The 57731-nt window shown below is 37.5% G+C and overlaps 2 long non-coding RNA genes across 2 annotated transcripts; one reads left to right on the top strand and one right to left on the bottom strand.

Moving 5' to 3' along the window:
• Positions 1–4740: 4740 nt before the first annotated feature.
• On the top strand, positions 4741–26790 carry LOC132160572 (uncharacterized). Its single transcript, XR_009438046.1, has 3 exons — positions 4741–4792; positions 14208–14330; positions 26700–26790. It is a non-coding gene; the product is annotated as an uncharacterized LOC132160572 (long non-coding RNA).
• On the bottom strand, positions 12335–25353 carry LOC132160571 (uncharacterized). The gene is made up of 3 exons (XR_009438045.1): positions 25207–25353; positions 12689–14569; positions 12335–12569 (listed from the first exon to the last, which is right to left on the bottom strand). It is a non-coding gene; the product is annotated as an uncharacterized LOC132160571 (long non-coding RNA).
• Positions 26791–57731: the final 30941 nt, after the last annotated feature.

Consider the following 57731-nt stretch of genomic DNA (forward strand, 5'->3'; position numbering starts at 1 on the left):
ATACCTCTTTCTTCCAACTTCATATCCAATTCAACCTGTAGAATTCTCATTTTTATTTCATGTTCTTCCTTCAGATATTTCATTTTTTCCTCATGAAATTCTCTGGCTAACTTTTCATGGATGGTCATCTTGCTTGTTCTCTGCTGAAAGGTGGTGGCAGCATCTTTTCTCAGGGATGCAGGAGCAGATGTGGAAGGCACACACTCACTGTGCTCTGGCTTTTCCAACCCGTTCAGATTCCTTTCTTCTGTGGGGAAAAACAGAGGCACAAATAAAATTCACATGATCCTTACAATGAAAGAAGAATAAAAATTGACAGAGTGGAATATATGTACCAAAGGAAGAAATCAATTTCTTTCTAACATACCATTTGTGCTCAGATCTTCATCTGAACTGTTCAAGTGATCATCATCTGGTATACCATCCAGAGGTTGCTGGTGCTGTATTATTCCAGACAGCAAGTCACTCAATTCATCAGTTTTGTCTTTATTTGGTGGTCCACCACCAGTAGTAAATCGCTGTCATCTGATCTCTGCATTCTGTCGTTTTAAAGCCAGTTTAAGGTTCAATAACTGGATGGTTGGTCAAAATTTGTTTCAGTAGTGTTTTTTCATACTCACTGAAGTTTTTGGAACGAATTCTTTTTGCATCTGCCATTGCTTTGTGTCAAAATGTACACCGATAATAATGTTTTCTGGTCCATTCCAGGTTTTTATGAGCACCATCAGCCCAACGGCATGTGCTTATACTCAACTTAATCAGGCCTATCCCAGGTGTTTTCATTTAAGCTTACTTAATTTACTCCAGGACTCTGTAGTCTCAGACTAACTAAGCTTATTTTAAGACACGTTCATGAAAGGTACTTAAATGCCCCAGTTTAACTAGTACACATTAAGGCCTACTCCTGGCTTATGCTAAGCCATGTCTGTGAAACCGGGCCTATATTCTCCTTGTTAAATTATATAACATCGGTCTCTCTGAACAGTCCATTTTATGGTTTAACTCATTTCTTCACTACAGATGTCAGTGTGTAATTTCCAATGGTGCTCTCTCTCAGTTCATGATAATGGAAAAGGGTGTTCCACAAGGTTCTTGTTTTGGCCCTCTTTTATTTTCTATTTTTATTAATGACCTCCCACAAATGTGCTCTGACAGTCAAATTCTCTTGTATGCTGATGATACAGTTATTTACTCTTCAAAACGTGATATTAATTTGATTCAATCCTCACTGCAACTTGATTCTAATACTATTCAAAAGTGGTTTTTGGATAATGGACTTACTGAATAAAGTAAGTCATATAGTATGTTATTTTCCACTAGGTTTGCCCGGCATAGCCAAGGTAATACTCTAATAATTAAATTCTCAGATGGTACACTTATGGAGAATGTTGAGGAATTTAAATATTTGGGCCTCTGGCTCGACTCCAGCCTTTCCTTCAGGCCTCATATTGACTCTATAGTGAAAAAAGTAAATTATAATTTAAGACTATTATACCGTTCAATTAATTGCTTCACATAATTGATTAGATTAAGAATTGTAACACAGCTTTCATTTCCTATTATTGATTATGCTGACTTTATCTATATAAGTACAACAGAATCACACCTTAAATCCATAAATGTTGTCTATAACAGTCTCTGTAGATTTGTGTTGAGATGTCCGTTTCTAACCCATCACTGTCATGTATCAACAATTGAATCTCTTATCACCAAAGGCCAGACGACAGCTACACTAGTTTCTGTTTGTCTATAAATGTATTTTTTAATTATCCTCTTTATTTGAAGCAACATTTAGTCCTATATAGGTCAATTTATGGCCTGAGACACCTTGATCATCTCTTTTTTTTCTGTTCCAAATATATCTAAAGAAATCGGAAGACGTGCCTTTAAGTTTAAAACCCTATCTGATTGGAACAGTTTACCTTGTTCCTTAAGGTCCATCTCTTCCTTTCCTCTCTTTAAGTCAGCCCTTTTAACTTACTTGCAATCCTGTGACCAATGTAAATGTTTTCCTGATGTATGACCTGGATGTAAGAGATTATGTATGCATGTTTGTTTGAGAGCATTGGGGAGAGGTTGGGGTGGTTGGTTGTGAGGAAGAGCTGCAATATGTGCAAGTGTGTAAGTGTTTGGTGCTATCTTGAGGACCCCCTCGAAAATGAGACGTTTTCATCTCAAGGGGTTTTCCTCCAATAAAATGAAATGAAATGAAAAAAAAAATCATTAAAAATCTTAACATTACCATTCAAAAACTTTTGAAGGTAGAGTAATCTCTCTCAAAATATCTTACTGGTTTATGATAATCAAAACAGTTCTGAGCTAGATTAAGCTTTGATCTCTGCAAACCAAACTATCACTTTAATAAAATATTTAATAATAATGTTTAATACCATAAAACTGCTTGATTTTAGGTATTGCTTAAAATACTATAGACGTGAAGTGAAATGCTTTACTGAGCTCGTGCAAACATCCACATCGGTGTAATAAGATGCATTTTAACTGCTGCTTTCAAACTGCTGAGATATTTTAGTTGTTGTTGTTGTTGTTTATTTTGTTATTGAGAGGAAAACGCCCGTCATAAATTTTCATATCAAAACGCCATTCGGTTTCTCTGAAGCAGCGCTGAGCGAGCGCTATATCTCTTCTCTTGAATTGCATCAAAGAGGGCTGAATTACAGTCTTGCGCCACACTGGTCAAACCGCATTATTGCAGGCTTTAAATTAGGTCAAATTGAATCAAACAAATACTGGACAACAAAAATATTTGCGATATTCGACATTGTCGATATCGTCGACTAATCGTTTCAGCCCTATTGTTTGTGGATGGAGACTTCTTTACCGGCTACAGGCTCTAATCCTCATAGCTGGGCAGTTTGATAGCCGAATTATAATAGGTCACCCTATAAAAATAATAATTTGTTATAATTTAATAAATTAATAGGAGAATGAGCCTCATATCGTCTTGACTATTGACAGAGACATCTGCCATCGTCAATATCTCTGACAATCATCCATACACAATACTATCAGATTCAGATACTTTGGATTGTTTGACTATTCAAAAGAGTATACCGTACAATATTACATAATTTGTTCCCTCTTAGCTAAATTTCACATTCATAAACAAAAGTTTACAGGCACTAAACCTCTTTTTTTATTCAAAGTGAACTTAGACAAGTATTTGGAAACTATTCAAAGTTCTGTTAATTTGAATGCTATGAAAACAGAAGAAACAGTCGAGCTACAGAGAAGGACAGCAGCTTGTGAGTGTTTTGCCTTGTTTTCTCATCAGACTAGTGTGTGATCGTCATTGCTAGGAAAGTTTTTTGGTTTAAATTGTGTGTGTCTTAAAAAAAAAAAAAAAAAACCTACCTATGCGTTCTATACTAGACTAACTGAGACTTGTCATGGCACTTGTATACTGTTGTTGTTCTCTTGTTGACCTGACTGCTTCTGTTGTTCTCATTTGTAAGTCGCTTTGGATAAAAGCGTCTGCTAAATGATTAAATGTAAATGTAAATGTAAAACAGTCTCTTTATATACATTGACTTGATCTGTGACTCGTCATAGCTGTGTGGGCGGAGTCAGTGTGGGGGATAACAGTCCTTTCCCCCTCATTGGAAAAATATGATGTGGCCTACATAAAATCATTTCTGCTGCTCAACAGAGCAACAGATATAAAAAATGAGCTGTTTTGGGTCTGACTGTCCGTACGATATCTGTGACTGGACAAATGGCCCAACGGAATGGACAAAAGTGTAGTTTCCCGACATTTTCTGTTACCTAATGGAGCAAGATTCCACTTACTACAAACTATAGACTGTATAAAAGTGGCCATGCCCTTAATTATGCAGAATTTTAAGGCTTAATATAATTTAAAAAAAAAAAATTCACTAGTCGATTAATTACAGTTTTAGTCACATCTTTGATGGCTTCACGAGAGAGAGCAGGAGGTCGCTGCTCGTTACAAACCGATATGAAAATGATATGGCTTGTGAACAGAAAACGTTTTGTTTTGCTTAATTTTAATAAAGTGATAAAGACTTGAGTAAAAGCCTGTCATACTTTATTATTGATTTGATATATAAAAAATATTTGTAACATTGACAAACAGGTCCACTGAAATGCCTTGAAATGCGCGGCTGTAAGGACTCTGGTTTGATCATCAGCCATTCTGTTGTATTTATGTCTTAGGACAGGGGTAGGCAAGTTCGGTCATAGAGAGCCGCAAACCTGCAGAGTTCAGCTTCAACCTTAATCAAACACATCTGAACAAGCTTATCAATCCACTCAGGATTACTACGGTTACAGGCAGGTGAGGTTTTTTTTTTCAGGGTTGGAGCTGAACTGTGCAGGACTGTGGCTCTCTAGGACCGAACTTGCCTACCCCTGTCTTAGGATGTCAGTTCCACTCAGTTTGCCATCACCGCTGCACCTTATTCTAATTAGTGCTCCAGCTCTCCACACACAAACACACACACCTGTCTCTCATTTTTGCATTGATTTTCTCCACTACTTATGCTTCTCTCTTTCTTTGCTTCTCTCTCAGTGTGTCTTGGTTACTGCTCGTTTCACTAATGCCCTTAAGATTTTCTTGCTCTAGTAATGCCCAGATTACATGCCCTGTTTATTTAATCTTGTTTTTCTTCTTTGATTTAAATGTATTTTCTTTACACTGAAGCACATACACGTGATCAAAGTAGCGTCTCTCTCTCTTTCTCTCTTAGGATTTGTCTTAATTTTGGATCTGAGGAATGGATGCTGCGAGCCCTCGCTCGACTCAAACAAACAGGTGTGTGTATATTATAGTGCATGTTTATTATAGTGTGTGTTTATAGTCAGGGGTGCACATAATTTTTTCAGCCTGGTTCTCATATGAGAACCTGGAGATTTGGTTTGGTCCTTACACTACATATAGCATGAACCATTACTGGTAAATATAACACTAAAAAATTAATAACAGTTATAATATTATAGCACATTGTTTCGTTTCATTTTTTTTTAAATAAACTAAAGTGTGAGATTATTAAAAAAAGGCAGTACTAGTATTAAATGCATACTTTTTTTTTTTTATAGTTAACTTAAAAATAAATGCTAATATTTACTACTTTCTTGGGTTGCCTCTTTAAGATTGGCTTTATGTATTCCCTTATTTTAAGTAGCTTGGATAAAAGGGTCTTTAACCCTTGTGCATTGTTCAAATACACTACCCTTTCGTTATGTTCGGTATGAAAACATCCACTCAATTAAACTGCTATAAAAATATATCAGATTCATATTTTTTTTTTTTTTTGCATAAATCTGTTAATCAACTTTAGTCCTGATCAAACCTAAGCCTTTTTTTTGCAAAGGGTTAATGGTCCCACCTTGTGATCAACTGTAAAAATAACTAATTTGACCTCTTCCCAAAAGGGAAAACCACAAACAATCAAGAATGTATGATTATATGGTGTCATGGCTTTGCAGTCAAAAAATGTCGTTATAATGGAAGTCAATGGGGCAAAAACAGCCACCAAATGAGGGAGAAAAAATTATGCCCAGAAACTAACAATGCATCAAAGCCAATCTTGTTACTAATCTTTGACATGGCCAAAACTGTGATAAAAGATAATAAAAAAATCCAGTCCACAATCACTTTTTTTAATTGAAAATATAAAGGTTTTTTTTTTTTTACATTTGGTAGTTTTGATCAGGACTGAGGTTGATTAATAAAATTTATGCAAAAAAAATGAGAAATATTTATCCGATACCTTTTTTTTTTTTTACAGCAGTTATAACGCATAAGGGATAAATAAAAGCGTTTTCATCATATTCAAACTTAAAATCAGCAGTTTTTTATTTTGGTGGGTTGCCGGCAAGTATACGCGCTTCTGTATTTAATGAATGTCGCAGTTTTGCACTGTGCTTTGAAAATGCAATGAGAGCCTAGATTTATGCTTTCAGGTTGAAAATAAAACTTGTATAGTGCAGTTTGTGATCTAAAATGGTAACCACTGTCAACCATGTCGGTATGCAAATGCGCTGTCAGAACACTTATATAACGCATTTTTATTTTGGTCACGCATGTGGACTTGCGGACCACTTATGTGCACCCCAGTTTATAGTGTGTATGTTATAGTGCGTCATGGCTTTGCCTGGCTCCTCCTCCTGCCTGTGTGCTGCGTCTGTCTCCTACAGGTGAGCTGGGCACAGGTGTTTGGAGTTGTGCTAATCAGTTCCTGGTCTGGGCCTTTAAAGACGCTATAGATGAGACTGACAAGGAGGGGACTGCTGCTGTTCCATCTCTCCTGCACCGACTAGGATTTTGTTTTGCTTATTCACTGCACCTCACTATACTGATTGCTTACACTTTTTTATTTTTCAATGCCATCTTCATTACTGACAGTACAAAATCTATTCTGTTAAACTCTATTTATTTAATAGATCTAGTATCTATTGCTATTCTGCGTGTGGTCTTAACCTACTCTGTTGCTTGCTTTGAGCCAGGCTTGTAACAAATTTGGGGATCTCGTCCCGGATCTTGAACTATCGATCGGTAAATATGTGGGGTTTAAAATGGGTAGGTTTTTTTTTTTTTTTTTTTTTTTTTTTTTCATTGGGTTTGAGTCGTTAATATTGTTTGTTAAACGCACTTAGTATTGTAGGCCATTTTGGGTAACGTGCCTAATTTGTTGACCGTATTCAGATCCTATGATCCAGCGTAGTAAGCATTTAACGCATGGTAAATTATTGGGAGAGAGACACGCGGATCAGTTTTTTTTTTTTCCGTTACGTCGGTGCGGGAGAGACAGAGATAATTTGGTTCGTTTGTGCCTGGGGTTGTTTTAAATACAGCCAGGTTAAAGTATTGGGGGTGGTTCATTGTTGGGTAGGTGCGGGCCTTCGCTGTGTTTGCGAGGATGACAAATTTTTTTTTTTTTTTTTTTTTTACTAATTGATGGTGTAGCCATTGGAGCTTTGCGAACCCCTGCTAAGCACTTAACACTTGTTTTGTTTTTGGTGCTATATCCTGGGCAGAGGGTACAGTCATGGATACCTGCTTTAACTGCATTTATGTCGAAGTTAGGTGCCACTGATATTGTGTATTAAAAAACTCTGTTCTTGGGGTATGCATTAAGTGGATGGACGTGTGCAGGGCAGCTCTTTTTTTTTTTTTGCAGTGTGGTGACCGTACTTAACACTGATAAATGTGCTCATTTAAAAATTTGGTTTAAGGGTTAAAGCTAAACTGCAGAGGAAATCAGATCAGGTTTCAGATGCGATGACTAAGCAGTTGTGTGATGTTAGGGAACATTATCATTTTGAATTGGGGTTTGAGGAAAAAATGCAAAATTGTCGCAGATAAGGCAGGCGGTTAGAACTAAATTGGCTGAAAGAAAATTTCTCCCATCAATAGCTTCAATGGATAAGTTGGAGCCTGAAAGTGCTTCAATGCCACGGGCAAGTCTGGGTGAGTCACCATAATCTTGGTATTACCTTTTGAACAACAAAAAGAGCTGTTAGAAATGCAACAGAGAGAGAAGCTGAACGTCAACTAGAATATAATAAAATGAAAGATGATTGAGAAATTGCTTTAGAACGTTTTAGGTTGATTGCAGAAGGGAAAATTATTGGTGATATCGATGTCCCGATTGGACCAGCACGCACCCCTGATATCTCTAATATGGCCAGATTGCTACCAAGGTTTAATGAGAAAGATCCGGATGTGGTGTTTTCACTGTTTGAAAGTCTGTCAGATGATTGTGGTTGGAGTGATCCTGAACGAACATTGTTACTCCAGAACGTTCTAGTTGGAAAAGTGCAGGAGGCATTTATTGTGCTTTGTCGGTGCCTGAAAGAAAGATTTATAAAAACGTGAAAGATGCTGTGCTTAAAGTATGATTTAGTTCCAGAAGCATAGACTTTTTTTTTTTTTTTTTTTTTTTTTTTTTTTTTTTTTTTGGAAGGGAGAAAAGCATACACACACAAACACATTTGTAGAGAGTATTCTAATTCTGGAAAAAGAACAAAATCACTCATTTATACATTTTTGTTACTTTATTTAGGTACATTCATTTAAAATAAATTCATTTACTATAAAAAATACTGTGATTTTTGAATGTTAATATAAGAGAAAACCTCTAACACTGTTTTACCAATATTGTTATGAGACCTATGTCTTTTGGAATGTTTTTACAAAGATAACTCTCTCGACAAACTTAGTTTTTTTTTTTCACACCAAAGAAACAATGGCTGCGTTCTCATCAGAAAGATTAATGCTTTCAGAGGGCACTTCTAAGGGAGAATAATTGCGAGGGCCAATCTGCTATATAGTTTCAAACTAAATTTGTAATAATAATAAAAAAGGCGAATTATGTAATAAACTTAAACTTTAAGTCTTTTAAATCGCTCCAAGTGGATAGTGAAATATTCTAAAGTAACAGGGCATAGGGTCGATAACTCTGAATAGAACACAGCCCAGGTGCAGCGCAATTAATGACATCGACACAGCAAACTAACGACGAACTATGCCTCTAACCACAGGTGGAGAGCTGTCGTTCCAATGACACAAGTTTGCGAATATTCGTTTGAACTACGGTTTCGGGAAACACCGAATCTTTGAACTACGTTAACGACGGAAATTGCGACCATAGTTGGCTAACAATGCTTTTGGGAAACGCACCCCAGTATACTGTAGCTGTTTGTGTTTGGTGTGATGTGCCGCCACCTGTGGTGGTTAAGAGTGTTCCGTCTATCTCATCAGGTGCTGATTGTAGCCTGCAGAGCTTACCTGAGGTGTTTACTGCCTGTGCAGTAACGCGTGCCATGAACCGTGCCTCTGGAACTGAGATTTTAGAGAAAAATTGTAAGCCTATTGTTTTGCCAGATTTGCCATCTGTCATTTAGTGATTTTTGTAGCGCAGAAGGACTCAACATTGAGTGAACTGTTTGCTGGGGTTTTGCCTGTTGAGGAGCGACATAAAGCAGCGAGGGGTTATTTTGTTCAGGGTGGGCTGTTTTGTAAGTGGATGCCTCGGATTAATATGTTTGAGGATCCTGTTTTCCATATAGTAGTGCCTGTGAAGTTTAGAGACTTGATACTACTGACGGCGTATGGTGATATAGCGGGCCATTTGGGGGTGCGGAAGTCGTATGACAGATTTATGAAGTACTTCTATTGGCCTTGCCTAAAGAAGGATGTGACATGCTTCATTAAGACCTGTCATACATGTCAGTGAACTGGAAAGCCTAATCAGGTGATCAAGCCTGCTCCACTTTACCCTATTCCAGCTTTAGGGAACCCATTTGAGTATTTGCTAACCGACTGTGTTGGACCATTGCCTCCATCTAAGTCAGGGTGTGTTTACCTTTTGACTGTGATGTGTCAGGTTACCCGGCTGCCTATGCGTTACGTACAATTTCTACCAAGTCGGTGGTGAAAGCTCTCTCTGTTTATCTCCATCTTTGGCATCCCACAGATTGTCAGAGTGACAGAGGCTCCAGTTTTACATGATGTATGTTTTCAGAAGGGCTGGAGCAGCTGCATGTTAAACATCATGGCTGTAGAAAATCTAAGGCTCAGAAGAAAATGGAGAGTTGGTATGATCACCGGGCTGAGCTGAGAGTATTCAGTCTGGGAGAACAGGTTCCGGTGTTGTTGCCGATAGCTGGTTCTCCCTTTCTTGCTAAATATGCAGGTCCTTACACGGTTGTTCGGCAGGTGTCAGACCTGAATTATCTAGTTTCAACTCCTGACCATAGGCGTACTACGCAACCTTTTCACATTAATCTTTTGAAACCTTATTACAGTAGGTCTCCGGTTTCTGGGGCAGCAGAGACTGGTGATCAGGTTAAGTCAGTTGCTTTGGCTGCAGTTGCTGGGATATCTAGTTTCTCTTCCCATAAGGTGGCAGCGGGTGGTGATGAGGATGTGGTTAGCCAAGAGGACTGTGTGCTCCAGCCTCGGTTGAAGAACTCAGAAGTTGTCTGAGTTGGACACACTACTAGGGCTGTGCGATTTAATAGAAATCGTAATAAAATTGTGATTTGAGTGTGCATGATTTCTAAATCACTTTATAGCACGATTTTCTGCGGCCCGACCTCCCGCAGTATGCTGTGCGAACCAATCAGAATGCAGCGCACCTAAGTGGAGTGGGAGAACAGACTATGCTTATCCCTAACTCCATGTTCACACACACTGTCTGTGATGCGTAGCCTTTTTTTTTTTTTCGAGCCAATGTTAAAGGATCAGAACGTTCACTCTGCATGCAGTAAAAGATGAGAACTGGAGGGGTTAGAAATAGAAAGGTGCGAAAAGATTTAATATCTTGCGCATGAGCATAGAGAGAGTTGTGAGTGCACAGGACACAGGTTGAGCGAGAGGGGACACGTTTTAACGCCGTGTGTATCTGAGCCTTATATAGTCTATGATCTGAGCACACGCATCTGGTTTTGTTAACAGAGCAAAGGAAATCTGCATGCGAGCGGATAGATTCACGCTCGTGCATTATTTTAATGTGCTATCGCGCTACAATAATGCGCTCTCGTTGCTGCTTCTGAACCGCGTACACATTACTTACGGTATACGCACTGCAGAAGGAGTATGTGTGAACCTTGGGCAATAAATATATTGGGCAAAAAACGACACCTCAGGCACCGCTACAGTGAGCTCGATGACCAATGCATGGCAAAAAAAAAATCCCTGGACACTTTTTTTTTTTTTTTTTTTTTTGGCCATATGTCTAGACATTTTGTTTGACATCTTTACTTGGTGATTATTTTGACTTATGTCTGTTCTAGAGACATGTTACAAGTTTTTTTTTTAATAAAGCTCTCATTGGTTTTCTTTTGGAAATATGTTTAAAATTTATACTGAATGCATTTATGACTGTAAAGCATGTCTGGGTGTCAAAATCGTGATTAAAATCGAAATCGCAAAATGTATCAAAATCGTGATAGGTTTTTTTTTTTGTCCATATCGCACAAGGTTTTTTTTTTTTTTTTTTTTTTTTTTGTCCATATCGCACAGCCCTACACACTACTTGGGCATTTGTCCAAGGAGAGGGCATTTGAAGTTGAGTCATTGAATTTGAACTTTCCTGCTTTGTTTTCAGACACACCGTCGTGCACTCACTTTATCAAACATGACATTGATGTGGGTGACACTGAGCCGATAAGGCAGAGGTTTTATTGGGTGTCATTAGAGAAACAGCAGCACCTAGAGGCAGAGGTGAAGTATCTCTTGAATAATGGTTTGGCAGAACCCTCTTATTTCAGCTTAGACGTTTTTTAGGAATGGTGGGGTATTACTGTGACTGTCACGGCTTTGCCTGGCTCCTCCTCCTGCCTGTGTGCTGCGTCTGTCTCCTACAGGTGAGCTGGGCACAGGTGTTTGGAGTTGTGCTAATCAGTTCCTGGTCTGGGCCTTTAAAGACGCTATAGATGAGACTGACAAGGAGGGGACTGCTGACAAAGCCATCTTCATTACTGACTGTATAAAATCTTTTGTTAAACTCTATTTATTTAATAAATCTGGTATCTATTGCTATTCCGTGTGTGGTCTTTCCCTACTCTGTTGCTTGCAAAATTAATTTGACATGAACTAAGAGAAAACATTACCATCTACAGCCGCGAGAGGGCACTCTATGCCGCTCTGTGCTCCTGTAGCCTACACTGAGCGGCATAGAGCGCCCTCTCGTGGCTGTAGACGTTAATGTTTTCTCTTGGTTCTAAATAAATGCGACATAGTCCAGTGCGACTTATATATTTTTCCTCATCATGACATTATTTTTTGACTGATGCGACTCCGCAAAATACGGTAGCTGTTTTACATACAGTATTTTTATATTTAACGTTAGTTTATAAGTATGTATGAAAGATTATTTTCTTTGATTATTGGTGATTCCATATGCTCACTCTCTGTGTAGTTATGCTATGACAAGAACAAAGAGTCTCTCTCTTACTCCACCCATGCACGATAATATCGTATATTGTCGATCTTACAGGCTGACGATATGTCGATTTTAAAGATGACTATATCACCCAACACTATTGTGTCAGTTAAATTCAGAGTGTAAGTACATGGCCATGGAAATGTAGTACCTTGCAACAGAGAAGACCCACCAGAGGGAATGGCATTGAAAATGCTGTTGCTCAGCTTGTCACGTTTCAGTCAAGGGGGGGGTCTGAATCCAACTCATTGCCCAGCAGTATCAGGAAACTGCCTTCTTATGTGCAGCACTGCCTGCAGAAAGAAAAACGTGTGTTTTGGTATTTATTTTGTTCGCAGGTCATTATGGGTCGTGTAACTATGTCATTATCACATGTTTCTTCTTTTCTAACATACATCATACGGTATGGCTGTGTAATGCATTAAACTCATGATGTAATATGGATGTAACAGAGCCCAATTATTTACACAAAATGTAACCTTACCTTTCCATCCCTCTGACTCTAACACGCCCATGGTCAGCTCTATATACATTCATTTTGCAAAGAATACAGTATATATTGAGAAACACAGGTTCAAGGCCAGGATGGTCTGTCATGCATGATATTGTATTAGGCACTTTTCTCATTCTTCTTGTGCCCTGCAAAAGAAAAAAATCATAATGGTACTGTTATTTACAGCAATCTTTCATACTTTGGAAGTAGCAGAAAGCACACACATAGGTTGAAAACATTTCTATCCAGTGTACTTGTGAAATACATGTGGTATTTCCCTGCAACATATATTTTCTCTCTCGAGGGCCATGCGTGCACAATTTCCACAAGTAAACCTGTAAAAAAAAGATTGACCTTAGAAGTTTTTGTTATTATTAGGCTAAATCCTAATCACAGTAAAGCAGCGGAGTAATAAACATGACATTGACTATATTGAGTGGCTTCTATAGTGTACTTTTGTTGGCAAAATTGATTTTAATAGGCTAACTTACTGTAAAAACTTCTCCAAACAATACATTCACACGCTACACGGTTCACTGTTTTTTGTTCTTGATTCAATGTGAAAAACCTATCATTGTATAGTTATATGGTGACATAATAATTTACATGTTTTTACCATGCCCTAAAATTGTGACTGCTGACGTTTGTAAAGTTAATGCTATATGCTAGTTAACGTTTAGGTTGAAGAACAACTGGTTGTTCCTCAAAAATCGGCATCATCATCTGAAACAAGCTCAAACATGTACAGTTGAAAGCCAAATCTCTGAATTGTCATGCTGGATGTCAGACCTGTTTGCTGTCGCTCTGAGCTACTGTGATGAGCCAGCAGTGAAACAGCCAATCAGAGCAGAACTCATTACTATTCATTACCCTTCCAATTAAAGTATAAACAGACCATTTAATTCTAGGGCCAATTTCTAGGGTTGAAAATGGACCTGTAAAACCATCTGGTTGTTTTAAATAAGCCACAATACCCTCTATGTAGATATAGGAGACAAATTTAAAATATTATTTCAACACATTCTAGGGCACCTTCAAACACAATTGTAAATAAGTATGAAGAATGGTATTGGTTTTATTTTTAGTTATAAAAACATTTTTTTATTAGCATATTTTTGTGTTTTGCTTTGGTACCGAAATTGGTACCAAGAACCGTGGATTTTTACTGGTATCGGTACCGAATACTGAAATTTTGGTACTGTGACAACACTAATGTAAATCATCTACTATTTCAAGATGTATTGCAATGGCATTGGCCTGTCTGCCACATTAGATAGAGAAGTACTAGAGCTAGAGCTGCGTTTTTGATTAAAAACGTAGTATTTTTTTTTTCTTAGTCCATTTCAATACATAAACATTTCTTTAATTATTCCATCCAAGTGTCTGCTATTTACACAATAAACAGATGCATTTATTTATTTATTGATTTATTTAGCTAATAATTATTTCAGCATAAACTTGTACATTTAATTTTAGTTTTATTGAATTCATTTATGTATTTGAGTAATTTGGTCCTCCATAGTAAAAAAGTATGTGTTTTGTGTTCATTTCTACAGTGCCAAAAGCAGTATACAGATACTGGTAATGTCCAAGCTAATCAATAGAGTGGTCTTTCATAATTAAGCCCCAGGGCTTGTTTAATATCTGGTTTCAGTACCAATTTTAACTTACTACTTAAGCATATTTAATTTCAAAATGCTCAGAAAAGAGTGAAATATAATGTTCTTATTGTCTTATAAAATTAACATTTTCTAACATAAATTTTTTTGTGTTTGTTTTTGCAGGATGTTGTCAAGTTGCCCCCTTTGCAACTTAGATTATAAAAATCTAAGCCAGCACCTGAAAGTGACACACCAGGTCAAAAACAGTGAGGAACTGAGGCTCCTGCTCGCTTACAGCTCTGGGAGGTAATCACTCTAATCAGTCTGTCTGTATGTTTATTTTCTAGGAATGTGACTGTTCAGATTTAATTAAGTTATATTTACAACACTGTAAAATTAAGATAACAATTAACAGATCCCTGTCATCTGATTATTGATCACCCACACCTGCACTCAACAGTCAAGTATGCTACATAAACACTCTCACCTCAATCTATCATTGTCTGGTCTACCGTTCACTACCCTGAACTGTATTTAGACCAGGGCTTGAAAACGGAAAATAAATTCAATCGGTTCACTCCGAGCAGAATCGATATTTTAACGTTTCTGTTCTGCGTTCCTCTGATATTATTACCGTTCCAAAACCGGTTCGGGAGGAAGAAATACCGGTTAATAACATTATATTTTAAAAACAATATTATTTGCCTATAATTTGCCTAATAATAATAATTTAATAATAATAATAAAGTATAGCGTTTTCCTTACTCAAAAAAAAGGAAAAAAATAGAGATCTAAAGCTTACAATTTACAGCTTGCACCAGATTTTGTCCAAATGTAAGCTAGGCCTACTTAAAAAAAAAAATCTATCAACACTTTAAAAGTATTTTTAAGATATTTAAAAAATTTTGCTGCATTGTAAAAAAAAAACACTTGTATAAGAGAGTAAAAAAAAAACGTAAGTCGCGGCTCACATAGCATTTTATTAGCCCTATTACTTTCCGAAATAATGAAGGCTAAAATGCCTGTAGTCTAAAGCAAAATGTTTAAAAACATTATAAAAACAGTTATTAGTTTCTCTTCAAATCAAATCCTCTAAGGTTTAGGCTATAAAAACCTCAATCCAAAAACAAATTAATGTAAGCTGAAGCTGACGCCTACCTCTCTCAGATGCTAAAATGTTATTTAATATAAAGAATAAAAGAATAATAGTAAATGTATAATAAGTAACGCTGTATATGCGTCCGACAGTCAAAATAGCCTAATGTTTGTAAACATTTTGTGTCTTCATTATTTCTATTTCTGAATGAAATAATTTTTTTTTCTCTAAAAAAACTTGTATACAAGTTTCTCTCTCTCTCTAGGCTATATATACAGGTCCTTCTAAAAAAATTAGCATATTGTGATAAAGTTCATTATTTTCCATAATGTAATGATAAAAATTAAACTGTCATATATTTTAGATTCATTGCACACCAACTGAAATATTTCAGGTCTTTTATTGTTTTAATACTGATGATTTTGGCATACAGCTCATGAAAACCCCAAAATTTCTAAAATCTCAAAAAATTAGCATATCATGAAAAGGTTCTCTAAACAAGCTATTAACCTAATCATCTGAATCAACTAATTAACTCTAAACACCTGGAAAAGATTCCTGAGGCTTTTAAAAACTCCCAGCCTGGTTCATTACTCAAAACCGCAATCATGGGTAAGACTGCCGACCTGACTGCTGACCAGAAGGCCATCATTGACACCCTCAAGCAAGAGGGTAAGACACAGAAATAAATTTCTGAACTAACAGGCTGTTCCCAGAGTGCTGTATCAAGGCACCTCAGTGGGAAGTCTGTGGGAAGGAAAAAGTGTGGCAAAAAACGCTGCACAACGAGAAGAAGTGACCGGACCCTGAGAAAGATTGTGGAGAAGGACCGATTCCAGACCTTGGGGGACCTGCGGAAGCAGTTGACTGAGTCTGGAGTAGAAACATCCAGCTCCACCGTGCACAGCCGTGTGCAGGAAATGGGCTACAGGTGCAGAGCCACCGTGCACAGACGTGTGCAGGAAATGGGCTACAGGTGCCGCATTCCCCAGGTCAAGCCACTTTTGAACCAGAAACAACGGCAGAAGCACCTGACCTGGGCTACAGAGAAGCAGCACTGGACTTTTGGACAAATTTTGCATGTCATTCGGAAATCAAGGTGCCAGAGTCTGGAGGAAGACTGGGGAGAAGGAAATGCCAAAATACCTGAAGTCCAGTGTCAAGTACCCACAGTCAGTGATGGTCTGGGGTGCCATGTCAGCTGCTGGTGTTGGTCCACTGTGTTTTATCAAGGGCAGGGTCAATGCAGCTAGCTATCAGGAGATTTTGGAGCACTTCATGCTTCCATCTGCTGAAAAGCTTTATGGAGATGAAGATTTCATTTTTCAGCACGACCTGGCACCTGCTCACAGTGCCAAAACCACTGGTAAATGGTTTACTGACCATGGTATTACTGTGCTCAATTGGCCTGCCAACTCTCCTGACCTGAACCCCATAGAGAATCTGTGGGATATTGTGAAAAGAAAGTTGAGAGACGCAAGACCCAACACTCTGGATGAGCTTAAGGCCGCTATCGAAGCATCCTGGGCCTCCATAACACCTCAGCAGTGCCACAGGCTGATTGCCTCCATGCCACACCGCATTGAAGCAGTCATTTCTGCAAAAGGATTCCCGACCAAGTATTGAGTGCATAACTGAACATAATTATTTGAAGGTTGCCTTTTTTTGTATTAAAAACACTTTTCTTTTATTGGTCGGATGAAATATGCTAATTTTTTTCTCAAAGTTGGGAATTATCAAAGGAGAGCTGCGGTCCTCGGTTGGGCAGGAAAGGCTAAGTATGCTGGCGCTTGAGTGTAGAGACCTGCGCGGCATGGATTTTTTATGTTATTTTCTCCCACTCCCGCCCGCAAATAATCAAGTTTCGTCGCGCTACCAACTGCCAAATCCCGCGGGTAAAGTATATATATATTTTTTTAATACATTGCATATTCTTCCTGCTGCTCTGTTATTTTTTCAATTGCTCCCCTGTTGAATATAAAAAAAAAAAAAAACTAATGTTTCATTTTATTTGTGTTTAATTAAATGGATGAAAGGAACGAACAAGGAACTTAGAACATAGAAATACAGTAAAAAGTAACAAAAGTAAATAAAAAATATATCTATTAGGCTATAGTATAGCCTAAATAATTATATAATAATAATAAACCTGGATTTATTTCATGTTCAAAGGAAAATTAGCCTATACTACTTAAGAATGTCTTCTTTTCTTAAAAACATTAAACAAACAAAAAAAAATCATTTTTCCTCAATAACAAAATAGACCAATTTTAAAAATAAACGGAATTAAAAAAAAAATTGTAGACTACGACTAATGTAGTCCGTGCAGGAATAGCATGTCGTTCATTGATGAGGGCTTCAGATTAATCCGTCTCTGCCCATTTATGCGACCGCAATTACTGAAAGCCCTCTCCAATGGTGCGCTGGGAGCTGAAATACAAAGTAGCCTACATGTCGTGTTACTTTGCTTAATCTCGGAAACTCTTGATATCACCTTTTCCACCACTGGATCTCTCGCTATTTCAGAATGGAATTACACGTCGCTGTCCATGGTTTCAGCAGCATCCTCCCATTCCGCAAAGTCTGTTTTATTTTATTTTAGTCTATTATAAATGAAGGTTTATCTGTTTTTAGTAAATTTATTTTGCTAGATATTTCCCCTTTGCGGGAGTCCCACAAATAACTTTATTTTCCTGCAACCCGCACAAAATAATTGTACTGTTCTTCTCGCATGTGCGAATGCAATTTAACAGTCAGCCAAACTCCATCCATAAAGGACAGAAAAGTCAGGATTCATCTTAGTCTTTGTCGTTTTAATAAGATGCCATTGAGGTGTACATTATGAATTAGGAGTAAAACTGTAAAAACAGTAAACAAACACTAATCAGAATTATTATACAACAACCAAAGAATATGCATACAAGCAGCTCTGACTTATATCTGAAAAAAGGCTCAAATGTTATCAATGTATTCATTTTACTTAATGAGATTACCAGATAACCATAAATAGCAGCAAATACAAATATTAACTGGTATTGCGAACTTATTTTAGCAAAGTAGAATGAATCAACACATTGAGTGGCATATCAAATAAAGGCTAGGCTAACAGCTAGAGGCTACCACTAAAATCACATCAAATCAAAGCTCCGAAAGCATTCCACCACAAACAGCATTATATAAGCATTATATAAAGAATAATTAACTTACAGATGATGCTTTTACAAACACAAATCAAAGGATGGCATCCAAAGATTAAGGAGAAACTGACTGTCTGAGAAATATGCTGTACTCTGAACTCACTTTGCATAGAACTACCACTAGGTGGTGTCAAACCTATTAAAGTGACAAACTTGGAGCAGAACACTCCCCGCCAGACATCCTAAGGATGTCTCATTTAATTCAACTCTCCTTAGACACCAGAAGAATGACCTCTGTAATTGGTCTGAGATATGTTACATCTTTTCCAGATCCACTTTTAGAAACTTTCAATTGAACCTTGCGCACTCTCCAATCAACACTTGTAAAGACTTTGGACACAAGAGCCATAGGCCACTTATTACGAGGGCTCTGTTTGTCCTTAAGAAGTACGAGATCTCCTTCTTGGATGTCAGGTTGAGAACTATTCCACTTCCGACGATTTTGAAGTGTTGGGAGATATTCACGTCTCCAGCGGTGCCAAAAATTGTCAGCAAGATTTTTCACCTGCTTCCACTGTTGTCTGAACATTCCATCACCTAAGGAGTTCCCCGGAGATGGAGGAACACCGACCTCATGTGAGAGACGATGAGAACCATGCTGCATCAACATTGAATCCAGGATCCTCCTCACTACTCCTATCAAATGCTCCCAAGATCCCCCGATGTGCGAAGCATGCGGTGGATTGAATTCCCATGAGCAAGAGCAGCTTGTGAGGTATTCTTGCATTTCTGGGTCTTTCCCCACTTTGGAGAACCCTAGTTCTTTGCTTGCAGCTACAAAGTTAGTTCCACAGTCCGATCGGAATTGTTTAACGGGCCCCCTAATGGCAAAAAATCTCTGAATTGCGTTTTTACAGCTGGAAGTGTCAAGAGATTCAATTAGCTCTATGTGAACAGCACGTGTTGACATACAAGTGAAGAGAATTCCCCAACGTTTGTTCTCTGCATAACCTCCTCTTGTGCGTCGAGCTGAGACTGAAAAAGGACCAAACACATCCAGAACAACATAAGTGAAAGGTGGGGATGGACTGAGACGCTCCTCTGGAAGATCAGCCATTTTTTGATTTTCTGTATTTCCACGCAGCTTCCTACATACAACACACTTATGTATGACACTGCTTATGGATCTTTTTCCATTGATTAGCCAGAATCCCCCAGTGCGTAGGGCCCCTTCTGTGAACAGACGGCCCTGATGCTTCACTTGTTCATGGAAGTAACGAATTAGTACGGTGGAGATATGATGTCGTCCAGGTAAAACAATGGGATTCCTCTCATCACTAGTCACGGGTGCGTGTGTTAGACGGCCACCAACTCTGATTAGTCCATCTTCGCCCAGAACAGGATTCAACTTTATTAATGGACTGCTCTATACTCCTCAGGAAAAACAGACTTTTGGACTGAAAGAAGGATGATCTTTTTGGCTTGGACCAACTCATTCAGGCGGTCGGATTGATTACATCTATGCCAGCCTATATGTTTACATGTCTGCCCTTTAGTCACAGAATGAAAGGAGTGTGCAATATGGATCAAGGACGTCACTGCTCTCAACAGAGATTTCCATGTAGAAAAACGTTCAAACCGTTTGGGGTTGAGTGGTTTCTCCGTTACACTTGTGGCAGCAGTGCTCACATGTGGTAAAGGACGAACCTCAGAATCTGTCTGGATTTACCAGCTCAAAGGTCTCTTGCACAGTGAAAGTACTTGTTGAAGGTTTATAAAGAAATTCAGGTCCTGTCAGCCACATGGAGTTTGCAAGAAGAGAGGCTGGAACAGACCTTGAGGCACAGTCAGCCAGATTGTGCTCGGTAGGCACGTAATGCCATTGCTCAGCATTTGATGACTGCCTTATTCTCTGGACACGATTGTGAACATAAACATAGAACCTCCTACTTTCATTGTGTATGTAACCCAGTACGACCTTGCTGTCGCAGAAAAACTTTACAGAGTCTGGTTTAAAATCAATCTCATCCAAGATTAAATCTGAGATCTCGACAGCCAATACAGCAGCGCAAAGCTCTAACCTAGGGATAGTAGGTTCATCTGGTGGAGTTAGTTTAGCTTTACCTAGAATGAAACCAACATTAATCTTTCCATCTTCATGGGTAGTCTTGAGGTATGCTACTGCTCCAATGGCCTTGAAAGAGGCATCTGAAAATATTGCCAGCTCTGTAGATTTTGCTTTTGAGAGTGACTTCAGGCTGTACGTCCTCTGAACATGAATTCTTTCCAAGTCTTGCAGTGAATTTCTCCACATTTCCCACTCTCTGCATTTCTCTTCAGGGCGGGGTTCATCCCAGTCATCTGTTCCTTTTGACAATTGTCTCAACAGGAATCTTCCATGGATCATGACAGAGGCGTGAGCCTTAAGTTTGATTCTGCAAGAGACGCTTGTGTCCGTTGAAGTAGATCAATAGCTTCAAAAGTCGTTGGAAATGATCTCAGACCATCGTCCACATAAAATCTCTCCTCACAAAGTTGTAGGTGTCAGTTCCATACACAAGCTCTCCTTCTTTGGCAGCCCGACGAAGTCCGTAAATCGCCACTGCTGGGGAAGGGCTATTTCCAAATACATGGACTTTCATCCGGCATTCAATTACATCCTTGTCGAGATCATTGTCACGGAACCATAAGAACCTCAAATAATCTCTGTGTTCTTCCTTCACTGTGAAACAGTGGAACATCTGCTGTATATCAACAGTCACAGCAACTGGCTCCTTTCTGAATCGAATCAGGACACCTAACAAGCTATTGTTTAAATCTGGTCCAGTCAGAAGGACGCTGTTTAGTGAGAGACCCATATATTGTGTACTGGAGTCAAACACCACTCTAATTTGGTTGGGTTTTTTAGGATGATAAACCCCAAAGAATGGCAAATACCAACGTTCCTGGTCATCACTTAAGAGAGGAGCATACTCATGATCATTTTCAAACAACTTTTGCATAAAGTCTGTGAATTGCTGTTTCATCTCTGTTCTCTTGAGCAGAGTGCGACGGAGAGAGTAGAGCCGAGAGACAGCATGCCCTCTGTTATCGAGAAGTAGTGGCCTTGGGCATCTGAAAGGAAGAGGACCCACCCAGCTATTGTCACTATCTCTGAAAAAATCGTTGTCCATGATCTCCAGGAAAAGATGATCCTCAACAGAAAGAGCAGGCATGTTGTCATCCTTTGTGCGCTTGAACACAGACCAGCCAAGGTGATTTCCTTTGTTTGTACATGCACCCTTGTAGATATGAGGGATTCCTTGTACTTCAGGCGTGAGATTGAAACTATCCTTCACGGTGATGTGACTTTGACATGGGGAAAAATATGAGGTTCTACCATTGTCCAGCACATGTGTCTTGTAACTCAACACAGTTGGTTTGTGAGAATCACCCAAACATACGTCTCCAACTATCAGCCAGCCTAGATCGGTTTTAATTGCAAAAGGGGCATTATGAGGCCCATTTATCTGGCGTCTCACTTTATGGACTCTCAGAGCATCACGACCCAACAGCATGAGGATCTGGGCATTGTCATCCATTTCTGGAATCTCAGAAGATATATTCTTTTAAGATGAGGATGATTTCGAGCAATCTCTGGAGTAGGTATTTCTACCCTGTTATCCGGAATATCATTGCACTCAATTAGAGTAGGTAGTGTCAAGCTAATATCACCGATAACAGGCTCTATCTTAAATCCATCAGCTCTCCTTCCAGAAGCTTCAATAGTTCCAGCACAGGTTTTCAAAAGATATGGAGAAGCCTGACTATTTATGCAAAAAAGCTAAAAAAACTCTGACCTCACTAGAGACCTGTTACTCTGGTCATCGAGCATTGCATACATCTTAACAGCGGCTTCTGGACTGCCCTTGGGATACACTCTAACTAGGCATATCTTAGAACAAGATTTGGCTGGTGAACCTTCACCACATATCTTGGTACAGGCGCTGTTCACAGGAGGTGATGGACATTCTTCCTCCCCGCCATGCTCTGAAGAGGAAATGGAAGGCTTTGAGACCCATGGTGCTGGTCCTGGGTGGAGGGCAGCAGTGTGATCTTCACTGTCACATTCTGTACACTTGACAACAGTTTTGCAATTACGTGCAATGTGAGAAGAAGACCCACAACATCGAAAACAGATTCCATTCTCTTTTAGGTAGGCCTTACGTACCTCCAATGGCTTCATCCGGAAACTGCGACATTTTCTCAGTGGGTGAGGTTTCTTATGTATCGGGCAGTTCTTTGAGCTTTCATCACTGATGCCAAAGTCCTTACTAGGGTAGGACTTTTGCGAAACATCGGTTTTATGAACAGAAATTGGTGTTCTCTGATGTGTTTGTTTGCTCAAGAATTTCTCTCCTCTAGGAAAACTAGCAATTGAGAAGCTTGGATCATTTCTGGCTTTTGCCTCGTAACAGACAAAGCTAACAAAATACCAGAATGGAGGAAAAGAGGCATTGTACATTTCTTTGTATTTCATGCCATGTGAAAGCCATTTCTCTTGAAGAAAGTGTGGTAGCTTTTCAACTATGGGATTTACTCCTCTAGCGGTGTCCAGATATGTTAGGCCAGGGAGATAGCCATCTTGTTTAGGCACCTGTAGTTCTGTCAAAAGATCGCCTAACTCTCTTAATTTGACATAATCCTTGCTAAGAATCTTAGGAAAATTTTCTAGCCTTTGCAGGAGTGCATTTTCAATTAACTCAGGAGCACCATAACATTCTGTTAATCTCTCCCAGGCCACGTTTAGAGCTGCCTCAGGATCACTGACATGGGCTAATCGTAATCTTTTCACATGGTCAGATGATTCTTTGCCGGGCCACCTAATAAGCAGGTCCAACTTTTCACCAGCAGTCAGGCCTAGGTCCTCTGTGGTTTCAACAAAGGCTGATTTCCATACTCTCAGGTCGGTCATCAAACTTAACCAGACTTGTATTTACAAGCTCACGACGTGCTAGAAATTTAGCAAAATCCAACATACCCGAGGCTGCATTCTGGTGAATTGGTGTTGATTGTGGACAGACCATGACAGGTTCCCTCTGAGAGAAACATGAAGTACATGGGTCATATATTTCCTGCTTAACCTCATTTTTGACTGACTGATCAAGTGGCTGAGATGGCAGTTCGTTGAACACATCCTGTACACAATTCATCTTAGAGAGATGGTGAGCAGTACTGATAATGTCCGAGTCTTCAGGATACAAATTGTTACTGAAATTTGAATTCTGCATGTCTTTTTCTTTTGGCTTATCTAAGTCCACTCGAGTTTGAGGCTCAACATAGTCTTTGGTGCGCTCCACTCTGGTTTGTGAAGACACAGAGAAGCTAGCACTGGAAATACAATCATCAATCGCTTCCACAGCTGCTTCCAGTACTTCTGCCTGGGCCAGCGCAGCAGCTTGTTCCTTTTCATGTTGGAGCACTTCCAAATCTGCCTCCATTTTAGCTTTGTCCAGTTTATGGGTCACTTCTAATTTAATTTTGTCCAGTTTAATTGCATTCTCTTTCTTTACAAACTGTACACGAGTACGTGCTGCTTCTGCTTGAGCCCGTGCAGTGGCCACAGCAATGCTAGCCGAAATCCTTGACGACCGCGATGATCTAGAGGACTGTGATTTTCGTGATGAACGGGAGCGTTTTGAGCCTGCTTCAGAAGCTCGGTCTACGATACTCATGGTTTCCTTTGCATTTCCCTCCGCAGAGGCTGTAAGCTTCTCATCGTGATTCATAGTGCAAATGTGACTGCAATCTTTTGCCATGTAACTTGATTTGCTTGTAGGATTCTCATCTTTTTACTGTACTGTTCTTCTCGCATGTGCGAATGCAATTTAACAGTCAGCCAAACTCCATCCATAAAGTACAGAAGAGTCAGGATTCATCTTAGTCTTTGTCGTTTTAATAAGATGCCATTGATGTGTACATTATGAATTAGGAATTAACAAACAATAATCAGAATTATTATACAACAACCAAATAATATGCATACAAGCAGCTCTGACTTATATCTGAAAAAAGGCTCAAATGTTATCAATGTACTCATTTTACTTAATGAGATTACCAGATAACCAAAAATAGCAGCAAATACAAATATTAACTGGTATTGCGAACTTATTTTAGCAAAGTAGAATGAAATCAACACATTGAGTGGCATATCAAATAAAGGCTAGGCTAACAGCTAGAGGCTACCACTAAAATCACATCAAATCAAAGCTCCGAAAGCATTCCACCACAAACATGGGCAAATATATATAATCAAGCATTATATAAAGAATAATTAACTTACAGATGATGCTTTTACAAACACAAATCAAAGGATGGCATCCAAAGATTGAGGAGAAACTGGCTGTCTGAGAAATATGCTGTACTCTGAACTCACTTTGCATAGAAGTACCACTAGGTGGCGTCAAACCTATTAAAGTGACAAACTTGGAGCAGAACAATAATATTTTGCCAATCAAATATTGTCCCGCGACGCACTCGGTTGCGCTGGGTCCCGCGGTACTCCCTCGGGAATGCAGGTCTCTACTTGAGTGTCGAATGCACATGCACCAACGCCTAGAGAAAATAGGCCCTTTTTGCGCTGCATCATCAGGTCCAATTTGGTCTTAATCCGGCCCTGAAGGCTGTGCATTGCCATTGAGACTTGACTATGTTCACAGCTGAGCGGACATTTCACATTTGCGTATGCTGTAGGCTACTGCTGGAATTCATGATTGGTTGACAGCAAATTTCAAATATTAAACGGAACGATAAAATAACATTATTAACCGGTTAATGTCCATTTCAAATTTTCGATTCTGTTCGGAACTAAAAAAATTTATTTCGTTTCTGTTTCTGGTTCTGTTCCTGTCAGAATATCATTCGTTTCCGGTTTTCGTTCCTTGAACCGGTTCAGAGCCCTGATCTAGACCCAGTGTGCATCTACCTATGTATACTTTTTGAACTCCTGACAATCTTCTTGTAAAATTCCAGTGAAGTACTCCTAGTTCCTGGTTCCTAGACACCAACTACGAAATGACAATACAAGTTTCTCACCTGCCATTTGCAGGGCTCGACATTAAGCTCTGACATTAAATCAACCGTTAGCTTGTCCTAAAAATGTTGCTTGTCTGAAATGTTTTATATATATATATATATATATATATATATATATATATATATATATATATATATATATATATACAGGTGCTGGTCATATACTTAGAATATCATCAAAAATTTAATTTATTTCACTAATTCCATTCAAAAAGTGAAACATATATATGAGCAAAAGTACTTTAAAATCAATCCTAAATGTAACTGGAAGCCAGTGTAAGGACCTGAGGATTGTTGTGATATGCTCAGATTTTCTGGTTCTAGTCAGTATCCTGGCAGCAGCGTTCTGGATGAGCTGCAGCTGTCTAATGGTCTTTTTGGGAAGGCCGGTGAGGAGCCCATTACAATAGTCCACCCTGCTGGTGATTAAGGCATGAACAAGTTTCTCCAAGTCTTGGCTGGAAACAAAACATCTAATTCTTGCAATGTTTTTTAAATGATAGTATGCTGATTTAGTTACTGCTTTGACATGAAAACTCAAACTAAGGTCTGTCTCCAGAGTCACACCAAGATTCTTGACTTGATTTTTAGTTGTTTGTCCCCTAGAGCCAAGGTATGCATTCACCTTGAAAACTTCATCTTTGTTTGCAAATGCAATGACTTCAGTTTTTTCCTTGTTTAACTGAAGAAAGTTCTGGCACATCCAACTATTAATTTCATCAATGCTTTGGCAGAGGGAGTCAATGGGGCTGTAGTCATTTGGAGATAAGGCTAGGTAAATCTGGGTATCATCAGCATAGCTTTGATCTAGCACAATAATTTGGGTTGCACCAGATATTAATGGTCTCAATTGAGCGACGGTATTGGAGAGCGACCCCACCCTTGATTTTTGTCAATTGTTAACTCTGGTTTCTAATTCTTGGCCTTCGTCCCTGCCAAATGAACCTAGAAATATGCTTGTCCCATTCTTGAAATTGTTGGTCAGGTATATCTAGTGGAAGGGACTGAAAGAGACACAGCAATTTCGGCAAAATAACCATTTTGACAGAATCAAGATTCAAGATTTTTATTTGTCACATACACAATTATGCCACATACACAATCCACACGTGATCCGAAATTAAGGTAAAGGTATCTGATAAACACATACGATTAATCGATTTATATACTGTAACATATAAAACGGGAAAATGAAAGGATCATTCTAAAAGAAAATCATGTAAACACCTCAATAATTATTTCCCTTATTCAGAATAAGGTGAATAATTAGATTATTGATGTCCATGTAAATGTTATCATTGTACTTGACAGTTATCTATATTTTGATATAATATATGTATGAAATTTGCTGCAAATATTTTGTTTCAGGTTTAAGAGTAATGAGGACCTGGTGTGTCTAATTTGTGATTTGCCCTGCAAAAGGCTGGATCGTCATCTGGCGATCGTTCACAAACTCAATGTAAGTTTTCTCTCTAATTTTTTGTAGTTTTTTTAATATGCTTACCCAGTATTGTTTAACATTTAATTAGTAGTTAGTTTTTAACTTGTGATTTAATGATGCTGTTTTTAAACTGAAGACAGACTCTTCGATCATTTCAGTGATTTATTCTGAAGCAAAGTTATTACTCAGGGTTTCTGCAGATCTTTAAAAAGTATAAAATTTGGTTTGATCAAATTTAAGGCCATAAAAAATCTAAAATGGCATATCAGAAGTCTCAGTTATTTTAAGAGGTCTTACATTTGGCTAACTAAGAAAAATGTTAATACACCAAATTTAATTTGTGATTACTGAACTTCAAAACACTGTGATTCAAATAAATAAATGAAATTTAACATTTATTTCAAATTTTAAATTCCAAATGTTATTGCGCATGCAACAGGAACATGGTTTTAGAGCAGTTTGAATGAATGAATATCACACATTTATGCCGAACGTTTGCATGGATTAAAGTTCACCATCACTACAATGGATTTTTGTTAACTGCAGCTAGTCTGTGATGTAATTCCACCAATTGCAAGGTTCCCTCCTCTCCTTAAGCCTCTGGGGTCTAAGGTGATTTTGGGGCCCTTGAGATGTTTTGACATGCCCTGACATTTGTGCTTTTTCAGCTACTTATAACATACTATTGACCAACATTGCATTTTTTTTTCAGCACAAACTGTGCTACAATATTATGTTAGAAAGATAATGCAAAATTCATTTTAACAGCGTTAATTTTATTAACATGCGATTAACGTAGCTCACATTTTCTGTTTGAGGGGTCATCAACTATATGACTCTGCTTTATGAAAAAGCTTCTTATGTCCCCTTTTTTCTTCTTGGGTGGCATCTCCAAATTAAAAAAAGGGGCAAAAAAACGGAATATTAAAATGTTTTTACTCTGGCCTTTGTATGTGGCAGAAAAACAGCCCTGGTGACTTACCGTCGGCGTCGTCAACATGCGCGCGCGCACACACACACACACCACCACCCGCTCGCTGCTAGTGCAAGTGCAAGCACAAAAGTAGTCCCGGCCCGCGCGTGTAGCCTGTCAGATACCCCGCCGCCAATCAAATTATGGCGTTTCTTGTACTGTCGTCGTCATGGCCGTTAGAATCGATCCAAATAGCAGTGCAAATGAGTTTGCTAAATATTGGTGGGGACAAATTTGTAATCTCAAAATATTGATAGGGACTAGTACCTAGCGTCCCCCCCTAAACCTACGCCCATGTTTTATGCAATACCTAAAATCAAGCAGCTTTACGGTATCTCTTCTTAAACATTATTATTAAATATTTGAATGAAGTTATGGTTTGGTTTGCAGAGAACAAAGCTTAATCTAGCTCAGGACTGTTTTTTTTATCATAACCCAGTAAGGTATTTTAAGAGAGATTACTCTACCAGTCAAAAGTTGTTGTTTTTTATATTTTATTTTTATTTTTTAAAGAAGTCTATTCAGGTCACCATGCCTGCATTTATTTGACTCAAAATACAGCAAAACCTGAAAAAAAATATTCATATGTTTTCAACAATAATAATAATAATAATAAATGTTTTTTGGAGCAGCAAATCAGTATATTGGAATGATTTCTGAAGGATCATGGGACTGGAGTAATGTTGCTAAAAATTCAGCCTTGAAATCACAGGAATAAATTAAATTTTAAAATATATTATACAAAAATGATGCTACACTGGTAGTAGGGCTGCACAATGTGTTGTTTAAGCATCGATATCGCGATGTATGCAGAATGTGCGATGTAGGCTGTCGTAGTTGATCCGTTATTCATTAACTGTACGGGCCAGCTGCTCCCCGGCCCTTGATGAATGTGATTCGCAGATTAATTGCACAGCATTTTTTAAATTTTAAGTCCTGTCAGTTTAACAGAGCAGAGAGAGAGAGCGCGTGCGAGAGAAAGAGAGAGAGCACGAGAGAGAGAGCACGAGAGAGAGAGCGCGAGAGAGAGAGAGAGAGAGAGAGCGAGTGAGATAGAGAGAGCGCGAGAGAGAAAGGGAGAGAGAGAGAGAGAGCGAGTGAGCCCCGGCCACCCGCACACCATCTTCAAACAACAGGAGCGCTGTCTTGCTCTCTCTCCCTCGTGCATATTAATCAATTGAATAAAAAAAAGAGAAATAAAACATCTAATCACTTACCTTTATTTTACCTTTCATTTTCATATAATAATTAAATAGTAAAAAAGGTTTTTCTGTCGACTCATTTTGTGTGTCAAATATGTTTTTTGTATAAATTAACTGTATAATAATTGTAATTACATAATATTATTTCCCAAAGCTGAAGTGATTAGACTGAAGTGATTAGATTATGTATGACAGTATTTTAACTAATTGAAAGAGCTGAATATTTAAATTATATTGATTTATCAGTGAAATAATCGATGATTAGCCGATAAATCGTTCTAATAATCGTAAGATTAACCGATTATCAAAATAATCGTTTGTTGCAGCCCTAATTTAAAGGGGTCATATAATGCTACATGCACTTTTACATGTTGTTTGAGCTGAAATGTGACTTCACACAGTTGAGGGACCCCACGATTGTTTGATTGACAGCAGTGTCCCGACATCTAAGCGACTAAAATAGCAGAGGATTAACTTAGGTTTGGATCTGAAAATGCATTTATGTTCGCGCGAATCATTCATGATCCAGCCTCACCACACAGAAGCAGTGAGTTAAATGTATTTAAATTAATCATTGCAAATAATAACTTGCTAATTATGGCAAGCCGAATTGACTTTTATTCATTCGCAGGATATGTATTCTTGATATCAACAATTCAATTTTCACTAGTAAAAATGTTCATTCTTGATATCAAAAATTCAATTTCCACTAGTAAAAATTATAATTTTTGATATCAACAATTCAATTTCCTCTAGTAACAATGTTAATTCTTGATATCAACAATTACATTTCCACTAGTAACAATGTTAATTCTTGATATCAGGAATTATATTTCAACTAGTAACAATGTTAATTCTTGATATCAGGAATTATATTTCCACTAGTAACAATGTTAATTCTTGATATCAGGAATTATATTTCAACTAGTAACAATGTTAATTCTTGATATCAATTATATTTAACCTGGGAATGCCAATAGGCAAGCCAAATTATCTTTTATTCATTCGCAGGATATGTATTCTTGATATCAACAATTCAATTTTCACTGGTTAAAGTGTTGATTCTTGATATCAGGAATTAGATTTCTACTAGTAACAACTGCTATTTTTGATATCAACAATTCAATTTCCACTAGTAACAATGCTAATTCTTGATATCAACAATTACATTTTCACTAGTAACAATGTTAATTCTTGATATCAACAATTCAATTCTCACTAGTAACAATGTTAATTCTTGATATCAGGAATTGTATTTTCACTAGTTAAATGTCACCATAGGCTTCCATTCAAATTGAATTGTTGATATCAAGAATTGCTTTCTTACTAGTTGAAATTCCGACTTACAGAAATACAATTCTTACTAGTAAAGACCTTTATTTTTGATATCAGTAATCACACAGTTACTATGGCAAGCCGAATTGACTTTTATTCATTCACAGGATATGTATTCTTGATATCAACAATTCAATTTTCACTAGTAACAATGTTAATTCTTGATATCAACAATTACATTTCCACTAATAACAATGTTAATTCTTGATATCAATTATTTTTAACCTGGGAATGCCTATAGGCAAGCCAAATTAACTTTTATTAATTCGCAGTCTTGATATCAACAATTTAATTCTTGATATCAACAATTTAATTGTCACTAGTGACAATGTTCATTTCTGATATCATGAATGTGATTGTTACTAGTAAGAAAGCCATTTTAGATATCAGAAATTATATTGATATCAGAAATTATTTTTCAGATATCAAAAATAACAATTGTAACATGTTGAAATACATTTACTGATATCAAGAATTAACATTTCAACTAGTAACAACTAAATTGTTGATATCAACAAAGGCAGTTGATATCTGAAATTGTCCTTACAACTAGTGAAAATAGAATTACTGATATCTTAAATATCTGTAAACGTATTTTTACTAGTTAAAATGTTATGTAGAAATGCCATTTTTACATGTAAGAATAGCTATGGTAATGAGATCATGAATATTAATGAGACTTTCGACACTCCTCCTTTTTCAGCATTGGCCAAAGATGGCAGAAGAACATCCATGTGCAGAAACGGCTCCTCCTTTATTTATTTGTTTTGTCAGTGAAACTTGAAAATTATATTATGGCTGGATTCATTTAAAAACATTTTGTTAATTGTAAAAAAATAAATAAATAAAAATAAATTTATGCTGTTTCTTTTTATTGGCCAACAAGTCATTCACATAATTAAAGGAAAGTGAACAATGCATTTATTTAGTTTAAAAAATAACTTCATGTCGCTTTTTCAGGTGTTTATTTTTGGTTTTATTATACACTTTCTTATAATACATCAAATAAAAAATACAACTAAAGGAAAAAAATATATAACAGATAATAATGCAGATAATAATATTTTTTTTTTTTGGAATATCGTTGGCTACATGAATGAGTCGTGTCCTTATAGGAATTATTTTTATATAACATGTTGTCCGGTTCTTGAAGCATCGGTGGACAAGAGGAATGGTAAATAAATGTAAATGTTACACTGTTATACAAGCTGCATACTCACTAGGCCTACTTTACATTGTAGCAAAGAGCCGTTTCTTCAGTATTGTCATATGAAAGGTATAACAAAATTTAGACAGAACGTAAGGAGCGTACTCAGAGCCAGCCAGTCCAACTGTCAGTTCAATATGTACTGTATCGCCTTTCATAAAGAGAACTACTTATTTATAATTATCAACAATCTGTACAGGTGTTCCAATGACAGCTTGAAGCGACAGTAGTGATGGCCGATTCGTGAACGAATCGTTCAATTTAACCGGCTCTTCTGAGTGAACCGGTTGAACCAGTTCACCAAATCGAACTGAATCGTTTGAAACGGTTCACGTCTCCAATAAGCATTAATCCACAAATTACTTAAGATGTTAACTTTTTTAAGGTGACTGACACTCACTCTGAGTCAGAATAAACCATTATCCCGGAGTCATTCATTTACTCAAACAGTACACTGACTGAACTGCTGTGTAGACCGAACTGAAGATGAACACAGAGCCGAGCCAGATGACGAACGAACACGCCCACTGCTGGAGCAGTTCTCGTTCTCGAGTCAAGAGCCGGTTGCATCGGTGTTCGGATCACCAGTACACTGAACTGAGAATCGTTTCTGTCGGACGCGTCCGATTTGAGAACCGATGAACTGATGCTACTGCGCATGCGTGTAAAGTATTTCGGAAAGTGTGATAAAAGATCTATATACATTTTTATTATTATTATTATTTATTTATTTTTTTAAGATGAATGTTTCTAATCTGTATATTGTAGGTTATGAATAGGCCAGAGGGGGTTTCAGGGAAGTTGGACAATAATTAAGAACTCTAAAGACTCTGTTTAATAGGAATAAGGGATGATTTATGAAATATGTGTACTGTATTTATAGTTAATGATGACACATTCACAAATTGAGTTTGTAGTAAACAGAACATGAACACGAGTAGAGCCGCTGATTATACTGAACTGCAGCACGTGCCGGTTAGAGTGATTCAAGTTCTCGAGTCAAGAACCGGTTGCATCGGTTTTCAGATCATCAGTACACTGAACCAAAACCGTTTCTTTCGGACGTGTCCGTTTTGAGAACAGAGGAGCTGATGATACTGCGCATGCGTGATTCAGCGTGAAGCCAACTGACTCACAGCACGTAAGAACCGAACTGATTCTTTTGGTATTTGATTCTGAACTGATTCTGTGCTAATGTTATGAGCGTGGGTAAACCGAGGGCTTGAATGAAGGTGCAATCTGGCGAAACGTAAGTTCATTTAATAACAAATACATCGCAATGGTTTATGTATAGTGGTTTCTGCGCTGATGACACCTAATTTATTTACTTTATATCTTCAAGACTTATATCCTCATATGCACATTATTGCTGTTACTGTATTTGGGTGCGTTGTTGCATAACTTACTTGTAAACTTTTCATGATTATGAGGTTTTTAACTCACTAAAGTTATGATTTCTGACTTTATATATTTGAATGTTTGATAGACGTGCCGCCATTACGTCATCGCCATTGACGTCATCACGTCGAGCGTAAAAGAACCAGTGAACCGTTTTTTTCAACCGGTTTATTGAATCGAACCGTCCGAAAGAACCGGTTTCGTGGAAAAGAATCGAACTTTCCATCACTAAGCGACAGTAATGCACAGACCCGATTAAACACGGTACAATTCACAATGACGGTGAGAGAAAAAAAATGTTTTATTAAAAATAAATCGTTCTGAATAATTCATACATGACAAACAGCTGAAAACAATAATAAATACAAAAACAACTGTATAAATAAAAGCGGAAAAAGATTAGAAACATTCACTTCAGCACCACACTCTATTTAGCACAACACCGCCCGCTATTGGGTGAACTAGAATGTCGTAACAAATTCCTAGTACACATATTCCACATATTCCACATATTCTAAAATGCTTTCGATATATACTCGAAAAAGTGTCTTAAATAAGTGTTAAGTAATATAACGTCATAAGTCTGGTTGCTAATTTTAATCGATGTACTTCTAATGTATGCAATGCACACTGATGCTATTTAATTTGAAATTAAATGCCATCCAAACCTTAACTTTCCGGAGCTCCTACAACTAGACCTAACCTTACACAATATCCACGTTATTTTTCACTTTTCGATCATTTCGTTGAGATTTATTGAAAATACATAACTTTCCGATGTGATACGGGACGTGAAAAGGATAAAGAAAGAGCTCGGCAAAAGGCGGAATCGAACTCGGGTCCGTCGCGACAAAACCACCTGCGCCACAGAAATCGATAGTACCACCACGTCTTTTTGCATCCTTTATAAACACTACCATAGGTTTGTAGGCGGAGTTAAGTAGTCCCTTTCAAAATAAAAACAAAATAATTATTAAAAATAGCCTACAGGAGCGTTTTATTTTCATGAGAGGGCAATCGAATGTGCCCGTTCTCTTTTTTGCGCTGTATCTTGTCGTTTATCCGCCATAAACATTCATAAAGGGTTGCACTCGTCATTAAATTATGCACATATCCAAAAAGGAGTTCATTGCTATGCACATATCCAAAAAGGAATTCATGATTACTAAAATAACAATTTTTACTAGTGAAAATGTAATTTTAACATGTAACAATTAAGTTAAAGATATCAAGAATTATGTGTATTACTAGTTGTAATTTCATTTTTGATATGATAAACGCATTTCTGCATTTCTGATGACCTCATTTTTGATATCAAGAATACGTGTCGTTACTAGTGAAAATGTAATTGTTGATATCAAGAATTAAATTGTTGATATCAAGAATTGACGTCGGTACTAGTAGCCTTGTGATTACTGATATCAAAAATAAAGGTCTTTACTAGTAAGAATTGTGTTTCTGATATGTGAAATCGGAATTTCAACTAGTAAGAAAGCAATTCTTGATATCAACAATTAAATTTGAATGGAAGCCTATGGTGACATTTAACTAGTGAAAATACAATTCCTGATATCAAGAATTAACATTGTTACTAGTGAAAATTGAATTGTTGATATCAAGAATTAACATTGTTACTAGTGAAAATTGAATTGTTGATATCAAGAATTAACATTGTTACTAGTGGAAATTGAATTGTTGATATCAAAAATAGCAGTTGTTACTAGTGAAAATTGAATTGTTGATATCAAAAATAGCAGTTGTTACTAGTGAAAATTGAATTGTTGATATCAAAAATAGCAGTTGTTACTAGTGAAAATTGAATTGTTGATATCAAAAATAGCAGTTGTTACTAGTGAAAATTGAATTGTTGATATCAAAAATAGCAGTTGTTACTAGTGGAAATTGAATTGTTGATATCAAAAATAGCAGTTGTTACTAGTGAAAATTGAATTGTTGATATCAAGAATTAACATTGTTACTAGTGACAATTAAATTGTTGATATCAACAATTTATCATCGACGTCTGTACTAGTAACCACGTGATTACTGATATCAAAAATAAAAGAGATCATGAATATTAATGAGATTTTCCGACACCCCTCGTTCTAGCCTCAGCATTGGCCAAAGATGGCAGAAGAACGTCCACGTGCAGAAACGGCTCCTCCTTTATTTATTTCTTTTGTCGTTGAAACTTGAAAATTATATTATGGCTGGATTATTATTATTTATTTATTTTTGTTAATTGTAAAAAAGTCAATTGATGCTGTTACTTTTTATTGGCCACCAAGTCCTTCGGATAATTCAAAGGAAAAATGAACAAGGCATTCATTTAGTTTTAAAAGTAACTTCATTTCGTTTTTTCAGGTGTTTATTTTTAGTTTTTTTTTACACTTTCTTCTAATACATCAAATTAAAAATAAAAAACAACCAAAACGAAAAACATAAAAGGGAATAATGCATCATACAAACATTTTACTGGACTTTTTTTTTTTTTGTAATATCGCTGGCTACCTGAATGAGTCAAGTCCTAATATGCATTATTTTTTATATAACATGTTGTTGATAAAGTCTATTGAACCTCTTTCTCATGTCTGTCTCAGCCATTTCAATGTTAACCCTCTTGGGCTTGGATTTCACATGTTGCCACTGGAGTCCTCTTTCAGATCTTAGAGACCTTGTGCTCTTCCACCTTCCGTTTGAGGATGCCCATGCATGACCAATCCATCACCTTTCACCTCAGCTTCTTTAGCAATGCAGTGGTCGTCTTGAAGGTGTGTTTGGGCTCGTTATCATGTTGGAATACTTCCCTGCGGCCCAGTCTCCGAAGGGAGGGGATCATGCTCTGCTTCAGTATTTCACAGTACCTGTTGGCATTCATGGTTCCCTCAGTGAACTGTATCTCCTCAGTGCCGGCAGCAGTCATGCAGCCCCAGACCATGACACTTCCACCACCCTGCTTGATTGAAGGCAAGACACATTGTCTTTGTACTCCTCACCTGGTTGCCACCACACGCTTGACACCATCTGAAGGGAATACGTTTATCTTGGTCTCATCAGACCACAGGACATGGTTCCAGTAATCTATGTCCTTAGTCTGCTTGTCTTCAGCAAACTGTTTGCAGGCTTTCTTGTGCATCATCTTCAGAAGAGGCTTCCTTCTGGGACGACAGCCCTGCTGACCAATCTGATGCATTCTGAGCACTGACAGGCTGACCCCCCACCCCTTCAACCTCTGCAGCAATGCTGGCAACACTCATACGTCTATTTCCCAAACACAACATCTGGATTTGATGCTGAGCACGTGAACTCAACTTCTTTGGTTGACCATGGCGAGGCCTGTTCTGAGTGAAACCTATCCTGTTAAACCACCATGCTGCATGTTCTTATAGCCTACGTCATCTTTATGTAGACCAACAAATCTTTTTTTCAGATCCTCAGAGAGTTCTTTGCCATGAGGTGCCGTGTTGAACTTCCAGTGACCAGTATGAGAGAGTGAGAGCTATAACACCAGATTAACACACCTGCTCCCCATTCACACCTGAGACCTTGTAACACTAATGAGTCACATGACACCGGGGAGAGAAAATGGCTAATGGGCCCAATTTTAAAATTTTCACTTGGGGTGTACTCACTTTTGTGGCCAGCGCTTTAGACATTAATGGGTATGTGTTGAGTTATTTTGAGGGGACAGTAAATTTACACTGTTATACAAGCTGTACACTCACTACTTTAAATTGTAGCAAAGTGTCATTTCTTCAGTGTTGCCACATGAAAAGGTATAATAAAACGTTTACAAAAATGTGAGGGGTGTACTCACTTCTGTGAGATACTGTATATTTAATCAAGTTTGTTTTATTGGGGTAAATTATCTACAAGCATTTAACATATTTCTATGCACACCAATAATATTAAACTACTGTCGCTACACTACATACACATTTATGGCATTTATTTTCAATTCAGCCAGAAACCTAGGAGTTATGATGGATCATCAGTTAAGCTTCACAGACCACATTGCTACAACGAGCCGGCCCAGCAGATCTGCTTTATATAACATTAGGAAGATTAGACCCTTCCTGTCAGAGCAAGCCACACAACTTCTTGTCCAAGCTCTCGTACTCTCCAGACTGGACTATTGTAATGTCCTCCTGGCTCTTCCTGCATGTACTATCAAGCCTCTGCTGATCCAGAATGCAGCAGCAAGGGTTGTCTTCAATGAGTCAAAAAAAGCTCACGTTACTACTGTCCCCATCAGGTTACACTGGCTACCAGTAGCTGCTCGCATCAAATTCAAGATACTGATGCTCGCCTACAAGAAGACCACTGGCACGACACCAACATACCAAAACTCACTGGTTGAATCTTATGTGCCCTCCAGAAGTTTGCGCTCTGCAAGTGAACGACGCCTTGTGGTGCCATTCCAAAGAAGTTCAAAATCACTCTCACGGACCTTTTCCTGGACTGTGCCCAGCTGGTGGAATGACCTCCCAATCTCAATTCGTACAGCTGAATCTTTACTCATTTTCATGAAACATCTTAAGACTCATCTTTTTCGCCAGCACTTAACCAACTAATACTAGCACTTTTCTTTCTTTTCATATTTAATAAAAAAAAAAAAAACCTGGCTATGCGTTCTGTACTAGACTAACTGAGACTTGTCATGGCACTTGTATACTGATTTTGTTCTTTTGTTGATCTGACTGCTTCTATTGTTATTGTATAAAAGCGTCTGCTAAATAATTAAATGTAAATGTAAATAAAACTGAAAAAGGCTTAGAAGGATCCTTATAGTCTGAAAACTTAATACCACAGCCTTAATCTTCCACTTGAAATTGGCTGATAGTTTAGAATTTGATTTTGGCAGGCCTATTTGAATACAATGAATTATATTTACACTAAGTGAAAATAGCATATTTTATTAACAATGGATTCTATTTACACTTTTTAATAAATATGAGTATTTTCTTACAGTAATAGTTTGATGCTGCTCGTGCTACTTAGTGCAAGTAGTGACCAATATGTGCACCTCATTATTGTTGTAGGCCACATTATAAATAATAATAACAATAATAACATATTGAGTGTAAATTATATTTTTTATTTACAAATGATTAAATGGACACCGCCCCTACAAATACCCCTAGCATTACACAATATCCACGTTATTTTCCACTTTTCGATAATTTCGTAGAGTTTTATTGAAAATATATGCCTTTCGATGTGATAGGGGATGTGAAAAGGGTGAAGAAAAAGCTCGCCAGAAGGCGGAATCGAACCCGGATCTGTCGCCTCCAAAATCAGCTGCCTTGTGCTCTACCATCTGCGCCACAATAACCGATAGCCTTCTAATGTCTTTTTGCAGTTGAGAAACACTACCACACGTTGGTAGGCGGAGTTAAATAGCCTCTGTCAAAATAAAATAAAAATAATTATTAAAAATAGCCTACAGGAGCGTTTTATTTTCATGAGAGGGCAATCGAATGTGCCCATTCTCTTTTGGGCTCTTTATTTGGTCGTCTATCCTCCATAAACATTCATAAAGGGTTGGACTCGTCATTAAAATATGCACATATCCAAAAAGGAGTTCATTGATATGCACATATCCAAAAAGGAATTAATGATATCTTAAATTACAATTTTTACTAGTGAAAATGCAATTTTAACATGTAAGAATTAAGTTACTGATATCAAGAATTAAGTGTATTACTAGTTGTAATTTCATTTTTGATATGATAAACTTATTGCGTAATTTAAGGGGGCGTTTCGTCTGACCTACATACACTAAACCACATGGACATTTATATAAATCACATGGGTGGTAATATGAGAGAACTCAGTGGAGAAGCAAAGTCAACCAAACACGTCTCTAGACAAAGACTTTGCTTCTCCACTGAGTTCTCTCATATTGGCGGAGAAATAAAGCATGTGATTAAGAAACATTGGCACATCTTGCAGAGCGATCCAGCTCTTAAAGATATATGTGCAGAATCGCCGTGCATTACTTTTAAGCGTCCGCGCTCACTGAGAGATAGGTTGGTTCACACGACCATGAGCCCTTCACTTAAATCTACGTGATTGCCGGCTCCTCCTGTGGGTTTTTATAGATGTGGACACTGTACCCATTGCTCTAATTCAAATGATACTAAGCAATTTTTCCATCCTCAGTCAGTTAAAAAATACAAGATTAACTCCTTTATTAATTGTAATACCACCCATGTGATTTATATGTTGAAATGTCCATGTGGTTTAGTGTATGTAGGTCAGACGAAACGCCCCCTTAAATTACGCATTGCAGAACATAAAGCAGCAATTCGGAACCGTAATATGGACTATGCAATTGCGAGACATTATGTACAAGCTAATCACGGCTCTAATGTGTCTTTAAAATTTTGGGGGATTGAAAGAATTCTACCCTCCCAACGAGGCGGCGATATAGTCAAGTACAAAGAGAGGCGTTCTGGATTTTCACTCTTAACACAGTGGAACCTAATGGTATGAATGAGGAACTGGGTCTCTCATGCTTTTTGTAATTCACACTGGTGTACACCTGAGTGCCTAATTGTGATTAATTAATTGATGTACCACACCCATCTAGACTTGTGGCCAATGATTTGAACTTCAATGCTAAAAAATCTGTATGTTGCCATTCATTGACTCTGAAGAAGACGCATGAGCGTCGAAACGTTAGTCAGTTTTTATTAATTCAATTCTTGATATCAAGAATAATTGTGTGATTACTGATATCAAAAATAAAGGTCTTTACTAGTAAGAATTGTGTTTCTGATATGTGAAATCGGAATTTCAACTAGTAAGAAAGCAATTCTTGATATCAACAATTAAATTTGAATGGAAGCCTATGGTGACATTTAACTAGTGAAAATACAATTCCTGATATCAAGAATTAACATTGTTACTAGTGAGAATTGAATTGTTGATATCAAGAATTAACATTGTTACTAGTGAAAATTGAATTGTTGATATCAAGAATTAACATTGTTACTAGTGAAAATACCATTCCTGATATCAAGAATTAACATTGTTACTAGTGAAAATTGAATTGTTGATATCAAGAATTAACATTGTTACTAGTGAAAATTGAATTGTTGATATCAAGAATTAACATTGTTACTAGTGGAAATTGAATTGTTGATATCAAAAATAGCAGTTGTTACTAGTAGAAATCTAATTCCTGATATCAAGAATCAACATTTTAACTAGTGAAAATCGAATTGTTGATTTCAAGAATTAACATTGTTACTAGTGACAATTAAATTGTTGATATCAAGAATCGACGTCTGTACTAGTAACCACGTGATTACTGATATCAAAAATACAGGAGATCATGAATATTAATGAGATTTTCCGACACCCCTCGTTCTAGCGTCAGCATTGGCCAAAGATGGCAGAAGAACGTCCACGTGCAGAAACGGCTCCTCCTTTATTTATTTGTTTTGTTGTTTTGAAACTTGAAAATTATATTACGGCTGGATTAATTTTTGTAAATCGATGCTGTTTCTTTTTATTGGCCACCAAGTCCTTTGGATAATTAAAAGGAAAAATGAACAAGGCATTCATTTAGTTTTAAAAATAACTTCATGTCGTTTGTTCAGGGTTTTATTTTTGGTTTTATTACACTTTCTTCTAATAGCCTTTATCAAATAAAAAAAATACAACCAAAAGGAAAAATATAACAGGTAATAATGCATCATAAAAACATTTTACTGGACTTTATTATTATTATTATTATTTGGAATATCGTTGGCTACATGAATGAGTCGTGTCCTAATAGGAATTATTTTTATATAACGTGTTGTCCGGTTCTTGAAGCATCGGTGGACAAGAGGACTGGTAAATAAATGTACACTGTTATACAAGCTGTACACTTGTAGCAAAGTGTCATTTCTTCTGTAGATACTGTATATTTAATCAAGTTTGTTTTATTGGGGTTAATGATCTACAAGCATTTAACATATTTCTATGCACACTAATAATATTAAACTACTGTTGCTACACTACGGTTATACACATTTATTGCATTTATTTTCAATAAATAAATCCTTATAATCTTGCTCCCTCTAGTGGATAAACGTAATATAACAGCCTTCATCTTCCACTTGAAATTGGCTGATAGTTTAGAATTTGATTTTGGCAGGCCTATTTGAATACAATGAATTATATGTACACTAAGTGAAAATAGCATATTTTATTAGCAATAGATTGTATTTACCCTATTTAATAATATGAGTATTTTCTTACAGTAATAGTAGTTTGATGCTGTTTGTGCTACTTATTGCAAGTAGTCACCAATATGCAGTGTTGTGCCTGAACGCGTTCATTGAACGATAGTGAACGTGAACTGAACGTGCTGTATTAATGCCTGATGAACGTTCCTGTGAACTCGTTCATTCTGGTGTCTGTGAACGGCACGCTCTCTCAGGTTAACTTCGTTCAATAGGGTGCCAGATTACTATAGAGCCTTCCAGGCGAAAACCCGGCTAAAACACACCGTAAACGAGTCTTAATATGTAGCGGAAAAACACCCAATCTGGCAACACCAGCCACCAGTGTCGCACCGCCGTCCGCCGCATGCGTGACGCGTCATCAAAAAAAAAAAACAGCAAACGACAGCAGCATGTAGCAAGAAGGCGTATATGATCATTTAAAAGAATTTTATGATGTTTATGACAAGGTCGGTGAGAATGGGAGACAAAGCATTAAAGCAACAATGGGGAAATGCTGTCCCCTCAATGCTAATGTAAACCCTGGTTGGATAAGGATTCAAAATTGGATATGAAGATGAAATCTGACGCATAGCTTCATTGTTAAAACTGATAAAATAATTGCGGTCTGTGATTCTATATGGGCTGTGGCAATAATTTTGAAAAATAATAACTATGAACTAGTTCATTTTTGGAACTGTGAACTTTAGTTCAAAATTTTGTAGTTTGAACTATGAACTGGTCTAGTTCATTTTAAAATTTGTGAATTGAACTTTGAACTAGTTCATGTAGAAAGTGAACTTTCCCAACACTGCCAATATGTGCACCTCATTATTCTATTAGGCTACATTATAAGACAGTATAGGCTACAATAATAACATATTGAGAGTAAATTATAATTGTTATTTACAAATGATTAAATGGACACCGCCCCTACAACTAGCCCTAGCCTTACACAATATCCACGTTATTTTCCACTTTTCGATAATTTCGTTGAGTTTTATTTAAAAAAAAAAAGCTCGGCAGAAGGCGGAATCGAACCGGATCCGTCGCGTCAAAAAACAAAACAAATGCTTTGTGCTTTACCATCTGCGCCACAGAATACAACAGAAGACTCATGTCTTTTTATATTATTGTTTAACACTACCAGACGTTGGTAGGCAGACTTAAATAGGCTGTGCCTAAATAAAAATAAAAATAATTATAAAAAATAGCCTACAGGAGCATTTTATTTTCACTAGAGGGCAATCGAATGTGCCCATTCTCTGTTGGACTCTTTACCTTGTCGTCTATCCTCCATAAACATTCATAAAGGGTTGGACTCGTCATTAAATTATGCACATATCCAAAAAGGGGTTCATTGATATGCACATATCCAAAAAGGAATTAATGATATCTTAAATTACAATTTTTACTAATGAAAATGCAATTTTAACATGTAAGAATTAAGTTACTGATATCAAGAATTAAGTAATTTTATTTTTGATATGATAAACTTATTACTGCGAGTGATGACGTCATTGTTGCTATCAAGAATACGTGTTGTTACTAGTGGAAATGTAATTGTTGATATCAAGAATTCAGTTATTGATATCAACAATTAAATGATATCATGTTTAAATGTTAAAACGGCGCAAAAAACTATTACAGATATCAAAATGCATTTGTTACTAGTTACAATTCTAAATTCACATATCAGCTTTGTATTTCTTACTTGTAGAAATATAATTTTTGATATCAACAATGAAATTTTTACTAGTAAAAATGTGAATTATTGAGATGATGAATTTAGTTGTTACTAGTTGAAATGTTAATTCTTGATATCAAAAAATGTAATTGTTACTAGTGACACTGTTCATTGAATGTGGCAAAAGTAAACGGTCTCTCAAAGAGCAAATCAGAAGAGAGAAGCGGGGTCAGGAGAGCTCATTAGCGTTAAAGGAGACTTTGAAAAGAGCTATTTTTTTACAGGGTAAAAATTTGTTTTTTTACACTACCATTGTGAAATTTTAAACAAACTTTTCATTAAGACCCTTAAGAATAATATCAGCTTTTGGAAAATAGGCATTTTATGACCCCTTTAATTTTCTGTATTAAGAAGTCATTCAAGATCACGTTTCCCACAGAACAGGTCTCTACTTAAGGTTTTATTTAACAAACTAAATGGTCTTATGTTATTTATATGAAAGCATGTAAATTCTTTCTCCACATGTTAGTGTGTTTACAATTCTCCTCTGCTCTCTGAGTTCCCCCCCAATGCGCACAGACACATGCCCACACACACTCCTACCAAAAGCAAACGCAAAAATATCCTAAAAAATATCCCCCCAGCACTGTTAACCTAGGGGAAACACTGAGATACATACAACATGTGCAGAGTGGTGAATGCCAAGACTTTACTGTCAACCACATTGAATTGCTTTTATCTAAATTTGTATACTTTTCTATTTGCAGACGTCAGACCTTCAAGAAGAATTGATGAATTCTAAAAGAAGAGTCATTTTAAGTAACTTAAATAAACTGAAAACCGGTAATGCAAATCCCCCACTTGTGACCAAGCCTGAAGAGCTTCGTAAAGCGGTGGACACAAGTGGGGGGGAGCATTTTACAGAAAATGTGGATGAAAACATTGTTTGCAATAAAGATGTTGGAAAAAAGCTAAAGACAACCATAGAGGAAAACAAAGATCTGAAACTTCAAATTGCCGTCTTACGCAAGAGGATCAAGTACCTGGAAAGTCGACTTACAATTCAATGCACAAGAAAGAAATTTGAAAAAAAAAAGCACCAAGCCTCTGAGACCCAATTTGGTGAGTATTTCAGCTGGGGGTGGGTCATTTATTCTCATATAAAAAAGATGTGTTGGTAGGACTTTGTTTTACACTTCATGTACTTTCCTGTTACGTATATGGTAAATATCCTGTACTTAAAGGCAAGTGAGTGGTAACTCAAGGTACTTACATGAAGTGTATGTACATGCTAACAAATAAGAAACACTGCAGTACTTAACAGTTGTACATCAATGGTAATTATTTTGTACATACCCAAGTGTGTGTAAGAATGTTCACTTACAGTTAGTGCCCGCACATAGTAACTAATTAGATACTTTACTGTACTGACTAATGTATATACATGGTAAATATATAGAGCTTACGGTAGGGACAAGTAATTACAAACAGCCATGTCCTTGCAGTACCCATATATGGTAACTAATAAAACACATTACTGTACATACTAGTGATATTGTCAGGGAGTCAAGATTCCTTGTCTACTGTGTCACTGTCAGCTTCCTATCACTGGTTGAACAAAGAACTCCGTTAATACCGGCCATAACCTGCAAACCCAGCTGCTCACCTGGCACTCACCTGTTTCTCCAGTTCCTCATTCTGCTTCCCTCGATCTGCTCAATAAACCATCTGTTGAAGAATTACTATCCTTGTGTACTTTGTCTTCCACTGTCAGAAGACTACCTACAAACTGAGAATGGTGCTTCAAAACTCCAGCGGTGACAGAATTGAGAAAAAACCTTGGGAGAAACCAGGCTCAGTTGGGGGACCAGTTCTTTTCTGACCAGACGAAACCAGCAGTTCAATTCCAGGCTGCAGCAAAGTCAGATTGTGCCGAAGATTCATCTGTTTCCTGTGGTCTTGTCCTGGTGCTCCTCTGAGACAAGGTCTTTACAGGGGACTGCAGTGACCCTCTGATCTGGATACAGACTGGATCTGGTGGCTACGGTGACCTCGGAATAAGAGAGAAACAGACTAATATAAGCGTAGATGCCATTCTTCTAAGGATGTAGCAAGTACATCGGTGTAATGGGAAGTGTTCCCAGTTCCGGTTTACCTAATTAATACAGCCAAAATGTATCCGCTAATTTAAAAAAAATTGCATAAATTTATCAATCATCTTCAGTCCTGATTAAAACTACTAAATGTATAAAAAGAATCCAGGATTTGTACTCTCTAAAAGCCAAGTTCATAAATGATGTCACTGATTTCGGGGGAAAAAAACACAATATAAAAAGTGATTGTGGACTGGATATTTTTTACATTTTATCACAGTCTTGGGAATGTAAAAGATTAGCAACAACATTGGCTTTGATGCATTGTTAGTTTTTGTACAGGATCAGATTTGAATTTTTTTTCTCCTTCCATTAAATGTTCATGGCTGTTTTTGCCCCATTGACTTCCATTATATAGAATTTTTTTTATTAGGAACCAAACTGCAACAACAACTTCAACTGCAGCTCGCTGTCAAGCCCTTTTACATGTTGCTTGCTGCTCTTCTCACCATCAAATGACCAACATGATTGCATGCAAGTGTTTAAATCCACTGAACTTGTTTTTGTTTATTCTGTACTTCTCACCACCATTAAAAGACAGCAGGTGCATAAATAGACTTACTTTGTTATTGTTAGGTAAGTGCACAAAGGTCTCTCTCACACACATACACACACACACACACACACACACACACACACATTTGATTATTTTATTTGGAATGACAAATACTAATTAGAACAACAGCATCCAAATATTCACAAAGAGCCTATTATGTTTCACCTGACAATAAAGACAATGCAAGTTGCAACCACATTCAAAGAGTATGGATAAAGGTGACATCGTCTTCTCCAAACATGCAGACTGCCTATGATTGCTGACACAGAACAATATCTGGCTGTTTGCTTAGAGGTCTTTTTACTCAGTCCAGCAATCTGCAAGCCTCTGACACATAATCTGTGCACATGTCCCAAGCTACCAAAAATAAGAATAATCAGTTTGATCCTGTAACCACACACTGCCAAAGCATTTGTTAATGACTGATACTTTAACATTTTCTCAGAAAAGCACAAATCCATGTAAAGATCAAAACAACAGCCCACTTCCAGGATCAGAATGTTCTTAGAAAGTTCATTGATGACTACGATGTCTGGAGTGTTTGGGTATTCCCTGAGAACACTTCTAAGAGAGCTTATATTATTATCATTCAAGTTTAAAAACCAGCTAATTTTAACAGTTTTGTTTGTATGTATTGCACTTTGTCCAGATACTTTGCGCAGTTCTTGAGCCGTTATGTTTACGATGCGATCATGACGCGCGATGTAAAGTGCTTTAAACGCGGGGCATCCGTTCAGTATATGCGCTGTGGATTCCATTATCTTATCGCTGTGTAGTAAGCAGAATGGTTCGTGGTGTTTTGGGTACCACAAAGAGAGGTTGTATTTGGTCGGGAGAGTTTGAAGCCGAGCTTTAATAACAAATTTTAAGATATCTTCGTTGATGGTTGAATTTTGTAACGCAGAGTGTGAGACTGTATGATCCGCGCTCTGCAGACATGCAAGTTTCCCTTGAAGACGCAGGTTAACCCAGTAATCGCGCTGTTGTGCTTGAAAGTATTGGAGGATTTCATACCTGCACGTCAGGCTATTCAACCTCTCACTGGTTCCAGTGTGATGGATAGATGCCTCAGCATACACATTAGGATCCATAATCTGCCCCTGACTGATATTCACCTGCTCCCCGCCAGTATGTGTCCAGTTCAGCTGTATGTTGTTATTGCTGCACAAATCATTCAGATCGGGCCAATCCGAACGTACTCCAAATCCCGTAGCTCTGGTCTCCAGCTTTCCGCTAGGTTTCTTCCGGAAACCGAGGAAACCTGGTTCTCCGTCTGCAGCATAGGGGACCTTACGTTTGCTCAGATCCAGCAACAGTGAGCCCCGGGCAACTTCACGAACTGTAGGGTCATCGTTATTCAACATATGCAGTAGATGCTTTACTCTAGTCGCTGTATAAATCCACTCAATGTTAGGGATCCCCAGTCCCCCTTCGGATTTATTCATAAAGAGAATACTTCTTGTTGTGTGTGTGTTAAGACTTAACCATTTTCTTACCAGCTGCACGGTCTTATTGTTCAGCTCCGTAAGATATTTTTTAGCAATGTGGACATTAGCAAACAGATGATGAATCTTGGAAAGAGCTATATCTCGAACGGCCTGGAGTTTCATACAGGTCGGTAGAGGACACTGATCTATCAAGTCTAGTCTGCTGGAGTATTCTTTGCAGATATCACTGACTTGCTCGTGCCATTCTCCTGCCACATAAAACATATGTCCTAAATAATTGTATGATTCGTGTCTTGAATAAACTCTAATTGTGCTTCCAGCCATTATGAATGATGGAGGCTGATCACTCTTTGCCTTATACCATCTATTACCCCCGCTGCGTCGTTCGTAGAACACCGCACATTTACTATTCTTAACCTCGAGTCCAGACCATTGCAGAAAGCGGTCGGTGTATGACAGCATGTTGGTAATGACGTTCTCCTCTCTTGATACTATGAGGACGTCATCGGCAAAAGCCTGAACTGGGTTTGGAGATGTAATACCAGGCGGGGCAAGGAGACATAGCCATTTCAGCCAGTGGTTTAAGGCCAGTATGAAGTTCACAGCGCTCCAGGGACATCCCGTCTTAATCCCAACTTCAAGTTTAATCGGTTTCGTTAGTTGATGTCCGCAAATCACTTGTAAAAAGGAATTGTCATATACATTCTTGACTATATGTATGTACTGTTCCGGCAGTTTTATTTCCTCAAGGGAATGAAGCATTACGCTATGTGGTAAAGAGCCAAACGCGTCTCGAAAATCGAGAAATACCGCATAGAAACGGGAGGATTCATGTTTAAAATCATCGATGGCAGTCTTCAAACAGAATACATGCTCATTCATTCCCTGCCTCTCTATGTATGCTTTTTGTTTTGTTGACAATGTTCCTGATTCCACCAGCCAGGGTAAAATTCGGCATAAAACACACTTCATAAATACCTTGTATATAGTGGGGAGCAGTGATATATCTCTCCAGGTGGAGGGATCTTCTGGAATGTTATTCTTTTTGGGGATCCTATATATAATAGCTCCCTTCCAAGAATCGGGAACTTTCCGGTTAATTAAACAGACATTAAAAATCTGAGTTAATGTCATTATTGAAAATAGTTTTGTTGCCTTGAGCACTTCATAAGTCACACCATCTGCACCACATGCTTTGTTGTTCGGGAGACTACAAAGCACGCTTGAGATCTCCTCTGCAGTGAAGTCCGAAGTAACGGGGGCATCTTTCGGGTCCTCCAGGTCGAGAGCGCCGCACCACGGAGGACTGCCCATCTGTTGGTGTGACTGTGCTGGTTGACACACACACACACACACACTATAATATGCTGTTATACTCCTTATAACTCCATATACAAGCCAGAAACTAATATTTTTGCACAGGCCCATATAAAGGGAAAATGGTGCCACCTAGTGATAAACTGTAAAAGTTACAAATGTTACACCTTCCCAACAGTGAAAACCACCAACCATCAAGAATGGATGATTTTATAGTGTCATGGCTTTGCAATAAAAAAAATACTGCCACGAACAGTAAATGAAGGAGAGAAAATAATCAGATGCTGCACAAAAACTAACAATGCATCAAAGCCAGCATTGTTACTAATTTTGGACATACAGTACCCATGACTATGATAAAAGGTAAAAAAATATGCAGTCCACAATCACTTTATATTGGAAATAAGTCTTTTTTTTCCCCCCTGCAAATCAGTGAAATCGTTTATGAACTTGGAAATTAAAGAGTAAAAATGTTGAATTTTTTTAACATTTAGTATTTTTGATCAAGACAGGTTGATTAATAGATTTATGCAAAAAAAATGTGAAAATGTATTTATCTAATACATTTTTACAGCAGTTTAATTTAGTGGATGTTTTCATTCCAAACATAATGAAAGGGTAGTGGTTTCTCAAGTTGTTCTGCCTGAAGAAAAGAACGTCTTAGAGCGTATACATGCTCAATTTACATGTTGGCGACCTCTAGAAGTTAGAATAAATCATCCCTCCTCACTATCTATCATCAGGGACTCTCTCTGCGAGTTGGCAGCAGGTGGCCAACTATGATAACCCATGGAGATTTTCCTGCAAAAGGCCGTCAGGTCGTCAGGTGGGAGACCAGTAAGATTCTTCACTGGAGGGAAACCTGTCACAAGCTTTACGTAACAAACCTACCTATTTTTTGGACACTGACAACCCTAATCCAAGTTAAATCAACTCTCGTCGAAAGTCTCCCGAGATCCCATCTGACTACCTGTTGTTCCAGGACAACTTTAGTAAGCAGGCAGCCACCAAGTTACCTCCCCATTAACCATGGGACTGCACGATTGACCTGCTGCCTGGTGCTATATTCCCCAAGGGTCGTGTCTTTCCACTGTACATCCCGGAGCACAAAGCCATGGAGAGTTACATCCAGGAGGCTTTCAAACAGGAGTTCATCCGATCTTCCCTCTCCCAAGTGGCATTGAGCTTCTTCTCTGTGGGTAAAAAGAACAATGGCTTACGACCCTGCATGGACTAACGGACCCTCAATCAGCACAAAGTGAAACTTCCCTATTCGCTTCCTCTGGTCCAGCCTTGGAAGAACTTTGCAGAGCTTGCATTTTCTCTAAACAGGACCTGCGTAGCACATATAACCTCATTCGAATCCAAGAGGCAGATAAATGGAAGACGGCGTTCATCACTCCTGCTGGCAACTATGAATATCAGTTCATGTCGTATGTTCTGTCCAATTCATCCGCCATTTTCCAAAGATTCATGAATTAGGTTTTCTGGGAGTTCCTCCATCATTTCATCATAGTGTAGAAACAGAAGCAGCTCAAAAAATGTGAATATCATGAAAAAGTGAAACTTTCATGTACTCTAGATTCATTAAACGTAAAGTAAAACACTTCAAAGGTTTTTTTTTTTTTAATTTTGATGGTTAGATTTTACTGCTCATGAAAGTCAAAAATCCAGTATCTCAAAATATTATATTTCCTAAGATCAATCAATCAAAAAACAAAAAAAAAAGGATTTGCAAAACAGAAAAGCTCCAGGTCTTTAAAGTTTGCTCATTTATGCAATCAGTGCTTGGTCGGGGCTCCTTTAGCACAAACTCCAGCATCAGTGAGGTACTGTATGGCATGTAAGCAATTAGCCTGTGGCACTGCTGACGCATTATTGAGCCCTCAGCTCAATGACGTTAAAGAAGTGTGTGTTTCACCATACCTCTGTCCATTTCCTGGAATTTGTGGTCAGCATTGACGAAGTCAAGATGGACCAGGGGAAGGTCAAGGTGATCCTAGATTGGCCACTACCCCAAATAGTCAGAGCACTCCAACGCTTCCTAGGCTTCGCCATAAAGGGATAAAACACATTATTCTAAATGAGCATGCCCAATTTACATGATGATTTTAACAACAGGTGGTGCTATAACTATTTAAAATATTTGAAAGCTAAAGTTTTTTTTAATTTTAAATAACCCCAGTGTAGAGAAAATGTCTATATATTACATTGTTTCACTTATATATCAAAATTCAAATGTGATAGGTCTCCTCACTCTGAAAAACTTTGCCTAAAAAAACACTTCTCTCAATCAAATCATTCAATCCTTGGTTTTTCTGTTGAAGATGGTAATATTTATGTCTTTGTCTTTTAGATAAAACAATATTGTGCTATGAAAAGTTCCTCGGGGGACCATGTCCCACCCCAAAACGGAGCCAGAATGCGAGGCAGAGGGTGGAGACCATTAAGAAATTTGTAGGCCATGCTTTTAAATTGAGTCCCATTGGTAAATGGGACTCCATTTTAAATGAGGAGGTTTTCTTTGGGTAAGTGTCAAAATACTGTCACATGTTTAAATTTTGGTGTGCACACATCAAGTCAAATTCTACTTGTATAGCATTTTATACAATATTATGGTGACATGCTTGGTTAGTTTTGTTGTGGTATTTCTATGTTGATGTGGAGATTCTATGTTGAGGGAATGAGACTTTTCTTGTGGCCAGGAGTTTGAGTTAACAAACCTGCATGACCAAAGCAGCCCATGATTATCATAGATTCATTTATTAATAATTATTTTAAATTAATGAATTATTATATTAATTATTATATAAATTATTACACTATTAAATTATTATATTAACTAGCAACCACACTGGGTGCCCTAGCAACCGCCCTAGCAACCATCCCGGGTATCCTAGCAACCTCATTACAACTCCCTAGCAACAGAGGGGTGAGTTTTGCCACTGCAAGCATCACTCACATTTTCTTCAGGAAATGTACATTCTAGCTGATATACTAGCCTGTATGCATGCATGAGGTAATGTGGATTTTCATATATTCCTTAAAGGAGTCATACCCTCGTATTACCTTGGATACCTACTGCTGTATTATAGTCTTTCAGGCTCTTCTAAAAAAGAAAATTGGAAAAAAAATAAACACAGAGCTCCTCAGACCCTTATCTCTGTAGGCATTATTGTCTCGCGAGATCTGATGCGATATTTTGGCTGTCGTGGACGGTCATTATAATAATGCAAATGAGGGGCACGTTGATTGGTTGCAGGAAGGAGGGGGGTTGACACCGCAGGTAACGCTTTAGCATATCATTATAAACTGACATCATGGCGCAAGTTGTGAATGAACGCGACCGGCTTCCCGGCCAGCGCCGTTTAGGGCTTAAATCAAACTTCATTCACGCACACATATGAAACACGCTTGCATATATACTAAGTACTAGTCACACATACATGTATATGAACTATCTACGCACATAAAGTTACTCATATGAGACGTGAGCACAGCACACACACAAATATAAGACGTGAGCACACACAAACACACACACAAATTAGACGGGGCCTCATGTAAGCATTAGGCAATAAATAAACAATAACCGAATTCATGATGATCTCAGTCATTTGTTTTTTGCAAAGTACGTTAGCAGCCATTCCCCATACCTTGAAGCTAATACTCCCGCCAGAGTTGTGCCTGGACGCGTTCATTGAACGATAGTTCATGAACTCGTTCATATTTTGGGCGAACATGAACTGAACGTACCGCATTTCTGCCTGATGAACGTTACTGTGAAGTCGTTCATTCTGGTGTCTGTGAACGCCACGCTCTCTCTCAGTTTTACATCGTTCAGTAAGATGCCAGATTTCTATAAAGCCTTCCAGGCGAAAACACACCGTAAACCGGCCTTAATATGTAGCGGAAAAAACACCCAATCTGGCAACGCCAGACTTTCTTGTTCAAAGTCGTTCATCAAAATGAACAAATCTTTTTTCGAGTCATTTCGTTCATTTAAGGGGCTTTAAATGTTACTATTAACTGGCAAATTCCCCGAACACATCAACCTACGCAATCTTGATCATATTCTGAATTAAGAAATCATTATAATGCAGTCAAAAGTCAGTTTTTGCAGTCATAAATAATTACTACACCTCCAGTCTTTCGTTTATTTGTCTAGTGACAGACGCAATAGCATACAATAGCTGCATAAGCAGTTAGATGCTGTTTGTTACACACAGTAGAGCAATAAAAACACAGTCTTACCGTTTCAATTGCAGGGAATTTTGTTGGAATGGCGCTTTTCCCGAGCTTCGATGCCAACTTCGCCTGATATTGCCCCAAATTTGTGAAGGATTTCGGCGTACAATGTTTAGCACAAACACGTAACGATAAGCCAGTGGAAGGGTTGAAGGAAAAGCGTCATTAAAAATGAATTTAATCCACTAGTCTCTGATAGCTAGGTCCGTTCTTGGTAGAGAAAACACATTTACATGTTGATTCTGGCAGTCAACCACAGAGCAACTCACGTGTGCACTACTCCAGCGTCTTTCGCGACTGAATATGAGGGGGAGAGGGGAAGGGCGAGCTTCCTGCTGCGGTGTCCATATATGGTATATCCTGCCGCGTCTTGACGTCAAGACGTGGAAGAAATCAAAATCTCGTATTTGAGTGCATGTGCACGTGGGCTATTTTACAAACCCTGAGGTAAACAAACGCTTCACTTTTAAATATCGGCTTCCCGGCCAGTGTATAATCGTTAGGCAATCATAACATACATTGATTCTCGTGGAAAAGTGAAAATTGTGGGTCATGACTCCTTTAAATAATTCAATTAGTCTTACATGCATGGAATAATGCTTTTTTTGAATCCTGATAGTAAAGGTTTTTTTTTTTTTTTGTGAACAAAGAAAATATCACAATCATGCATACTAAATCAATAATTATGATGTGCTCACCTTACTTGATGTCTTAGTTAAGGTGTTTATCCATGAAGTCATGTCATGAATGAAAGACTTTGAAATCATGAGATATTTTCCTTCATTTTTTGTCTCTAGATGATCACTTTAGCTGATAAAATTTTTAATGTTGATAAAACCAAGTATATGTTATTTTCAGGGGGGAAAAAAGGGAAATAATTTAATCTTTATTCAGACACTACAAGGTAATGGGATTGAATTGAGGTGCATCTCAATAAATTAGAATGTTGTGGTAAAGTTCACTTTTTTCCGTAATTCAACTCAAATTGTGAAACTCCTGTATTAAATACATGTAATTCACTCAGGCTGAAGTAGTTTAAGTCTTTGGTTCTTTTATTTTTGATGATTTTTGATTAGAATATGGTGACATACCAATCAGTTAAACAACTCAAAACATCTGCAAAGGGCATTTGCTGAACCACTGACAACATCTGAGGCATCTTACCTGGGCTAAGGAGAAGAAGAACCTGACTGTTGCCATTGGTCCAAATTCCTCTTTTCAGATGAGAGCAAGTTTTGTATTTCATTTGGAAACCAAGGTCCTAGAGTCTGGAGGAAGGGTGGATAATCTCATAGCCCAAGTTGCTTGAAGTCCAGTGTTAAGTTTCCACAGTCTGTGATGATTTGGGGCAATGTTATCTGCCGTTTACCAAGACATTTTGGAGCACGTCATGATTTGGCACCTGCCCACACTGCCAAAAGCACCAAAAGGTAGTTAAATGACCATGGTGTTGGTGAGCTTGACTGGCCAGCAAACTCACCAGATCTGAACCCCATAGAGAATCTATGGGGTATTGTCAAGAGGAAAATGAAAAATAAGAGACCAAAAAAGCAGATGAGCTGAAAGCCACTCTCAAAGAAACCTGGACTTCCAGACCGCCTAAGCAGTGTCACAAACTGATCACCTCCATGCCACGGCGAATTGAGGCAGTAATTAAAGCCCCTACCAAGTATTGAGTACATGTACAGTACAGTTTTTTTAACTGGTCTTATGAAGTATTCTAATTTGTTGAGATAGTGAATTGGTGGATTTTTATTAAATGGGAGCCAAAATCATCACAATTAAAAGAACCAAAGACATAAACTTCTTCAGCCTGTGTACGTTGAATTTATTTAATTCAAAAGTTTCTAAATTGATATTACTAAAATAAAACTTTTTCCATGACATTCTAATTTATTAAGATTCACCTGTTGTAATTCACCTGAGTACAAAATATCTTGGCATAATTGTTGACGATGTCTTATCTTTTGGCTCATATATTACAAAATCGATGAAAATAATAAAGTTAAGCTTGGGTTATGTAAAATGTTGTTTTTCATTTAATGCAAGAAAGAATTTAATTTCTGTAGTTTTTATTAAGTGTGTCCAGTTTGCACCCTCACTTCTTTTTACTTTAGATGCTGTTTATCATTTTGCTCTAAGGTTTATATCAGATTGTAAACCATCGGCATATCATTGTACATTGTATAGCAGAGTAGGTTGGCCTTCTTTGTCTAATAGGAGACAAATGCATTGGTATTTAATAACAGGTGCAGCTAAAAAAAAATATGTAATGAAAAATATCTTTTTCATATATTCTAATGATATATTCTAGATTTAATACATGTAAAGTAAAACTTTTTATTTATTTTGATAATTAGAGTTTGTAGCTTCATGAAAGTCAAAAATCCAGTATCTCAAAATTATAGATTATAAAATTTGCTGTAGTTTGATCATTTTAAAACACTTACTTGACAAATGGTCAAAGATGACTTTTTGATATGTGTAATTGTTTTAAAATTTGGGTTGAAACTGGTTGTATTGCTGTCCATTTTGGCCAGGACACTTTGTCCTTTGATCTCAGATCAAACTTTTCTGGTTAACCCTTGTGCGTTGTTGGGGACGTTTTCGTCCACTAGGGGGTAAGGTTGAGTCTTATTTTGGCCACAACTTTCTCTGTGTTTGAGCTAATGGAATGATTTTTGGTGACAAATCTTATTTTGACCCATATTTTGGGAAAATGCTTTGAAATTTTTCAAAAACTCAACGGTACACTGTGGGCAAATTCACTACCCTTTCGGGATGTTCGTGGATGAAAACATCCACTAAATTAAACTGCTGTAAAAATGTATCAGATAAATATTTTTTTCAATTTTTTTTTTGCATAAATCTATTCATCAACCTCAGTCCTGATCAAAACTACCAAATTTAAAAAAAAAAATCCAAGATTTTAACTTTTTAATTACCAAGTTCATAAATGATGTCACTGATTTGGGGGAAAAAACACACAAAATTACATATTTTCAATATAAAAAGTGATTGTGGACTGGATTTTTTTTTACCTTTTATCTCAGTCTTGGGCATGTCAAAGATTAGTAACAAGATTGGCTTTGATGCATTGTTAGTTTTTGTGCAGCATTAGATTTAAATTTTTTCTCCCTAATTTGTTGTTGGTGGCTGTTTTTGCCCCATTGACTTCCATTATAACGACATTTTTTGATTGCAAAGCCATGACACCATATAATCATGCATTCTTGATTGTTTGTGGTTTTCACTTTTGGGAAGAGGTAAAAAAAAATGTATTTTTACAGTTGATCACTAGGTGGGACCATTAACCCTTTAGATAGGCCTGTGCAAAAAAAGGCTTGGTTTCTGGCTTGTATATGGAGTTATATGCAGTATAACAGCAAATTATAGTGTTTGTGTGTGTGTGAGATTCTTGATTGTTGGTGGTTTTCCCTGTTGGGAAGAGGTAACATTTGTTATTTTTTTACAGTTGATCACTAGGTGGGACCATTAACCCTTTAGATAGGCCTGTGCAAAAAAAGGCTTATTTTCTGGCTTGTATGGACTGGAGTTATATGGAGTGTAATAGCAAATTATAGTGTTTGTGTGTGTGTGATAGAGAGAGAGAGAGAAAGATAGGGTGTGAGAGAGACCTTTGTGCACTTACCTTGATGTACAGTATCTGAAAAAATCAAAATATGCACCTCATGCGCTCAGAACTACATGGAGTAAACAATAAAATAAGAAGTGTGTTTATGCACCTGCTTCCTTTTGATGGTGAATAGTACAGATGGCCTATATGTGAAATGCTCCTCTTTTCTTGATGGTAAAGCCAGTTTAAAACGTTAAAATCCTGTAGAAAAACTTCTACTTAGCATCAAATTTATGAACATAATGTATTATGAACCAAAATGCAATACCAACTTCAAATAAGCTGCAGCTCGCTGGAGGGGTCACGCTACATAATAATTTCTAAAACTTTGGTACAAGTCAAGCCCTTTCTCGTGTTGCTTGCTGCTCTTCTCACCATTAAATATCCAGCACGATGGTATGCAAGTGTTTAAATCCACGTACTTTGCTTTTGTTTAGTCTATTCGCTTGTTAAGTCTGACGTCACGTAGCAGCGATTCCGTGTGCAAACGCTCTATCAGTTACCACGAGAAAACAACAAAAGGTGCTAATATAAACTCACAATGTGATAGAATACTAGCGAAAAAGTTATAATATTAACCTTTAACTCCATACCGAAGTACCAGATAGCCAGACAATGAAAATATAAATATAAAAAAAAATATATAAATATTATTTGTGTTTGGGACGCTGTGAGCACGGAGACTGTAGTGTTTATCGTAAGTTTAAAAGCGTTCAACTTAAATTATCAATATGAATAAACAGTGCTCATAAACGGCTGCTGAGGTCATATTCTCAAGTGAAGCGAGTTGAGGCCTGGACCCGGAAACAGCGCTTCGTACGTCATCACTTAGCAACCGAATACTTTCACCACCATTAAAAGGCAGCAGGTGCATAAATACTCTTTTGTTTACTCCATGTAGTTCTAAGAGTTGAGGTGTACATTGTGATTTTCTGAAATACATCAAGGTAAGTGTGCAAAGGTCTCTCTCTCACACACACACATACACACTCAATATAATATGCTGTTATACTCCATATAACTCCATACAAGTCAGAAACTAAGCCTTTTTTTGCACAGGCCTAACCAAAATGGTTAATGGTCCCACCTAGTGATCATCTGTAAAAATAACAAATGTTACCTCTTCCCAACAGGGAAAACCACCAACAATCAAGAATCTCACACAAACACAAACACAAACACTATAATATGCTCTTATACTCCATACAACTCCATTATACAAGCCAGAAACTAAGCCTTTTTTTGCACAGGCCTATCTAAAGGGTTAATGGTCCCACCTAGTGATCAACTGTAAAATTAACAAATTGTACCTCTTCCCAAAAGGGAAAACCACAAACAATCAAGAATGCATGATTACATGGTGTCATGGCTTTGCAATCAAAAAATGTCGTTATAAAGGAAGTCAATGGGGCAAAAACAGCCACCAACAACAAATTAGGGAGAAAAAAATGTAATCTAATGTTGCACAAAAACTAAAAATGCATTAAAAAGCCAATGTTGCTACTAATCTTTGACATGCCCAAGACTGTTATAAAAATTAAAAAAAAAATCCAGCCACAATTACTTTTATATTGAAAAT

This window comes from Carassius carassius, chromosome 17, assembly GCF_963082965.1.
Source record: "Carassius carassius chromosome 17, fCarCar2.1, whole genome shotgun sequence".
NCBI lineage: Eukaryota > Metazoa > Chordata > Actinopteri > Cypriniformes > Cyprinidae > Carassius > Carassius carassius.